Raw genomic sequence first — 65,222 nt, 5'->3', positions numbered from 1 at the left:
GAGAACAATCTAAATTAAATGTGAATAGGTATCTGTGTTTGTCCTAACATTTGTGCCATCAACATATTAAATACAAGTGTGCCTATTCTAACAGTCACATTGTTATCTATATTAAATCTAGAGTTGATAAAGCCAGTTTAATAAAGGTTAAGTCAATTCAAACTCAAAGACTCGAGTTTATTTTCAACATTGAAGCAAGATCTCTACAATAATGATTATGACAAGATTTGTTTTGTCAACAAAGACCCTTGTTTAAATGAAATTCAGTCACATTCTCCAGAAACTGCACCATTAACGGCATTCATTGTCTTTTTTAAAAGAAATTCATAAATGTTGTTTATGTTAAATCTGTCAGCTGATATCACCGGCATCTTGACCAAAATTTACCCAACAAATAGGCTGGTATTTCGTAAATGTAAAGAAATATGGAAAGTTAAGTAGAACCAAAATCGCAAAAAGAAAACCTTATTAACCAATATAGATTCTTTCCTGGAACAAGAAGTTTTAAAGGAAAGAAATTCCCAGTTTAATTTCATTTTTGTTGCTTACGTTTATGGAGGCCGCCATGTTGTAATTCCGCTTATGATGTGGGAGGATTTCATTGGCTAAAATAATTTTTCTATTTTACGAACAAAAGTATAGATAGAACTAAATGATGGTTCATCTAAATATTTGATCAAAATTTCAAATCATCTTAGCACTATAAGAACATTGACTGCATTTAAACTAACACAATATTAAGACTCGCAGACAAAACCTGAATGGCGGGAAAATTCAAACTATAGATATAGGAAAGACATCATTTAGTACGTGTAAAAGTTAATTTTCTAACTTTTAGGAAAAAAATTAATAAACCGCATTTTGAAAAGTTTATCGCCAATTAGGTTTCCCCGCAGATCCGTAGATAGTCACCAGTCCACAGTAAAGAATGTAAGAAACTTTTTTAAAGATAATTATCCCCCGATCGCAATTGACTCAGGGGATATATCAGTAAAGCTCAGAACTTTGTATGTTGGTGGGTGAGTTAGGTCGTCTTTGACGTGTGCGTAACAAAAATGGCGTTATTTACACCGAGGTCTGTCGTTTAAACATGTATGCTCTTTTGCGAGGGAGATAATTATAGCTTTGCTGTGCACTATGGTGCTCCGATCCCCCTGTTCTGAAAGTCAGGCATTTACTAATAATTGAAAATGCTCAAAATGTCTCTAAATTCTCAAAGTAATGTGATTTTACCCACGAAAATTCTTCATACTTCCTCTTTGAAGTTAATCATAATACATAGGGAAAAATGAGTAAATCATCTCTCTCTATTTTTTTTTTTTTTTTTTTTTTTTTTTGCGAGAAGAAACTACTACTATGCATTTTCAATCCAAATTTGATCAACAAACACATTTTAGAAATAAAAAACTGATTTTACTATGCATAGTGTATAAAGATTTTCCTATCATTGCAAAACACCATGTCAGAATCATTTCTAATTTCATATCATGTTAATAAACATTGGTATCTATGGTTTGATTAAGGATAAATAACACAAACAAAAAATCCGAAATACCGGTAATTCTCATAGATTTACATTTAAATTGGTAGCCTGAATAATGTTTACCAAGTATAGTGGGAGAATTTTATAAGATTTTGTCATAAGGTTAAAATTTGGTGCAAAATTTTGTATGGAATTATATAGAAGGCAATATCTAAGCACCAATGAAATCGTACGATTTCTTAATATTACATGGATTTATTATTTATGTCATTTCAAATCAAAATCAGTCAAAAAATATATATCAATCCATGCATAAAATTTTTGTTTGTGGTAAGTACCCTTAAAATGAACCTCAATTTCTTTAAATATGAAATCTTAATATACTTTTAAGGGGGTAAAAATTTGAACTTTTTATAAGATCTTTCTGAGAACTTTGAAACACATTAACAGGTATAAAATGAAAATTGTTGCAAACGAAAAAAAAAAGTAATTTTCAAGCTTCATTTTGAGACTTTTTGAATTAAATTATAAATCAAATAGTTATCCTTCCTGGCTGAGGATCGGTGTACCTTAATTAAGTCTCCCCTTCAAAGAGGAGACATATCGGGGTTTTTTTTTAAATATCATTTTATTAGTGAAATATACAGAGACAACGAAAAATTAAAAAGAAATGCAGTTCGTTTCAAAACTTAATTCTGACATATCCCAAAAGATTCATGTGAGCAAAAAACCAGGGGACTCCAGTACACAATGTTAAATTTGCCTTGAGGGCTTTATTTCATTCTGACCCTCTTTTTTCTTGTTTGATGTGGACCTCAATTGAATCGAAACTAATCAAGGGGGACCGAGGAATCGACTGGGCTCGACGAAGAGCCTTGATCAGTAACGTAATCAAAGATAATGAAATCTGAGATAATGGCTTTCTTTTGTGATGGGTAAAGTTAAGATTTACAGAAGTCATGGAAAATGGAGTATGTCACTCCCCGGGTCAGACAGTAGATCTGTAATGCATTACTGGGACTGGAACGCGCTTTTTCTTTTCACATATCGATCCACGATCGGCTTCCAAGAAGCAAAGGCTTGAGTCGCGGCAATGTGCAGATATTAATTATGATGTTTATTCACTTTTCACGAAATGCAATTCCAAAAATGCCTCTCGGAAAGCCGGGCACATTTCTACCACTTTATCAAATGTGTGGAAATTGTGATTCACATCCTAATGTTGCAAATCGATTGGTCAGATTGAGCATTAATGAGCTAGAAATGAAATAACACGATACATCGAGTTAAAAACAGACTGTTTTTGAAAATTACGTTGTTTCTGTGTGTTAAGTGCTTTTTATTTTGGCAGTGTCGATTCCTGCATTCCCTTGGGAATATGGAAAGATGCATTTTTATCCATTGCAGAGTATGTGAGCGGTCGATCGCTTGCAAAGAGCTGAGAAAAAATCAGGAGTGAAGACGGCATTTAAGCGCTTGACTCATCTGTCGCACCTTTCCTTGATCTTCTGGCATTTGGGGGAGAGAATGGTGTTTTCTTGACATTTATTAAATGTCATACGAAAGTTAAGCTAATACTCTAGAGTGAGCACCGCCTAAGAATTTCAAGAAAGGCACCGGATTCGGCTGCCGTGATTTCAGCACCGGAGACGCCCCCGAGTGGAAGAGGAGATATTGGCGTTTTTTCCTATTCTTTGTTATTGAATAAACAATTTTGGAGTGACGCAGTCCTGTGTTCTTTCACATTGAAGACCTGTCATTCCAGTGCTTGGGTGTCAGGAGTAAGTGAAGCCCTGGATTCTCGTCGGTTTTATGAAGAAGTCTATTGATCCTGGAATTGGCTGATTTCAGAGGCGTTAGATCCGCGTAATTATTCCATTATTTTCAGAGCAAACCGTCACTGGTCGAGGAACTTTTACCAAACAACCACAAAATTAAGAATAATTTTGCAGTATGGAGAAAGTTCTATATCGTGGTTTCTATTGATCTCGTCAAAATTAAGTTAAACGCTTTGTGAAGGAACGTATAGGGCGAACAGATGCCTATGGTCTTTAGTCACGGAGATTTCTTAGAAAGGATTCCTTAAATGTGCAAAATGTGATATAATTCTTATAACGGGGGATATAAGTACATTACCTATATCAACTATGTCTTCGCTGTCGCCTTTTACTAACACAGGACTGGGGTATGGTATGGGAATCTACCGACCCAGAAGGCCAAGCTACACGTACGCAACACAAGCCCCTCGACAGAGAACGGAGAGTTACAGGTATGCCGTTCGTAAGAGTACAGGGGACCCTGAAAATACCGACTTCATTGAGGGAATGACAAATTCTAGTAAACGGGGTCGTAAGGAAAGTTATTTTCAAGCCGTTAAACGAGATGATCGGAATGTGGAAATGGCTCAAGTGGAAGTTAGAATAGACCCGCCAAAACCAGAGGAGGAGCAGACGATTATAAATAATCGACACTCTTTGAACAAACTTCCCGATGAACACATTAATGAATTAAAAAGAGCAATTTTGAGACGAACAAAAAGTTTAGAACGAGAGAATCGAGTGCCAGATACTTATATGGCTCCCAGGAGTGTCTCTAATGATCAACTGAACTTGCCAGCGGAAAATCACTGCTTCAACAAACCTGATACAACGGGGACTCCAAACTCAGAACTTAGTAGCAATGTTCCTTCCGTTATTCTGTTTACTTTTAAGAAGAACCTTGTTTTTCTGTGCATTAGCTTCATTCTATTGTTTTCAGTGTTTAGAGCCATTCAGAATCTCCAGACGTCCATTAACGACGAGAGATATCTAGGAGTTACCGCCATGTCTTGTGTACATGGTGCAATGTTTGTAACCTGTTTGTGGGCTCCAGTTTTTATAAACCTCATGTCTGCCAAATGGGCAATAACTTGTGGAATGTTCAGTTTCCTTGCTTGGACCGGTGCCAATTTTTACCCTAGTTTTTATACCCTAGTCCCCACTGGGCTTTTCTCGGGGTGGGGACAAGGGATCCTATGGACTGCTGAGGCGTCGTACATCTTAAAGTTAGCCTTTGATTCTTCAAGAATCACGAAGAAGGGCATAGACAAAGAAGTGTTCAGATTTAACGGATTTTTTCTTGCCGGGTTTCAGACGACTCACATTTGGGGAAATTTAATTTCATCCATTATTATTTCTTCCACCACAGCAGACGATACTGGGAATGATGACGTAAGTGGTGAACTTCATCCTAACTTCACAGCAAGTATCCAGGTCCCAACTAGCATCAATAAATGTGGGGGGCTGTACCCCTGCAGTCCGGTACCCGGGGGTGTCATGGAGGTCTCAGGTTTGTGTCAAGAAGGCAATGAATATTTTAGTATACTAATTTACTAAATGCATTGTATTTACATGTACCGTGGAAAAAATATGAATGGGTGGATCTTAGTACTTCATGGGTCACTCAGTGTACATGTACATGTAATGGCAGATTAGTGAAGGGGGGGGGGGGGGGGTAAATTGTTTCCACATTTCTTTCTTTTAAAACTCAACATACGCCGAAATATGGCTAAAATATTGCCGACTCGATGCTAAACAATATAAATCGATCAATCATTCATTTTGGACTTTTTGGTTACAGAAGACGTACCGGTACATGGAGACATCTACATTTTTCTAACGTACTGTATATGGGTATATGGGTGAAATGACAGTGATACTGCTTTTTTCTTTAAAAGAGGTGCTTAATTGTGTTTTGACAAACGTAAAAAGGCAAATCATAGCTCTAATTATATAACACATGTATACTTGCTCCCTACAAGTCGAACATATCTAGAGCTATCTGTTAAAAAAAGTTCAATCACGTGAAAGAACCGTGCATATAGAAATGTTGCAAGTACAGTGTAGTGGAAGAGAGATACGAGTTCGAAATTCGTTAAATTATAAATCCCAATGCAAGATTTAACTGAAATCAATTCCTTGATGTCAAGCACAGGGCTTCCCAGTTTTTATTGCTTCTTAAATAGCCTTCCTTGAATACGGAGAATAAACTTAAAATTTTGCAGATTATTACTAAACAGGGGTACCTGTAAAGTGCGAAACGAAATAGAAACGAAACGAAACGAAACGAACTGAAACGAAACGAAATCTGCCGAAACGAAACGAAGTCTACCGAAACGAAACGAAACCTACCGAAACGAAACGAAATCAAGACGAAACGAAACGAAATCAAAACGAAACCTGCCGAAACGAAACGAAACAACACTATCAAAATGTTTTGTTTTTTTTAATCAAGGTACATGTATATAATTATAAATATGTAACTACATGTGAACTTTTTTTTTTACTTCAAATAAAATTCATATACTTCAAGCACTTGTTAATAGAAAAATTTAATTACCGATAAATTATGCTCCCTTCTCAGTCTAATGATGCATTTACGTGTTTGCAAGCTGCAAATATGCACGAGCGTACTATGCATGTATAGTTTCAATATGTGCATTACTTTCTAATTTTTATATCTTACTCTTATTTTCAGTCCTTATTTATATAGATTCAACATATCTATCAAAATTGATGTGTTACATGTAAAGGCTCGTTTATGTACGGGTCGAAATAAAGTCACTGTACTGTTGTATTGCGAATGTCTTAAAACATAGGATAAACCAGAGACTTAGAGTATTTAGTATTCCATTCCAAGGTGTCTGGTTTTTTTTGTTCAATTATACATGTAACTCCAACCGAAATCTTGTGTATCCTTTCTACGTACATACGGTCCTATTTTTATCGAGGTAATTTTGGAGGAAGAAAGGAGTGGTTTGCAATAAAGAGGCTTGACCATAGACGTCTTAAACGATTTAACTGACAAGTAAAAAGTCTCTCGAAGCGAACGATATCATTTTTAAGTAGGTAAACTATTCAGTAAGATATTAAAAAAATATGACATAGGTGTCGGAAGCGGCGGGGAGGAGGGGTTAGCCTCCATCCCCACTTTCTTGCAAAGATATATATTACATAGGCATTGAAAACTGGGGTTTACCTTTTTGTTGGTTAAGCCCCCCCCCCCCCCCCCCCAACTTTCAATTTCCTTCCGACGCCTATGTAGGAACTTGAAGCGAAACAATTGCCTGTGGTGCTTGAACTATATAAATTTCATATGAAGTAAAAATAGACAATATAAACATTCTAAAAGTTTTGTTTCGTTTCGTTTCGGCAGGTTTCGTTTTGATTTCGTTTCGTTTCGTCTTGATTTCGTTTCGTTTCGCAGTAGGTTTCGTTTCGTTTCGGTAGATTTCGTTTCGTTTCGGCAGATTTCGTTTCGTTTCAGTTCGTTTCGTTTCGTTTCGTTTCTATTTCGTTTCGCACTTTACAGGTACCCTACTAAACAGCAATCAAGTTAATGAATAATTTGCTTTTCAATTTGATTTTTCGTAATCTGTAAATAACATCCCATAATTACACTATGATATGAAATAGAATCTGCTTAATAAATGCATATTAAATCCCTTTGATGCAAATAGAATTGTGTAATATACAATTAAACTGCAATGTACCATCAAAGTCTATTATAAAACTGCATGTTATTTGATAAACAATCCCCAAATTCAAATTAATTAGATTTTTTGAAAAAATCATTTTTTGCTTTAATCCTTCCTGCTTTTAAGATTATAATTATTATCTGATCCTTCAATTCTGCGGAACATACTATACATTAAGGAAAGATTCATTGATAAAACCATAATTTGGTTGAAGATAATTTTGAAATCCAGGATACTGGAATGGAAATAATATTTTGCAAACGAAATTAAATCCTAAACTAGACCACTGTCTTCTGAGGCATTTGACATTCATTCATTCATTTATTATCTCAAAAACCACATGTATGGTACAAGAGGTACATATAATGGACGAGCAGAAATTACAGGAGTACAGACTGTGTCAAATATGATAAACATACACACTTTTCGTAAGAATGCTGGATCAGTACGTGTCATCAAATTACAGAATTTTATAATATTTTGATGTAATAATTTTCGAACAGCCCTTGTACATAGTATTTCTGCTAGAAAAAATATTTTCGAATACTAACTAATACATTACATTCCAGTAAAGTAATGACATTCGTCTCCTATTTGATTATTATTACATAAATTGCACACTCTTTCATTTCTTTCAACATTATTCCATCTACCCACCTCTATATTGGAAGATTATTGTTACTTGTTCTGAATTTTGAAAAGATATTTCTTAATTTTCTTGGTAAAATAGCTAAGTATTTTTCACATTCAAACTTTGTTTTAAAAATTCTACATGTAATACCTTTACTGGAATGGACAGAGTAAGTGTAAAGGGTTTTGGAATGGGAGAGAGAGAGAGAGAGAGAGAGAGAGAGGAACGCAATATATGGTTTAGGTAGATATCAAAGAATACTACAATTGTAGTTGACAACAACAGAAAAAAATACATATTCGATCGGCGTATCTTCACATTCTTGATAAAAGAAGACTACAAAAGGAAGATATATATAGATCTACATCAATTATTGAAAACCGTATTCTCTATGTTACGTAACATTTTGATGTTTTGATATCCGTTCTTTTCCATTTTTTCTCAAAGTAACATAAAGTGGGATATAGACCACAAGGCTGACCCGAGTAACATTAGTACAATTCTCTGTTATCCTTGGACTTTCAGTAAGGCATGGCATTCTCAACGTTACATAATTAGCGTCTGGAATTTACGCAGTCTTTCATTTACTGTTGAAATTTACATGGGATAGAAATTCGGGCGAATGTCAACGAGTGTAGCTATGATCCAATGACAGCGTTCGGTATGGCAAAGAGGTGGGTCTTAAGTCGTCTCATTGTTGTCAACAACAATTTTAAGTTGTTGATGTTAATAATTTCTTAACCAATCAGAATCTTAGTCTATGTCGCCATTTGAGACGTAGCGCCGAGAATGCCACGCCTTACTGCAAGTCCAACTCCAGTACTGTGTTACCATCGGGGGCATAATGTTTCATAAACACATCTTGTTTTTACTTGTATTTTTAAAACTATTTGAACTTTCTCAAAATATTATTTCTATACAGGATTTTAATGAGTAGATCTTATGTTTTGTCAGATTGAAGAGAAAGGAACGTTTAAGGTTCACAGATCACCCACTTCTTTCTTTCTTTCTCTGTTGAAAAGGTCAACCTGTCTTAATGCCGGGCATAGTATCCAGAGTATTGAAAACTAATAAAAGAAATATAATTAATATTGTTAAGACAAATAAGTCTCATAAAGTACCATGCAATGCATTAATTGGGAGTCAAATTCGAAAGACGAAATGCATGGAAGATGAGCATTTCACGTCACTTCCTAGCTTAACTGAATCGGCCGCTGCGCTAACTCTATCACAGGCACGTGAAGTGTGGATACACCCCACCCCCTACCCCCTTGAGGCACCCACACCCCGTTTACCAAAAAAAAGGAGAAGAAACTTTAAAAAATAAATTCTTTTTCTACTGTGTATGGCCATTTTCAAATCGTGTGAAAAAGTACAATTCTAGCATTACATTTCTTTGCTATCAATAAACCATAACGGGGGATGGTAAAAGGGTTAAATCTTTTGTGTAGAGGTTGAGATTGTTTACTTGGACCCCATACATTGAAAAGACTTTGCAAATTAAAGTAATAGACAGAGAGAGGTGTAGTGGACAAACTTCGGGGAAAAATCGTTTCAAGCTTGGGCTCAGGTTAGCTAAAATACATATAAACGAACAAAGAAATCAGAAAGAGTTGAGTATGGGTTTCAATACGCCATTCTATATAGATCAATACTGAACCATCTCCAGGACGCAAACCTCCAAGATGGTGTGTCATCATGGAATCTAATTGATATCTCCCTCCGATCCACCAGAAAGCTTGTTAAACCACTTGAAAGGAAGACGATATGATTTTATCTGCATTATGAACCTAATTTAATGCATTTTTTGGAAATACTCTTTCGCTGTTGATATTGTTTTTCATCTTCTCTTAGAGTTCTCCCCGAAACGATCTTTGGACCACAGAAACCATTGCCATAGGCATGTTTTTTGCATGGCTAATTCTTATGTCCATTTTGGGACTAATTTAGGTCTCCATGAAAAGACTAGACTTGGTCCAGAACTAGATTAATTTTTGGGGGGACAGTAAAATATAGCCACACATTCAGAAAAAAAGTTAAAAAACAAATAAAATAAGCAAATCAATAGGTACTTGATTGATTTTATTTATATACTGGTGTATTTGTTTGTTTTCCGGTTGCTTCTCTTGTTTTGTTTTTTAACAATTAGCCCTTAAAATTAAAATATTTATCAAAGTCATTTCTACAAGACTATAAAATAATGTTGGTATTAAAAGTGCTAATTTTTGAATCCTTGTGTGAAACCTGCTACTAATACAGTGAAACCTGTATAATCCGACATAAAATGGAGACAGCTTTAGTGTCAGAATAAAAGGGTTTTCGAATTGCACAATGTATAAAAAATATTAAATAAATAAAATTGGAGAGGAAAAATTCGGAATTCACAGTGTTCAAAACGGGTTCTACATTAATTTTTCCTTGTACATACTGACAGCCTAAAATAAAAGCACTATATCCTTCTGTGTATAGTCTGATAATTTATAAATAATATGACAGAATAGTGGAAAATTACAGTATCTGGAATAATATTTCCTGAAACTGATTTCAGTAAAAAGGAGTTGCTTCAACTTCACTATGTCTCAAGCTTTTTTGAAATAGAGAGCATACAAAAAACAAGAGGCCCAAGGGCCACAGCGCTCACCTGAGCAAAAGCACATATCAGATCAGAACTTAAAGTTTACTGAGGTTGGGGGGGGGGGGACTTGAATTTTAACACCCCAGAGGATCATGATTTAAACAAACTAGAATCTACACTACCTGAGGATGATTCCATATAAATATTACTAATCATGGCTTTGAAGTACTTGAAAAGAAGATTTTAAAAGGTTTCCCTATATATTCCTATGTAAAACTTTGGTAGGCCATTGTGGCCCCACCCTACCCCAAGGGGTCATGATTTGAATAAACTTAAATCTACACTACCTGAGGATAATTTCACATGAGTTTCATCTTTCCTGTCTCAATGGTTCTTGAGAAGAGGATTTTTCATAGATTTTTTCCTATATACTCCTATGTAAAACTTTGGTCGGCCATTGTGGCCCCAACCTACCCCCCGGGGTCATGATTTAAACAAACTTGAATCTACACTATCTGAGGATGCTTCCACATGAGTTTCATCTTTCCTGGCCCAGTGGTTCTTGAGAAGAAGATTTTTAAAGATTTTCCCTATATACTCCTATGTAAAATTTTGTTCGGCCATTGTGGCCCCAACCTACCCCCGGGGGTCATGCTTTGAACAAACTTGAATCTACACTATCTGAGGATGCTTCCACATGAGTTTCATCTTTCCTGGCCCAGTGGTTCTTGAGAAGATTTTTAAAGATTTTCCGTATATACTCCTATGTAAAACTTTGGTCGGCCATTGTGGCCCCACCCTACCCCCGGGGGTCATGATTTGAACAAATTTGAATATACACTATCTGAGGATGCTTCCACATGAGTTTCATCTTTCTTGGACCAGTGGTTCTTGAGAAGAAGATTTTTTTAAAATGCCATTAATTTTTCACTAATTCATTATTATCTCCCCTTGGAAGAAAGCGTGGCCCTTCATTAGAACAAACTTGAATTCCCTTTACCTAAGGACACTTTGTGGCAAGTTTGGTTGAAATTGGCCCAGTGGTTCTTGAGAAGAAGATGAAAATGTGAAAAGTTTACGACGACGACGTCGACGACACCAACGACGACAGACGACGGACAAATTTTGATCAGAAAAGCTCACTTGAGCCTTCGGCTCAGGTGAGCTAAAAATGTATTCACACATTTTCTTGCAAATTAAACCTTCAAAAATATATCATTTAGCTCATACTTCATTAGGGTACTCTTATGTTTAATATCTTGACCGTGACTTTGGAGTTTGACTTGTTTTTGAGAAACTTTTGCCCTCTCCATAGCTACCACGTGAGCATCGTCTCAAGCCACGGTCCGGAGTCCGCATATAGCTCTTTCCTACCACGGCCATGCCACATGAGAGCTTAAGTTTTTTCCCGAAACACATTTTGTACCACGTTAACTTCATAAAATATGCACACTTCGATGAACAATTACAATTCTATACATTTTTGCGTGTTGAAAAAAGGGACTCGCGTTTCAAAAATTCCATATGAATAAGTAATAATAAGTATCAAAAGTAAAAAAGTTCCTAAAATTTCAGGTTTAACATTTTTCATCTTAATTTACAGATGAACAGAAATTACCAATGTTGTGGAAGTTAATGGGAGCCTACATTGTCATCGGGTTCGTTGGATTCTGTCTCATTTTCTTCTGTTTAGATCAGATCGGAGCCAGGGTCTACCCGGAGAAAACTGGACTTCAGGTATACTTTATACGAAAATAAATTTTTTAAATAAATTGATATAAAGCTCTTGCACATATTTCTTACTTTAGGGGTTTTGAAAAATTATATGAACATCAATGAAACTTTAGTATGTATGATTTAGCAAAATACAATATTGTAGCCTTTTCCCCTTCCCGTCCCCAACCTTGCTTTGCCGTTACTAAAATTAGCCAAAAAGATTATACCTTGAAGTAAGGTTTTGACATTTTTTTTTTAGCATTAATGCAAATTGAAGGCATTGAATGCATTTTAATCGGGTATACAAATACTGACTTGGCAACACTTGACAGAATTCAAATGTTTTAAATATATGACCCCGTGTACTTTCAATTACTGTGTACAATTAATACATTGAATATAAAAGTTACATCTAAAGTTACAATATATTTATCAAATGGTATTTATAGATATATCTTCAGCATCTCAATCTACTGGTAGGCCACAAGACCTTCCGTCTTCTAATACCTTTGCTCATCTTCAGTGGACTACAACAGGGCTTCGTCTTCGCAGACTTTAATATGGTATTCAGGTTTTTATGATTATGTTTCTCTGTAGAAATCTCAATTTTGTTTTTACAATTTCATTCATATTTTTGAGAAAAATATCTCTCTTTTATATTATACTTTTAGGCTTTCGTTACCTGTTCATTGAAACTCGAATTTGTGGGCTATACCATGATAGTAATGGGCGTGGCCAATGTATGCAGTGCGGTTCTGATTGGTTTATTTGCAAATCATGTGCCAAGGGAGGCGGTATTCGGAATAGGAGGAGTAACTCATATTGGAGTGATGATCATCATGCTTATATGGGTCCCAGACACCAGCACTTTGGTCCATTTCGTTATCGCTGCCGTTCTAGGTCTGTGTGATGCTGTCTGGCAAACACAGTGTAACAGTAAGGATATCTCGTATATGCATGTTTTCTTATTTGAGGAAGAGTGGGGATGGGGCTGGGTGAAACAGTATAAACTGAAAAAAATCTATCATTTGATGTCAGTTGCAAAAACTGTAAAATATTATTCTAAGCAGCAATTGGTTAATTATTTACATTTTCTGTTTGTAGCTCTAATTTGCATCACGTGTCCAGAAGCGGTAGACATTGCATTCGCAAATTACAGGATGTTACAGAGTCTAGGTCTCTTCATCTCATTCGTCAGTGATAGATTTATGTGCGTCTATTCCAAACTTTACTTTTTGATCATCATGTTGGTGGTATCCACCATGTTTTACGTGCTGGCGGAATACCGAGTAAGACAAATCGACAACATTGTTGATGAAGTGTTCGAAGAGCAAACCACTGTGAACCAGCCACGTGACAATTAGCCGTCGCCAAATGATTTGACACGTTCCGGTATTATATTACTCTGTATATTGTTGATGAATTGTGCTTCCTATTATTTTGTTGTTATGTTGTGATAATTTGTTAACTATTTGGGGTGTGAATTTGCTTTCTGTCTGGAATAGATTTATATCAAGTGTGTTTTGTATGAAAGTGTTGTGGAAATATACAGTGGTAGGTGTAGTGATAAAATTTGTATGATCATTCAAGAAAATAGAATGGGTGTTTCCATCAAAAATATAATTAAATACATACTCACAGTATTTAAAAATGTGCAAAAAAATAAACATCAAATTGAAAAGTACACTCTTTACAATTTCTAAACATATACGTACATACTTGTGCATGGCAGCGCAACCAAAGCAAATCAACAACTTTGGTTCACTTCCAGAAATGAACTCCAAAATCTACCAGTATAAAGTCCTAGCTATCTTAATATCGTTATATTACCATTACCGAAATCCTCATCAACTGTTATTTATGAATATTTAAGAAATAAAACCGTGTTCTCTGCACGGATATTTGTCATCATATGATTAGAGCTAGCGTTCCAAAGATCAGAAAACGCTTTGATTTACTTCTCAGATATTTGTGGAATTTGAGATATCTGCATTGGCACTACTGTTACAACACAGAATGCATATATAACAACGAAGAATCGTTTATGACAATTTTTGTTGCTGTGCATTTTATGTTAAGATAATCAAAACATTCTAGACTGATAACTATAATACTTTTATAAGTTTTGTGGGTGGTGTTACGTGCAGTGGATATCACAATTATGCACCGTTGTTTCTCCCCCCCCCCCCCCCCTCCCTCGACGTTACATATTGTAGACGGGTTACAATGATAACGTCAACATATCCTATACCATTGCATAAAATTGGTCACACTTAGTAACTTACGTATACATACATGCATACAAATATAAAATATACGTAGTCGTTGGTCAACAAAAACGGTCTGATATTTGTCTAAAATTCGATGTACAAATGATATGTTATCATAAAGAGTCTTTATTGGGTTGATGAGTTTATTAGACCTATAATTTTTCAGTAGTATTTTTATACGTATATACATGTACTTCACTTTCATTCATATCGCCCACCCATATTCTGCCTCCCTTTACTTCAACAGAACATGGCATATAACCTAGATCGAAGGATGTCAAGCAATGACAAGTGTCATCTAGAACATACAAACACTTTAAAGCTGTACATATGACAAAAGCCCTCCCTTGCTCGTCAGTGCTGATATCAAGTGGATTTAGAGGTGTGTCGGCTGGACCAGTGAAAGAAGATATCAGCTCTCCCTCTGACGTCATTAAGTAAACTGTGTCATTAATGTAGTCAGCTGTCCAGAGATTTTTATTTTTACCAATGGCAACATTGCTAATGCATTCATGGCAGTTTTCACACGACTGAACTGTTTTCTCTAGAGTAGAAAGTTTGAGTTTTTGAAACCGGGCGTAGTTACCAGATTCGTAGACAAAGTAACTCGGGCATTCATTTTCACACACAATTAAACAGTCTTCTTCATGGCTAAATGCAAGTCCAGCCGGGTAACCATCGAATTTGGCCAACTCTTTAAAGTTTGAGGTAGCAACATCGAATGACGTGACACATTGGTCGTCAACGCTTGCTAAATACAAATGTCCTTTTCCGTCAGTCGTCATTCTTCGAATACAAAACGGATCATCAACCGACCTGATAAAATTTCCACTTTCGTCGTACAATGAAATAACATGATCCGTGTAGGTAAAGTGATAATAGGACACCCATATTCCTGAAGGATCCCTCGTAACATGTGGGGCTTTCCTTTCGACAGAAAATGAAAACGATTTTGTAATAATCATTTCGTCAACAATCGTGTGATCTTTAATGTTAAAATCCACAAATAGGAACATCAAATGTTATATACTCCACAGTCCCTTTAAATAAATCTATACCCGATAAATAAGAGAGTATGGTACAACATTGAAGTCAGAAACCAATCAAGTTTCACATATTATGATAAATCCATGAACATATACTGAAGTTAAAAATTCGAAGTTGAAAAAGTTTACAGAGTGAGACGCCCGACAGCACAGGTGATCAGAAAAAGCTCACTTGAGCTTTCAGCTCATGTGAGCTAAAAACACAACTTTACAATAGGCAATCAAGCCACAGGGGCCGGTAACATACTGTTTTTGATTTTACGTAATCACTATTATGTATACAAAAAGAGTATATATGTAGTGATTACGTAAAATCAAAAACAGTATGTTACCGGCCCCTGTGAATCAAGCTAGACAAGATTCGCTAGCAACTATAGGTTAATTTACACTCAATATTCAGATAATTTATTAAAAAATAATACTACATGTGTTTTTCTAGTCTGAAAATCTGACGTTTTCGTGACTTTTTCACGATTTTGATATTTTACGTGCCAGGAAAACGTTTTTTCCTGGCACGTAAAATATCAATATCGTAAAAAGGCCAGGAAAAGTAAGATATTTCGGACTAGTAACAAACAATAAACAAGAGATGCATGGGCCACATCGCTTACCTGAGCATATTGGCTAGAAAAAGGCAGAAATCAGTTAAGTATTGAAAAGCATAGGGCTTGAGTTATAAACTATTTGAGAATACTTCCATATCAATAACAATGGCTTTACTGTTCTTGAACATATTTTTTCCTATGTGTATATTCATTTGTAAAAATGTCCCCATTGTGGCCCCTCCCTACCCGGAGGAATCATGATTTGAACAAATGTGATTCTAGACAACCTAATGATGCTTCCAAATCAATATAAACAAGCAAATTCAAAGAATTGTGGTCCCCCGCTTTCGGTGGTCTAATATGAACACCTTATCATATGTCATTTATTTAGAAATTATCATTGAAGTTGATTTTTTTGAAGGATGAAAACCCTAATCCTGACCGTTAAAAACTTATGGCCAAAGTTAAAGTTTTTTAAAAAGTAGGTCAACTCCAAGGTCAAGATCAAAGGGTCAAAGTTGTTGATATCCAATGAAAGATCTTCTCACAAGTATTACATATGTGAAGTATGAAAGTCCTAGCCATTACCGTTCAAAAGTTATGGTCAAGGTTAAAGTTTTTTCATAAGTGCGTAAATATTTAAGATCAAGGTAAAAAGGTCAAAGTTGTTGATATCCAATTAAAGGTCCTGCCACAAAGAATATATATGTGAAATATGAAAGTCCTAGTATCTATCGTTCAAAAGTTGTGACCAAAGTTAAAGTTTTTTAAAAGTAGTTAAAACTCCAATGTCAAGGTCAAAGGGTGAAAGTTGTTGGTATCCAATGAAAGGTCTTCTCACAAGTATTACATATGTGAAGTACGAAAGCCCTAGCTCTCACCGTTCAAAAGTTATGGTCAAGGTTAAAGTTTATTCATAAGTACATAAATCTCAGAGGTCAAGGTCAAAAGGTAAAGGTTGTTGGTATCCAATGAAAGGTCTTGCCACAAAGAATACATATGTGAAATATAAAAGTCATAGTATCTACTATAAAAAAGTTGTGACCAAGGTTAAAGTTTCAAAAGTAGTTAAAACTCCAAGGTCAAGGTCAAAGGGTAAAAGTTGTTGGTATATAATGGAAGGTCTTTTCACAAGGATTACATATATGAAGTACGAAAGCCCTAGCTCTCGCCATTCAAAAGTTATGGTCCAGGTTAAAGTTTTTTCATAAGTACGTGAAACTCCATGGTCAAGGTCAAAAGGTCAAGGTTGTTGGTATCCAATGAAAGGTCTTGCCACAAAAAATACACATGTGAAATATGAAAGTCCTAGTACCTACCATCCAAAAGTTATGGCCAAAGACTTACAGACTGACGGACAGACGAATGAGATTTAATGTCCCCTCGCTTTCGCGAAAGCGGGGGACAATAGACTATGACCTTTCCATTCTATAGAAGATTTTCCCTATAGATTCCTATAAATAAAAGTCGTTTATTGTACGTGTCCAAGCCCTAACACCCCCCCTCCCCCCCCCCCCCCCCCCCCCCCCCCGTCATGATTTGAACAGACTTGATTCTAAATTAACCGAGGAAACTTCCATTTAAATATGACCAATCATGTCTTAAGTTTCCTGTTCTCCAAAAGAAGACACGTGTTTCCACATAAGTTTGATCGTTCCTGACCCGGATGTTCTTGAGATTTCCTATATATTCCTATGCAAAACTTTGATTTTTTTCGTTGTGACCACCCTATCCACGGGGGTCATGATTTGAACAAACTTGATTCTACACTACCCAAGAATGCTTCCACATAAGTTTTATCTTTCCTGACTCATTGTGGCCCCATCCTACCCGTGGGGATCATGATTTGAACAAACATGATTCTACACTACCCAAGAATGCTTCCACATAAGTTTTATCTTTCCTGACCCAGTGGTTCTTGAAAAGAAGATTTAAAAAAAAAGAAAGACTTTTCCTATGTATTCTTTTTTATTAACTTTGATCCCCCATTGTGGCCCCATCCTACCCGTGGGGATCATGTTTTGAACAAACTTGAATCTACACTACCTGAGTATGCTTCCACATGATTTTCATCTCTCCTGGTCCAGTGGTTCTTGGGAAGAAGATTATTTAAAGATGCCATTTATTTTTCACAAATTCATAATTCACAGTTCTGCAGCTATAATGCGATGCTCCAAAGATTGAAAGAAGATGGGCGCATTTGGCGTGTGATCTGCAGGAATCATTTGTACGAAACATTTATGGTTTAAAGGTACTTGGACACAGATTTGAAGTTATTATTTTCTCTATAATATTACGACTTATATATTTTAATAGCATTTCACATAAAAATTAATTTAAAATCTTATTTCATTTAAAGTGAAAGATATTAAAATTTCAAATTTTTTGGCGGGTTTGATTGACACATCCTTGCACTTTCACAAATTAATTTTATTCTTAATATTTATATAGGAAAAGTGACAATCTCGTTGTGTATAAATGAAAAATATTAATACTATAATCCAGAAAATTCAGAGTAGACATGTTCGAAAGCAAAACAAACACACAATATATTGTCAGTCCATGCAGTTAAGGTGAGCAGACTTTGGCGGTTGAACGCACCCGGTGAATCGTAAACATCAACAATAACAGAGCTCGTGCCCTGTTTACAAAAACTGTGTACATAACACAAGTGTGCTCGATTTGCTAAACTCTAGATCTGTACACAACTCTTACCCCAGAATGACGATACTTGTGAAGGAGTTTTGCTTCCTAACATTTCTACTCTGAATAAAATTATTTTTCTGGATAAAAGTTTTAATATTTTTTATTAATACACACCAATATTGCCACTTTTCCTAAGGATTAAGAATAAGGTTAAAAGGATGACTGCACTTAACGCCGGTTTTTGGGTCTTTTTCAATCTCCGTTGTGACATTTATTTTTGTTTTTACTTTTGCCTTAAGTTATTTGTTATAGAGTTTGGTCTATTTCCAAATGAAAGGCAATGTCATAAAGCTTAAAAACTGCGTTGCAATAAAATAATTTGTTGTTTTCTTACTCCACCTCTCTGCAAATATCGGGAAATTAGACTTATCTGCCCTTGATTGGACATAAGATTAATAAATATGCATAAGAGGCGGAGCTAATATTGCGAAGTGGTCTAAAATTAGAATAGTTACTGTATTCATATTTGGTGCATTCTCTCTCTCTCTCTCTCTCTCTCTCTCTCTCCCTCCCTCTCTCTCTCTCTCTCTCTCTCTCGGCATATGTTTGTCACTATTATTTTTTAAGCTTTCAATAATGTATATAACTAATAACAAATAATATCGACAGGTAGAAGTAGCCATTGATAATCAACAGCAATGGCTGATGTCAACAATTCGCGTGTTCGAATATAAGTGCCGACTAGCTCAGTCGGTAATGCACATGATCAATAATATTGAGGTCTGGGATATGGGATCGAGACCCGCTAACAACATTAAGACTTGCTTTATTTTACCTTTTTTATAAAGAAAAGAAAGAAAAACGTCACAATGACTTAAGTTTTTCTTAATTTCTTTTCCCCATAAATTAGTGTGCTGGGGATGGTATGATTTCATTTTATTTACTGGATCTTACTTTGGATGTTCATGACAAGCGATGGTTCAAAACATCATAAATAAATCCCTTTTTCTTGTAGACTACGAACATGTAGAGACATATAATACACTCGAAAATATATAAATATTGTAAAATTAAACGCTTTTGAGATAAATATAAGAATAATCTTATAGATATCTAAGAGAAAAAAGAATAACCCGTGGCTCGATGGGAGTGGATTGAAACAGATATGGACAATCTCTATCGCCCAGCAGAATGCGTGTTTCCTTACACGTCACGTGATGGAATCACAGAATTACCTGGGTATAGAAATCACGTGGTTAATCATAATATTCAACAGGTAACAACGTGGTCGAAATGGCCTGTTTACTATAGAGTGTATTCGATTAAGACAACCCGTGTCGCACTAGTGTTAAATATGCGCATGCTCATTGATTGAACTCTAGCGATCTAAATAAAACATCTCGTGTTGTTTAGTGTTTGTATAAATATCGCGGGGAAAACAGTATATTCCCTGTTTATCGGGTTTGAACAGGACAAACAATTGATTAACAAACAATATCCAATTATCAAATAAAGAATAGCAGATAATTTAATACAAGACATTAAAGCTGAAATTAATTGTTCAACAAAATTTATTTTTTACAGATACAACCACAGGAACCTGTCGTTAATTATTTTTATTTTAATAAAAAATATGTATTAGGTATGGGTATATTCTTTTTTATTAAACGAAAAATGAGTACACATGTAACGTCAGGTGCCTGTGGATACAATATGTATTTTATAGATTATTTATCCTTGCAATATTATTTAACAAGTCAATACCTCCTCTTATTAGAATAAAAGAGTAGAATAAGAATGTATGGAACGCCGTCACTGCCTTATAGCAGAACACTACAATTGCATTGTGTCAACTTTCCATTACATTATGTCAACACTTTGTGACATTTACGCACAGTACTATTTCATTTTGTCTAATTTCCATTACATTATGTCAACTCTTTATGATATTTACACACACTACTATTGCATTATTTCAACTTTCCATTACATTATGTTTAGTCTTTATGACATTTACACACACACTACTATTGCTTTATGTCAACTTTCCATTACGTTATGTCAACTCTTTATGACATTTACACAAACTACTATTGCGTTATGTCAACTTTCCATTACATTATGTCAACTCTTTATGACATTTACACACACTACTATTGCGTTATGTCAACTTTCCATTACATTATGTCAACTCTTTATGACATTTACACACACTACTGTTCCGTTATGTCAACTTTCCATTACATTATGTCAACTCTTTATGACATTTACACACACTAACTGTTGCTTTATGTCAACTTTCCATTACATTATGTTAAGTCTTTATGGCATTAACTCGCACTTCAATTACATTGCGCCAATCTTCCATTGCATTATATCAGCTCTTTATGACATTAAGTCAAAACGATTTTACGTGGTGTAAAGATGTTTTTATATAATTTCATCTCATTATTACATTATGTGCACTCTCTACTATTTGGTCTAAGTATTCATTACAAGATGTGAATTTATCTTTAATTCAATATCAAGTCGCTATAACACGATGTCAGAATTTCATTACATGATGTGAAAAAAAATGTCACATGTGGCCAATTCTTTACTATACTGTGTCATCAATATGCTACATGACGACGGGAATCTATTACATGTTGTCAATTTTCCCTTACTTTTTGACAAATCATTATTTATGCCATTGTATCTTTACATTGTGTCTAAAATGCTTAGCCTCTTGTCAGTATATCTTAGAATATTTCAACAATTTCGTTTTGTGTTTTTAATATTACATGCACATATGTTAAACATGCAAATAATTTAAATTAAACATATCAAACATTAAATTATACATAAGACTTAATTAATCCTTAATTAAATATCAGGTTAAATTTATAAATAGGATCATGTTCCCATGGAATCTTTATTGACGATTGTTTTTTAACGTCGAAATTCAATGGCCATTTAACCTCATATAATTATCGCAAATCAAATAATATGTGTCATGCAGCAATATTTTTCTTTTTATTTTGAATTATTTTGAAAAGTCCAAAACTTCTGATCTAACTACAAAACACTGTCCTAAGCTTTTTATCAGTCTTTAACCCTCCTTTTTTTTTTAAAAAAAAAAGTGTAAACACATGGTATTTCATACGTGCACTGGTGGTTTGGTGGGGAGAGGGGGGATCCCGCCCTCCCATCTTTAGTGACCGAAATATGCATGAAATTAATCAACTGATTTTATTTTGTAGGACATTGCATTAGTTTTACATAAAGTATAACTGAAATAAGTTGAAACGTTTTATGAAAAAAAAAATCTAAAGCCTGAGAGCTTCCGGGCTTTCACCCCCTGGTCCCCAACTCATTCACCTTATCGTCCCCCCTTTAGCTACTCTTTTCAAGAACCCAAGATCGCCACTGATATAAGCCCATCTTTACTAAGGCAATTGGTCAATTGATTAAAGTGAGGGACTGGTAGATTTTCGGAACAGAATTCTGGTCCTGGAATGGTTGAAAAATGACTAATTCCAGTGAAGTTGAATCGTTTTTGAAGGTTGGGGGAGGTTTGTCAGCCAGAAAAAAATATGGTACAAAAAAAAGAAAAAGAAATCCAAACTTGAAAATCCTATTTCGGGTGAAGGGGGGGGGGGGTCCTACTTCGATCAATCCTAAAAAAAATTCCAAATATACTACATTACCCTTATACTTCAGCAAAAAGTGGGGCTGAATTTCAATGAACATTTTCTATGATAAAGTTATGTCGGAAAAAAGAGGAAGTCAGACCCCCCCCCTTCTCATATAATGTATCTAATTAATCAGGAACCCCCCCCCCCCTTCACAGTCGTGAAAACACGGTTATCAACTTTGACATAACGTAAATGTATTTTACAGCACGTAATGAACATTTGTAATCAACGTGATAAAGAATTGATACAATGTAAAGAAAGTTCTAAATCACATAAGAAAGAGTTAACATATTCTTATTAAATATCCGCATAAAGGAATGGAGTTTTGACATAATGTAATAAAGTGTTGATATAATATGGAACGCCGGGACTGTCTCCATAATATATGTTCACATTATGTTAAAAACCTTTTTACTTAGCGTAATAAAGCACTGACATAAAGGTATGATGTTTTCACCTCACATTGTGATGACCTCGGCCTAAAATAAAGATACATTGACATCACTTAATAATGCTTTGTTGTAATAGAAATATACACTCACAAAAGGGAATGGACTTTGACTTAATGTAATGATAAATTAAATCATAGAGCACATGTAAAACGAAATTAACTTGACGTAATGCAATTTTGACCTCACATATTAAAGAAATGAAATAATATAAAGAAATATTCATTTCACGTTATAAAGTTTTAACACAATGTAAACATATTTTCACTTCACATAATGAACTTTGGTCTTCAAGTTATAAAGTGCCGACATAATGGAAGAATGTGTTTACTTCATGTAATGCAGCATTGACATGATGTAAAGATATTTTTACATCACCCCATAAAAAATTGACATAACCTAAAGATATATTCACATCACGTAATGATAGATTGACATAATGAATGCATAGTTTTATGCTATAAGGCAATGATGGCGTTCCATAAGAATGTCTCCAAATACATATGTTACGGTGTAAAATACATTTTTGGACTTATTTTAAATTACCGTGTAAATTAACTTTTCGGACTTTGTGTAAATTTTTGTCAAAAGTTTCCTTATATTTCGGCAAATGTGATAAATTATATAAATTCCGCACAGCCCTAATCCCACCTGAAGCATAGTCAGAGATTGGACAGTTAATTCTTTAATTGACATCTGTTTATATTTATTGACACTTAATCTTTAACTCTATTATATACATACTGCTAAAATGTCACCATTCGCTCAATAATTGTTTGATACTTGATTTCTATATATCTTTTGTTAATCCTTTTATTTTACTCTGTCTTTGTTCAGTAAGTATGTTTTGTTGTGAAAAAATTATAGTCAGTTGGAATCAGACCTTCGGTGCTGATACATCCCAAACTCATGTAAAAGTATATTCCTTGCTGATTCTATATAAAAGTACAAAACTGTAACTCGTGTTGGTGAGGTTTTAAAAGAATCTGGGTTCAACAATAAGAGGAAAGCTCACGGTTGAACCAGAATCAGCAGTATTGACGAACAGAATCATCCTGTAAAACTTACATGGAAATAGTTTTAAATATAATAGTGACGTACCATCATTTTTGAAGGGGGGGGGGGGCGGACAAGCCAGAGAAAAAAACGACACTTCTATTTAGTTGTAGGAAGAAGATGTAGGTTCCACTTCCTTCAGTACCAAATTTTATTCATACGATACGACTTCAGCCTTGCTTGGCTTTACTGTAATAAAAAGGGGGAGGAAGCAATCGGTGGTCTTTCAATGAAGATTTTTAAAAGGAAAGAGATGTTTGGAAAAAAAAATGGGGGGAGCGCTTCCACCAGCTGCTCGTGCCTGTATCCCCCCCCCCCCCCGGCAAAATTTTGCACGGGTTATAATAATTGGTCAGAAAAGTACCATAGGTGACATTTTTCATTAATATAGTGTTAGTCATAGGATGTGATAGACATATACTTTTACAAAAAAAAAGAAAGAAAACTTGAGCGTATGTGTTTTTCATGGTCTTACATTGCTGTAGATTTTAATTTCGAGTCTGTAAAAATAATGTTCAATATTTCAACTAAATTTTTTTTTTGAAAAAATACACATGAAATTGTTCAATAATTATTACGATTGTAATTAAAGGCTGAAAAGGTAATTTCTATATACTTATAACATTAATTTTATTGTAAACAAAGAACCGGTTGGTTCTGGGGACCCGACCCCAATATTCATAAGATTACATTGTAATACATGCATGTAACTGAAATTGCTCTCACATTTGATCCTGCAATTATGTTAAAACTGAATTATTAATAATAATAATTTAACTTCATAAGGTAATTAACACGAGATATCTATGCTGCGATTGTTAAATCTATCAAAATAATTTTAGTGAATCAATATGCATCTATTAGACATTTTTGTAATCAAGGGGCCCGTTTTACAAAAGAGCTTACACCTAAGACCAAAATTGATTCTGCGATTTTACTCTTCTTGAAAAGAATTTAGAATGTTTCTATGGTAACAATTTCCAAAAAGGTTAATTTTCAAAAATTTATAATCAACATAAGGTTTTGGTTTTAGTCGTAAGTTCTTTTGTAAGACGGGCCCCAGAGGTTCGGGCAATAATTATAGGCAGATTTTAAAAAAAAAAAAAAAAAGATAAATTTTATTAAAAAAAAAAATAAATTAAAAACCACCAATGATAACACAGCCGTAATTTTAAGAGGTTGACCTAAAAACTAAAAAAAAAAGGGAGGGATAACAAAATTATAATGCAGACTTTTTTCATTGACGTTGTAAATTTCTAATACAAACACTGACAAATTTATGCAGAAACAGTTTTCGCATTAACAATGCGACTTCACTTCCCGCCATTTCTTTCACCTGTTACTCCAGGTAAACTGAGGAGTATACTCGCGTAACACGAGTTGATCACCCGTGTCGAAGATAGGTTGTTTTATTTACAACTCTAGTGACTCGTGTAACCGTGTCGCTTAATCGAATATACCCATAGAGAAAGTGAACACACGAAGAAACAGTTTTTTCTCTTTTTTAACCATGAGCGCATGTTTGTCTATTGATATCCTTTAAATATGAGGTAATATATATAAATATTATATAACTTTGTGAAATCCGGTAATCTGATTGGTCAATACGAAGTACTTATTTTTTAATAACGACCGCTGAAAGCGAATAATGACTCGCACGAGCTGCCTCGTTTTCACTTTCGCTTTAGACAAACATGGAAGTTCGCAAGTTGTAGGTGAGGAAAATTTAAAACATATAGTGAAGTACTCTGAGACTGATAATACAAAACAATTACTAGGATATTTGTGAATACTTTTCGGGAATAATAAGCAAATACCATTTCATAGTTGAGTTCGACCTTTCCACTCGGCGAGCAGAGTTTTGACGCTATTTACGCGATTACGGAGACGAAAGAAAATATAGACAAGCATGCCATGTAAGATTGTATCTATTCTTAGAAGACATAGGTATTTATATTTTGTCAGTGCATTTCGTCTGCAAGTGTAAACGAGAGCGATTCTCAATCTGGAGGAGGGGGACCTCTGACTCTGTGTTATTCGGAGATAGATATCTTGCGTCATAATTATGATCTGGGAAATTTATTGCCGAAACAATTTCCTCTGAGTAATATTCAATGAGTTCTGAAACATTTACATTCAACTTATTTATGGTTTATACTATCTCTGTAAATAATAGGATGATATACATTGACTAATAAATTTGGGAAATTATTATTTATATAATATAATAAATATGGACTCAATGCACGGTCAATATGCATTTATAATGACCCAGGATGACAGATATTGACCTCAGATACATGAAGTATATCGACCTCGGGCTAGCGCCCTCGGTCGATATACTACATGTATCTTCGGTCAATATCTGTCATCCTGGGTCATTATAAATGCATATTGACCTACATTGAGTCCATATTTGTATAATATACAACTACCATAAAAAAGAGAACAATAGACAAACATGCGCTGACTATGTATTAAGCCTGTAAAAAGGTGGGCGTACTCATTATCCTATGGAGATTACAGAATATGCGATGACCCCTCCCAATAAAAACGACTTCGAACTTCTTTAATACGAACTTTTAATTAACGTAATTACACAAAGTTGCAGTTAAGACATTGGCCATTTCTACCATTAAAAGAAATATGCCCAGTTTTAAAATCAATTATGTCGCAATTTCTAAGTTTCCTTAAGTGCAGTCATCCTTTGAGAAAGTGCAAGGATGTGTCAATCAAACCCGCAAAAAAATTGAAGTTTTAATGATTTTTAAATGAAATAAGATTTTTTATTAATTTTTGTGTGAACTGCTATTAAAATATTTAAGTCGTAATATTGTACAGAAAATATTGACTTCAAATCTGTGTCCAAGTACCTTTAAATGTCCATAATTTGGTTGGCTGAACATAGCTGGTCAGATTTTACAAACACGTCCATAGGTTTTTTTTTTCATTAAGTTTGAAAGACTTTGTGAGATTGTAACATTCAATATGTCCGTTTTTCCTAGGGGGTACTATAACATAGTAATGTTTCACAAAAATTAACACCTAAATATTTAATGTATGGATTCTTGATACGTGTATATGTACATTAAAGTAAAGAAGATTGGAATTGATTTCGCTCAAGAACCAAACTGAACCAAAATTTATCTAATTCAAAATTTTAATACATCAGTATATAAAACGAAACTGACAAAATAAATGGTTGTTTGCATGAAAAAATAATTAACGCCCCATGCAAGGCTCGAACCAAAAAACTTTTCACTTCAAGTGCACTGAACAGGTAGCAAAACTTGCTGAGCTATCGCCGCTACACAAACAGAGCTGATCACCACATTTACATATTTGGATTTTTTGGGGAAAAGTTCATTTTTCGTGGTCTCTGGGTCTTCTCTCCATTTTTCAAAAATGTATATTCGTTTCTTTGAATTAAATTACATACAAATAACGTTAAAAAATAATGGAGAGAAGACCCAGAGATAGAAAAAAAAAAACATGTTTAAAAATGTACCATTTTGTACCAAATGTCTGATCTGGCCAATTTTCAAGTTATTTTTTAGCAAATCAAAGCTCAATTTCGGGAAAATATTTTTCTTTCCTGTGGCACAGGAACCCGATAAATAAAAAAAATGTAAAAATTTCATGTGACATGTCGATAAAATTTTCACTTTTCAATTACGCCCAGATTCCTGCCGAATGCCAATCAAAAGCGCCCTCGTTCTTAGAAATGGGAAAATCGCGAAAGCGAGGGGGGAGGGGGCCCATGTCCATCACACAAACTTAAACCTTGCAATTGGTCAGATCTTCAATCGGACTTCAATCATATTACACGTCATGTGTATAACTTGTAACGAGACCTTTCTAAATCCATTTTGATTTTTGACCTCGAGACCTTTTTAAATTTGACATACTTCCAACTTTTTTTTTTAAAAAACATTATTTTAAAAAGTTTAAATCGGCCATAACTTTTGAATGAGAAGAGATATGGGTTTAAATTTATAACTATATATTACCTGTGACAAGTCCTTTCTAATAATTTATTGCATGCTTTTTGACCAAGTTACCTTGAAGTTTGATCTAGTTTTGAATGAGAAGAGACAGGACTTTATTTCACATGTACACCACCTGTGACAAGACCTTTCTAAACACATTATTTACGACCCCATGACCTTGAGGTTTGACCTACACTGTACCTTTCATATTTTTTCCTCCTTAAAAACTTTTGAGAAGAGATAAGGCCTTCATATTTGTTACCTGTGACAAGATATTTCAAAATAATTTAATTTCACTTGTATCAAGCAGTTTCATTGGCTGAATCATTCAGAGGAACATATAATATTTTGGATAACATAACTTGCCTACGTCACAATGAGTTACGTCAAAAACGTATTACTCCGCTTGACGTTACTTTTAAAATAATGCTCAATTTGAAGTCTTTTTCCGGTGGAAATATTGTCTCATTGTCTACACTGGAATTAAATTATAAGGAATGAAGCTAATTTCAACTTATGTTATCCGATATAACAAAACTTGGGGCAGTTTACGCTTTTTTATAAACCGCTTCGCGGTTTATAAAGCGTAAACTGCCCCAAGTTATGTTATATCGGATAACATAAGTTGAAATAAGCTTCATTCCTTAATTAAAGGATGCCGTTTTCTGACCTTTCGACCTTCATGTTTGACCCAATTTTCAACAACAAAAACATATGACAGGATGTCCATATTTGTCACAATGTGCCAAAAAAAAAAATCTCACCCACAGAGACAATGAGAGCAGGGTAAATTCTTTGTTTACCTTTATAGATTAGGCAGCAACAGAGAAAAAAAAAATCACGAATTATTTCCATATTTTATTCTTTCATCCAAAAGGTGAAACCCATCTACAGAGAATTGCAAGTGGTATTAATCCCTTTTTTTAATGTAAAATTTGTAATATTTGAAGATACGAGATGATAAAAATCATTGTCAAATCTTATAATTGAACTTTAGTCAAAACTGATTAAATGCAAACTTGGTTGTACATTGTTGGCACCATAAAAAATGGATGCGAGACAAAATCCTTATGAATGATATACTTAATCTATTCCCAGCTTTGCTGGTGTATTTTCTCTGTATTCTACTATTTTTGGCTACATAAATACTAATATCAATGCACAAGGACAAAAGATAACATACACAATGATGAAATGATCTGCACTACTAAAAATATCAGATGATAAAATTATGGTTACAACACTATAAATCAAAACTACCATAACAAGCAGATTATAAAATGAAGGATTAATAAAATGATCAGCATAAAAATATGTAATGTTTCTTGAACACAATACAGGTACATGAAAAAGTGACTGAAAAAGAGAGAGAAAGAAAGTTTTGAGATGACTATACATAAATATCTATACAATTCTAAAATTACCTGAATTTTCATGCAAACTGACTACTCTCTCACAATATACACAGAATAAATATACAATCTTATTTGCCACTGAAAAGTAAAATGGACATTTTCATCTTCAAGATTGTTTCCAAATTATTCAGGTTCAAACTGGATAAGAATGTACATCCAATGCTTAAAAAAAATACTCTAATGAACACAATTGTGGCTGCTGCCTGAATTAAAAAAAAAATTGCCCATTCTTAAAAATTTTGTTACTTACACCAGTAAATATTTATATAAATATCTCCGGCATTTGATGAGATTGCCATTTATAAAACTTTTACAATAAATACATAAAATACATTTTTTACACGAAGAATTGGCAGTCAAAAAATATCAGAATTCACACTTCACTTCCTTCGTAACCGTGTCGTCCTTTTAGCTGGAGTTGGTGATTTTGCTGCAGCTTTGCCTCTAGTTTTCTTTGGGGAAACCTTGGGAGTGGGAACTGATTTCTCAGGTGCAGCTGCCTTGCTTTTTGTTGCTTTTTTAGGTGTTGCTTTGGCAGGCTTCCCTGCTGCCTTGCCTCTGGTTGCTCTTGATTTTACAGGACTGGCTTCTTTCACTGGTGTAGCAACTTTACTTTGTTTTGGGGCTGCAGCTTTCTTGCCTCGCGTAGTTTTTGTGACTGGCCTTTCTGGTGTTACTTCTGCAGGTGCATCTTTAACTGGAGATGGAGCTTTGCTCTTGATGGCCTTCTTTGGAGTTGCTGCTTTTGTAACAACAGCCTTTCCTCTCCCTCTCCTTGCTTTTACAGGACTGACAACAACAGGCTCTTCAGTTGTTTTCTGCTGTTTGGGTGAACTTGGGCCCTCTGATGCTTTTCCCTTAGTAGCTCTTTTACGAGAAGCAGCAGGAGTTGCAGTTTTCTTGGGTGTTGCTTTAGCAGCTTTACCTCTTGTAGCTCTTTTCACTGGACTCACTGCAACTGGTGCTTCCTTCTTTGGGGTAGCTTCTTTTTCTGCTTTACGCTTGGTTGCTCTGCTCTTTTTGGGACTTGCTAATGGGGTTGTAGCTTTCTCTTCTACTGCAGTTTTCACTTGTGCTACTTTCTGGGGAGTTGCTTTCTTTGCAACAGCTTTTCTTCCACCTCTTCTGGTAGTCTTGGGAGTAACTGCTGGTGTGGCAACTTTCTCTTCCACGGCAGATTTCACTGGTGCTGCTTTTTGAGGAGTTGCTTTCTTCCCTCTTCCACCTCTTCTGGTTGTCTTTGGACTAACTGCTGGTGTGGCAACTTTCTCTTTCCCTGAAGTTTTTACTGCTGCAGCTTTTTGAGGAGTTGCTTTCTTTGCAGTGGCTGCCCTTCCACCTCTTCTGGTAGCTTTAGGACTAACTGCAGGAGTTGCTGCTATTACTTCTTGTGTCTCTGCTTCTGCAGCTTTCTTTCCCCGAACTGTCCTCTTTTTAGTACTAACTGCTGGTGTTGCTGGTTTGGCAGGCGAGGCTGCCTTGACTGCCTTTTTAGGTGTAACTTTTTTAGCAGTTGCTGTTTTCTTTCCTCTAGTTGCTCGTCCCTTCACTGGACTTTCCTTGACAGGGGAAGCAGGTTCCTCCATTTTCTGACGTTTTGCGACGGCTTCAACCTCATCCTCTTTAGCTACTTCTCTACCTCTTTTCTGTGCAACTGGTTTAGCAGGAGAAGCTGCCTTCTTTGGTGTGGGTTTTGCTGCAGCTTTCCTCCTAGTGGCTCTACCTTTGACTGGACTAACTTTAACAGGCGTACTCTCCTCTTCAGTGGCTACTTTAGCTGCCTTTCCTCTTGTAGCACGCTTTTTAGGTGTAGGTTTGGGAGATTCCTTGACAGGTGTTGCTGCTTTCTTCGCAGAAGCCTTTGTTGCACGTTTCTGCTCTTTCTCCACAGCCTTCTTCATTGGTGTGATGCTAACCACAGGCTCTTTATCCTTTCCATTCTTGACTGGTTTCACCACCTCTTCCTCAACTTTTTTCTTAGCACTCATTGGTGCCACAATGGCCACAGGCTTGGGAGATGTCTGCACTGTTGCTGGAGACACAGGAACAGTCGCCTGGGTCTGTCTTCCTCTCCTTTTCAGGGCATCTACCATGAATAAAATACACAGTATAATAACTGTAGTCAACCTTTGTAATTTTTTTTGTCTTATGACTATCATTTTTTATGCTTCTTCGTTTTTTTAATGAAACAAGTGATACAGGCAATGCTTATATATATGTTGTCTGCACATACTAAAATTTAGAAAATTCCATAGACCAATGAAAATTGAAATTTTCTAAAGTACACAGGATTATTTTGGTTAAAGTTTATAAAAGCTTTGAAGGAATTTGAGAAACATATTGAAGTTCAAATGATTTTTTTTTTTGTCAATAAAGTACAGCATTTAAAATTAAATGTTACCATGTAAAAATTGATATGGTAAACAAGGGAACAGAAAAATTCTTTGTTTTTCCTTGTATCTCAGGTATCTGGGTATAAAAATGCTACGCATGCACTTGAAGATTTCCTTATCCAGAATGTTATTTACCTTTCCTCTGCTTGACTGGGGTTGCTTTTTTGGCAGGAGTCTTCTTTGCTGCTGTTCTGCCTCTGTAATATGTATAAAAATTGGATCAGTTTCTTCTCCATTCTCTTTAACTTTTTTATAAGCATGAAACTCATTTCACAAAAAATTAGAAACTATATCTTTTTATATTTTCCTTAAAAAAGCAAGTTTGTATGAAATACACACACTATTTCTTTATCTATATCATTACATCTGATTTTTCAGACCTGTATTGATTTATACCCACCCTCTTCTAGCTACAGGGGATTTAGCAGGAGCTGGGGAGGCAGGGGTGGCTACAGCAGCTGTTACTTCTGGACCAACAGATTTTTCCTCTGGGGTGGCCTCCACACGAATCTTCTTTGTGGGCTGTGGTGGGGTAGCTAAAACCTTGGCTCCCCTCTTTGTCCCTCTCCTTAGGAAAATATAAATAATTTAAATCCAATTCCGATTACCTTGTTACCTTTAAAAAGCTCAATTTTTTTCTTTTCATTTTCTCTATGTACATAAACTGATCACTACCTAGTTGCCGGGGATTTCGATTTTGTGGACTTTGGACTCTTCAATTTTTTCACTGATGAGGCTTTTGGACTCTTTGCTTTCTTGGTTGATGAAGCTTTAGGACTCTTCTTGGCTGATGAAGGTCTTGAAGATCCAGGAGTCTGAAATTCAAAAGCAAATTTTATTAAAGAGCTCTTCCAAAAGCTACAGAAAACTTGTTAGAATTTTGAAGATAAGCATGTTAGGCTTCTTTAAAAATATTTTTTTTATACCTTCATCAAATCCTTGATTCCCAGTGGACTTTTAGGTGACTGTACATTTTTAGGCTGAGCAAAGAGCCTCTTCATGCCACCCAGACGAGGACTTGCTGCAGCAACGCTGTTTGACAGAGGTGACACGGCCATTTCTCCAGGTCCAACGGGAGTGTCTGGCAGGTCAGAGAATAGAGAGTGGGGGGTTCCTGTACTCAGTGGAGTGCCTGTTGGGGATTTCCCTTTGGGCGTGGCAAACAATTCTTGGACTCCTGATGGGCTTACTGCCTTGTTCTTTATTGCCTACAAGGTAGAATACAAATATGACATTTCCTTAGAAATGTTTTAGAATTATGACACTTTCTGATTCCAAGATGGGAAACAAGGCACACTATAAATAGTACAGGAAAAAATACCTTGGATTTTCCAACTGATTTCCTTCCTTTCTTAGGTAGAGCAGTAGGAGTTTTGACTCTCTTCTTGCCTATGACAATAGTCATTGGTGAATCTGCATGTCCAGTTGTTGGTGCAGTGGCCCTTGCCTTGGTTCTGGGTGTCTTGGCAATGGACTGAAATGTACGCAAAAAATCTATAAATTTTACTGTTGTTAGTATTTTTAGCTGTTGCTGAAATAACACTTTATATATTTGGAGGATAAATATGTATAAAAAATGATACTTGATTTTAGCAAATTTCACCTTTCACACTGAATACAGTTAACTTTGTGTTCAAGCCATTGTAAAATTTTCTGTGAAATACTGTTACATACCTTCCTTGTATTCTTCTTGGCACTCTTCTTTGCTATTCTCTTCAAATGCATAACTCTCTTGGCTTGTGGGGGAACCACTTTTTTGGGCACACCTTTCTTCACTACATCTGCCCAGCTTTTAGGTGCCATCTTTGGCAATTTTGGGGTTGCTCCCTTGCCATGAATAGCTCGGATGGCAACTGCTTTCCTCAGATCAGCCATAGGAGCATCAATTTTCTGTACAGCTGGGGAAGCAACAATTATCCTGGGAGTCTTCTTCTTTGCGGAGGCCACCTTTTGTTTAGGAGTAGCCATCATTTCTGCAATGCCAGTGAAACTTGTTTCTGCAGGGGTCTTTACAGATTTGGCCTTTGGAGTGGTCTTCTTTACTGAAGCTGCTTTTGGAGTTTCCATCATGGCAGAAATGCCAGTATAGCTGGTGTCTGCCAGTCTTTTAGGGGTCTTTAGTAGTCTCTTAACACCTGCAAGACTTCCTGTACTTGCTCTTCTGTCGCCCTCCATTTTCTTCTTTGACTGAGAGCTGACTGCTGATCTCCTCTTTTTATTGCTACCAGCAGCTGGGGTACTTGAAACCACACTTGGTGACTGAAACAAATTATCCAGTCCCATGGATTCATCCAAGGATCCTGTAGATGCAGCCTTCTTGGGACTTTCTGGTGATTTTTTAGGGGTAGCTTTAGGGGACTTAGGTTGTGGAGTTTTACTCTGCACAGGAGACTTTGCCTTTGGTGACTTCTGCTGAGCAGGAGACTTGGGAGATGCTGCTGCTGGTGTGGAAACTGGTGTTTCTTGAGGTGTCTTGGGTGATGCACCTTTGGGGGTTGCTGCCTTTGCTGGTGATTTGCTTTTAGGGCTCTTAGGGCTTGGGGTGACAGCCTCTGGGGATTTTGTCTGTGCTGAAGCCTTTGGCGAGGCCCTTGGACTCTTTGCTTTAGGCTGCGGAGATTTTCCTTTCTTTGCACTTCCAGGAGAACGGCCTCTAGCCCTGGGAGATTTATGTGGACTTTCCTCTTTAATAGGTGACTTTTTGGCAGTAGCAATAGATTTCCTTTTCAGCAGTGGTTTCAGCGACTCTGTGCTGGCTGTCTGCCGTTTGGGTGTTGCCCCCTTTCTTACAGGTGTTGATGGAGGAAGGGTCTTCAAGAAATGCTCTGGACTGAGTTTGGGTCCGAAAGACACTCTTGATCGTTTAGACTTGGACTCCAAAGTTTCTGTAGACTTTCTTTTCTTTCCAGAACTTACAGGTGTTTTAGGCAATGCTGAAGTAAAATATGAAAATTAATATTCATGCATTGTTTTTATTCCTCAACAATTTGAATGAAGAAAGTCATTTTACATAATTTATACAGTTTGCGGGCCTAAGATACATATACTACACATGCAGTTTCAAAAAATCTCAGACACAAATAAATAAACGTTGTATTAATAATATAAAATTGTGTTCAGTATTTTTTTTACTTTATTATAATTTTAAAAATTTTAAAAATTACAAACAATATTTTAAATATATGTATAATCTCTTACTGTACCTGTAGTTATTAATGGTCCTCCAACTGGCAGAGACTAAAATTAATAAAATAAATTCCTTGTTATAGAGAGCACTCAAGAAGTATGTACACAACACCATGGCCTAAACTAAATGATATTCAAGACACTCAAACTTTCTTTTATCAATGACTGTTTGACACTGAGTGAAGACATCAAGGCTTGATAAATTCACCACTGACAGCTATTTACTGGGATGAACAAACATAGGTAATCAGAGATTACAGAGCTCACCTCAACGTGTGTTGTCTTTAAGTAAGGCTAATTAAGTCACACAATTAACCAACAAAAAGTGTACATCCAAAAATGCAAAATTTATGCAATTTTGATACTTTGGAATAGGCCTATATAAAAACTAAAAACTAGTTCTTCATCATGAAAATGTAATTAAAATCCAGCATCTGAAGCAAGATTGAGAGTTTTCATCCCTTGATGCATCATTTAAGCAACTGGTTTATATAAGCCTTATAGTTTCTTGGTGATAGACTTGCACCCATAACTTTTACAAGGTCTATTATCTGGAAAATGTATGTCGAATTCAGCATCTGAAGCAAGTCCATTTGTGTGCATCCTAAGATGTATCATCCATGTAAGTTTGGTCAACATAGGGCTTAAAGTTACTTGCAAATGAAACCTGTATAAAAAATTAACCTTTCCACTAATCCAGAAAATGTAGGTCAGATTCAGCATCCGAAGTAAGTCTGGTAGTATGCATCCTAAGATGTACCATCCATGCAATTTAGTCATTATACGGTTCATAGTACACTGTACCTTGAAAATGAAACTTTCACCAAAAACTTTAACCTGTTCACTCAACCGGAAAATGTAGGTCAGATTCAGCATCCGAAACAAGGCTGGTAGTATGCATCCTAAGATGTATCATCCATGTAAGTTTGGTCATTATATGTCTCATAGTAACTTGGAAATGAAACCTGCACCAAAAACTTTAACCTGTTCACTCAACCGGAAAATGTAGATCAGATTCAGCATCCGAAGCAAGTCTAGTAGAATACATCCTAAGATGTACCATCCATGCAAGTTTGGTCATTATAGGGCTCAAAGTATCTTCGAAATGAAACCTTCACCAAAAACTTTTAACCTGTTCACTCAACCGGAAAATGTAGGTCAGATTCAGCATCCGAAGCAAGGCTGGTAGTATGCATCCTAAGATGTATCATCCATGTAAGTTTGGTCATTATATGTCTCATAGTAACTTGGAAATGAAACCTTCACCAAAAACTTTAACCTGTTCACTCAACCGGAAAATGTAGGTCAGATTCAGCATCCGAAACAAGTCTAGTTGAATACATCCTAAGATGTATCATCCATGCAAGTTTGGTCATCATAGGGCTCAAAGTATCTTCGAAATGAAACCTTCACCAAAAACTTTAACCTGTTCACTCAACCAGAAAATGTAGGTCAGATTCAGCATCCGAAGCAAGGCTGGTAGTATGCATCCTAAGATGTATCATCCATGTAAGTTTGGTCATTATATGTCTCATAGTAACTTGGAAATGAAACCTGCACCAAAAACTTTAACCTGTTCACTCAAACGGAAAATGTAGGTCAGATTCAGCATCCGAAGCAAGTCTAGTAGAATACATCCTAAGATGTATCAGCCATGCAAGTTTGGTCATCATAGGGCTCAAAGTATCTTCGAAATGAAACCTTCACCAAAAACTTTAACCTGTTCACTCAACCGGAAAATGTAGGTCAGATTCAGCATCCGAAGCAAGGCTGGTAGTATGCATCCTAAGATGTATCATCCATGTAAGTTTGGTCAACATAGGGCTTATAGTTACTCGGAAATGAGACCTACACCAAAAACTGCACCAAAAATGTTAACCTGCACCAAAAACATTAACCTGGTCATTCCTTTGCTGAAATTTCAGCATCTGAAACTTTGACTGGTACAATGAAACTCACTAGCAACATCTTCCATGCATGTCTAATCAATATAGGACAAAGAAGTACTTAAAAAGAAAACTGCTCCAAAAAACTTAACCTTAACCCGGGACGCCGACGCCGACGCCGACGCCGAGGGTATCACATAAGCTCCCCCCAACTTCGTTGAGGTGAGCTAAAAATGTCAACGACAGCACTAATTAACACCTTTCATGTCAGCTAAATGTTCACCTCTGTTTAAAACAACACTAATTAATTTACTACTTCAATTTCATATCAAAATATACCACTGCTTAAAATTATTATTTTTTCTTTTTATAACTTACTCTTCTTTCCATTTTCTTTTTGTTCACTGAAAGAAAAAAAATCAAATCAAAGGGTTAAAATTTAAGAACATACACATCACAGTGTCAGCTCAAGTTCATTATCATTTACTTCTTCTAAACACAGAAAAATATTCATGAATCAAATCAATCTTTTTTAAAGTTAAACTACCACCAAGTTAAAATTTTTTATTATAATAATTATTCAAAATTATAACTTTACAATTTATTTCAACTGCTTACCAACTGGTGTCCATCCGCTGGTGCTTGGAGACTCCAGAGTGGTGTTTGCTGATGCAGCAGCTTTTGGGGAGGGAGTTCTTGTCTTCCTCCCAGGACTAGTAACTCTAGGAGTAGTAGCCGGTGATTTAGCCAGTGTCTTTGCCTTTGGGGAGGGGCTCCTGGATTTAGGTGATCTGGCCTTCTGTGCAGATTTTGGAGTGGCAGCAGGTGTTGTTGACTTTGGAGAAACACTTCTGGACTTTCTACCTGACTTGGGTGTGGACAAAGCTTCTTCAGAAGTTACCACTGGAGTAGTAGATATTACAGGAGTCTTAGGAGATGCCTTGGGGGTCTTGGCTTTAGGTGATACACTCCTTGATTTTCTCCCTGATTTTGGAGTTTGTTTTGGTTCCCCGACAACAGGAGTGGTAGACTTTGCAGGTGTCTTGGCTTTTGGTGAAGCCTTAGGAGTCTTGCCTTTAGGTGATACACTTCTTGACTTCCTACCAGACTTAGGGGTTGCAATTACGTTAGCCTCTTTGGCAGGAGTTGAAGCTACAGGTGTCTGTACCTTTGGAGATACAGTTCCAGAGATTTCTGCCTTGGGAGAAGCACTCCTTCCAGGTGACCTGCCCTTTGGAGACCTTGCTTTAGGAGTTCCAACTTTAGGTGTTTTGGCCTTAGGAGATGCACTTCTTGCAGGTGACTTGGCTTTAGGAGTTGCAACTTTGGGGGTTTTGGCCTTAGGAGATGCACTTCTTGCAGGTGACTTGGCCTTTGGTGAACTTGCTTTAGGAGTTGCAACTTTCGGAGTTTTAGCCTTAGGAGATGCACTTCTTGCAGGTGACTTGGCTTTAGGAGTTTTAGCCTTAGGAGATGCACTTCTTGCAGGCGACTTGGCTTTAGGGGTTTTAGCCTTAGGAGATGCACTTCTTGCAGGTGACTTGGCCCCAGGAGACTTTGTTTTCGGAGTTGCACTTTTTGGTGTTTTGGACTTAGGAGAGGTGCTTCTAGATTTCCTGCCTGGTTTAGGGGTTGACTGAATCTCTGCAGGTTCTGCTGGATTTGCCACTACAGGTGTATCGGCTCTTGGTGATATACTCCTTGATTTTTTTCCTGTTTTAGGTGTTGTCTTGGATTCCTCAGTAGCTTTAGCTGGCGTTGTGGATGTCACTGGGGTCTTGGCTTTGGGTGACCTGTTTGGTGTCTTGGTTTTCGGTGAAGCACTCCTCGATTTTCTACCTGATTTTGGAGTTTTAGCAGGGGTTACCTTTGCCTTTGGTGAAGAACTTCTTGACCTGGGCTGAGATTTTGGGGTTGCCACCTTCTTTACTGGAGATTTTGCTGGCGTTTCTGAAAGTACCGCTGACTTTAAATTCGACGCTGGTGTTTTCTTTGGTGAAGGAGATCTTCCTTTTGCATTTGGAGTGGGAGCGGTATTTGAGCTTGGAGACTTGGGTGCAGCTAATGAAGTACGCCTGTTAGGGCTTTTGGCAGAAGGAGTATTAGGCTTCTGAGGTGTTCCAATTGGTGGTTTTACCTTAGGGGTAAGGATTTTCGAGTCTGCCTTCATCTGCAAGGATTAAATTAAAGCTCATAGTTCCTGATTATTCTGTAACATTTCAACGTCATCTTTAAAATTTTCTTACACAAGAAGAAAACATTTAATTAAAGTTGTTAAAACTATTAATGATTGCAATCAAAAACAATAATTTTAATTCTTTTCTTTCTCCCTACCCCGTTTACTTATTTGAATTGCTGTACTTCTATTTTCATAATTTAACTTTTTTCAAAAATGAATTAAAAGTATAAAAGAATCTATTTTTTTCCCAGGTATGAAAATTGTTTTGAACATTTAGAGTAGCATCTACAATACTATTGAACAATCAATGAAAGCATTATGCCAGTGATGAAAATTTGAAATTTAATATCTCCCATTCATGTGGTTTTACATTTGAAAAATATTTTTTTAATCATATTTTGTTTCTTTTGGTTTAATACGGTTATACCTTTTAAAATTATCAAAGGATGTCTCTTTTTCTTCTGCAAATTGTAGACAAACTTTACAACTTTGCAGATGTTGGTCTGACCAATTTAAAATGTAGTTTTATTTTCATTCTTTTTTTTAAATCTGAATACTGTAAAAGCAGAAATATTTGTGGGGGATTAAATTTTGTTTATTTGTTGTTAACAATTATCAACGAAATTAAATCCCACACAAAATTTTTAAATGACATATATATTGTATAGGGACACTTTCAAAACAACGAAATCAAATCCCCACGAAACTATTCTAGGCAACAAAACAATGAAATTTTATCCCAACGAAAATTTGTGATTCTACAGTATTCATGCTCAACATGCAATTTAAATGCAACCATTCATAAAAGTGCAAACTATCAATTATACAATTGATTCTAAGCAGATCTAGTATCACACACAAACACATGAACAAAATAAAAACAAACGGACGGATGGACATCCTGATCAATTTATCCCTCCCACTTTTCAAGCGGGGTATAATAAAGCATGCAGTTGCTAAAAATACCTTGTGTGGAGATTTGACAGGGGTCTTCTTCGGAGATGCACTGCGCATGTTCTCAGGAAGTTCGAGCCTAAATGATCTGTCTATGATTGTGAAGACATCTTTGTTGGAGAGTTTCTTCTTTCCATCCAGAACTTTTCCATTAAGTGACACGGGATTTGAGTCACTCAGATTAGTTAGATATACCTTAAAAGGACATCAAATATATATATTTTTTTAAATTAAAGGCTATAATGGTTTGAACCCAACCCTCCCAAGGTGATGATTCCAAACAAATTTTTCAAAGATGACCCTGTCATATATTAATACAGGCATTTAATTATCTTAACTTGACATGAAAATATCTTGTAAGTGTTAGTCTGTGAGCATGCATGGTATTATCACATAAAGTGATTTGGTTTTTCATTATTTTTGATGATCCCATACTTACCGCACCATTTTCCACAGTCACTCGACAGTGTTCCCTTGATACATTTGGCAGCTGTATTCTTATGTCACATTCACTGGACCTGTTTTACAGAAATCATCATATAAACAACAAAAGAATAAATTTTATAGCCCTGTTCTGCATGTATTATGTCTACAGGGTTTAATGTTTTGCTTTATAATCAGAAATTAAATCAAAGACTTATGTTCGATTATTATATATACCCTTAGGGAATGATGAAAATCTGCAAGATTTATAAAATATTGCCAGAAAACATTTTGTTTCATACCTGCCAAACACACAGTTCTCAGCAGTCAAAGGAAACTGTGCTCCATCTGCACCTGACCTTTTTATTACAACAATTTTTCCATGTAACATCTGCACATAAAAACAAGAGCATATATTAATAATGTCAACCTTGTTCCATTTCATATAACCTTGTAGAATTATTTTAAACATGTGTACAGAATCTTCAAAACAATTCACAGGGACCAGTCCTGACTTATAAAATATTAATAGATCTAACACAGGTTTACTGCCGCGAATTACAAACTTTCGATCAGCTGGTAAACTGTTACATGGATTCCTACAAAGAGTCTGACGAATATTTTTAATTGTGAAACATCTACAGTAAATAAAATTAAGAAATATAAAAATGTGATCAATGTTGCACATCTCTCAGACTCTGAAACTTCATTATGCATTGCTTATGGTACGCTTTTAAAACACATGAAATACACAACATGCAATTTACATGATTTTCATTTAAATGTCGCTGTTTTCCAAACATGAGTAGCATGGTTTTAAGCTATGATATGAATTTGTCAAAAACTTACCTTTGTTTGCACGATAAATTTATAAACCCGGGGTATTTTTTCACATTTCCTACTAGAAAGTCAAAGCGCGAATACTCGTGGGCGAAAAACACTCTTCTGTAAAAACCGTTCGATAAAAAATATAGTTCTTTAAAAAATGTATGCACGTTTTGAGTAGTAGCTGTTTTGTTATATTAAATTATTTTAAACACTTTTCATACATTTTATTTCCTCTATTTCTTATAACAAAAAATAATTAAAACGTAAAAGTCTATCATTTATCGAGCACGCGTATTTCGTTTTAGCGGAGTGATATATCAGTTTTCATTTGAAATTTATTATTTTTGACTTCTCATTGGTCAAATAACCACAACATCGCCATTGTTGTTCCTTATATGGATAACGCTAGAAGTTTAAATTTCATATAGTTCCGGCGGCGAATTCGGAAAGAGAGTAAGTGTGAAGCATATTTATATTATTTTTGAAATATGATAAGTAAAAGTATATCCAGTATTTTTAACTATCAGAAGTTGCATTTGAATCATATTTATTTTCTTTATAATATAGCTTTTATTTGATATCAGAAACAGGTGTTTGTAAATCCACATCTCGAATGTAAACAAAATGAAATGAAGGATGGTGGGGAAGAGATAGGCCATCAAACATGTCATAGGGACATGTTGTGCATTTCTAGATCTATGTTTGCTAAAGCTCCAATCTCAATTTTTCATAGGCCCTAATTGTAAAAAAAAAGTGCATAGATAGACATGAGCAACTGTGAACATATGCACTGATGTAATGTAATAATGAATGTTTATAGGCCTAGAACTAGAATTATTTTGAAATGTTTAATGCTGCACACGTGTAAAAATGATGTACTATTTTAAAAAAAAAGGGGGGGTGATATGAATGATATATAGAGGATATTCAATGTTTTGTCGTTGAATATGGAAATGAATTTATTTCACGAGTGGGACAGAATTTTTTGATATTTTCACGAGTGCGAAGCACATGTGAAAATATTAAAAAAAGGCATAACTCATGAGTGAAATAAATTTCATTTTCAATGACAACACATTGAATTTTCTGTTTATTACCATTTTCTTTGATTTTCCCTTTGCACACATTTTTTTTTGTAATGCAGACTTTTAGGCTACAACTCGTCATAGTTAATCAGTTGAGACATCATTGCTGAGTGAGAAACATTGTAAACATGAATTTCAGCAACATATTTGGGGGAATGTTCGCTGTCTTTATCTCTGTCAAAATTGTCTATTAACTCGTTCTTTGTCTTATAACAAGCCAAGGAATATTTCTTACAACACTCTTTGTTATCGGGAGGAAAAGTCGTGAGTTTTCCCACACTTCTGATATTTGTCACAATTTGAAAGGATATCATTTTGATATCCTGTCACACTGTGACAGAACATCATTTTTATTCAATGAATAAATTACAGTATTACACTGGTAAAAATGTAATAAAATTTTACCTACATGATCTAGTAGACGAATATTTATTAAAAAAAAAAAAAAAAAATCTAGTTAAGTTTATTTCATCCTTCTGAGCTTTTAAACAATTGTTTATGTTGTCATTATATTTTAACGGTAAGTGTAACCATGCCAGGTGTGTCCAGCAGAACCCCACGGAGGAGAGGTCCCCCCAAAACCCCAGAAAAATCAGCAGGGTAACTTAGATCTATTCATGATTTGGAGAGATTATTTGCATATATATAAAACATGTACATAAAGTACAGTGTATATTGTCTTTTAAATGAACCTTCGAATGGACAAATTTCAAACATTTTAAAAGAGAATGATTTATTATAAATACATAATACACATAATGCTATTTCTTCACAACAGGATGTCCACTACCCAGTTTTACAGTCCTAAAACTCCTGGCTGGGTGTCGGGAAGTCAGATGAAATTTGAGTTAGAAGAATCTCCGCTAAACAATGTTCGCAAAGGAAGGTGAGAATAAACTAACATGAACTTGTTCTAAATTTGCCCTGAAGGAAAAAAAAATTGTTGTAAAGTTATTATCTTAGTCTAAAAGGTGTGAGTTTTTCCTCTGTGGTTTTTTGTTATAAAGTAATACATGTAATTACAATACTTGTATAAAAATAAAGGAGGGCCTTTGTGGATAAGATTTTATCAGTATGTCAAGAGTTATAAAGTTATGTACAAGAGATTAAAAGGAAAAAGCAGAATTCAAGCAAGAGAAAATAAAAGCAGTTCGAAATAAAAAAAAAAAGACATTGTTTTATTCAAAGAAAAAAAAAGAAAAGAAAAAGCACTTGCCGATTGAAAACATTCCATTGTTCAATACATATAAGATTAATTTAAAATCAATTATTCATTTTTGGCACTGATAGGATATTCATGTTCCATGTTATTTAGTTGGATATGGAATTTATTTCATGAGTAGGACAGGATTTTGGATATTTCTATGAGTGTAAAGCACAAGTAAAAAGATGAGAGGAAAAAAATCCTGTATCACAAATGAAAACTTGATGTTCACACCTCTGCCCATGAGGTTTTCAAGATCTATTAAAAGTGAAAATATTTCTCTTAACCTAAACATAAAAACAAAAATGATACACAGAGTTAGTTTTCATGCAAATACAGAGTCTACCTTGTATAAATATAATTTTCACCTATTTATTTGTATAAGATCTGATTTATGTATATCTATGGCAAAAACAGTTATTTTCACTGAACAAAAACTGTGTTTATTCCCCATTTACACTGTACATGCTGTAACAGTATTTGAAATTCATATAGTTTGTTATATCATTATAAACTCTAATGAATTCCGTAAAACATCCAGCTGCCCGAAATGTTTTTAAAAATCTTTCCATAGTGTATGCTATACACTCTGGAAAAATAAAATTTGTCGTAGAAGCAGTTGCAAAGGACTGAACATTTTATGATTTTTTATTCAATCTATACATATTTTTGCAGGAAATCAGTCATTCCAACAGGAACAGCAACGCAGAAAACCACCAACTCCAGGAGACACACCATGTTCAAACTCCCTGAGCCCATTAGGTCCTCTCCCATAGGTACCAGATCCAGACGGTCCTCCATATTCAACGTCCATAGCAGAAAAGGAGGGATAAGGCTAACCATTGCAGTGACCCCTCAGGAGAAACCAAAGAAAGGCCCAGGAAAAGTGGTATCCCCACCCGGAGTAAAGACGCGCACCAGGCGGTCATCTGTTTATCAGAAAGGTAAAACTCTACAGGAAGCTTGTTCTCAGGTCCAGAAGACGGTAGCTAGCGGTCAAACCAGGAAAATGACAGGAACCAAGGAAAAAGAAGAAACTGCAGAGACAAAGAAGCCAGTGTCAACTCGCAGGTCTGTATGTCCAAAATCACCCGAAAGGTCTTCTTCTAGAACTTCTCTACATGGAAAAGTTTCATCTCCACAATCGAATGAGGCAGCAAGTAAAAGAAAATCTGTCCAACCAAACACATCAAAATCTGAAGAAAAGGACTCAAACACGCCAGTGCAAAAGAAGCTGAGGAAAACACCAAGACGATCTGTTGCCAAATCCAAAGAAGAGCCCAAAGTTGTTCTTGAGAATGTGGAAGCTGTATTCAAGACTCCTGCTAGACCAGTATACAGTGCCTCAGAGGATACACAACCTGTCTCCACAAGAAAACAGAGGGGAAGTGTCAAAAAGACCCCAGTGAGTCAAGCTTCAAAGTCTATGGAGGATGTTAAACCTGGCTCACCAAAGATTACACCTAGAAGTATAAAGAAGACGCCAGCCCAGTCTGCCTCTAAACAACTCAGGTCTGCATCGAAGAGGAAGAGCAGAACTCCAGCCTTATCAAGAAGCACCAGGAAGAGAAATGTTGAGCAATCAGACGATGACAGTGAAGTAAATGATACAGACTCAAAGAAGAAATCCAAAGTGACATTGACACCAGAACTGAAAGAGGACAAAAAGACTCCAAAAAGTCCAAAATTGACAGTAAAACGGAAAATGGATCTTTCCACAGAGACCCCTCAGGTTAAGAAGGTCAGGCTGACTGAGGCAGTGTCAGCAACCTCTTCTGGAAAGTCCGCAAAGTCTGCACGGAAAACTCCAGCTAAGTCAAAAAGTAGTGTCGACGGTAAACGTGGAGATACTTCCCTTGATGAGTCCATGGAATTTAAAACACCCATGAAGACTCCAAGATTAGCAAGGTCTGCCAAGAAAACAACTAAAATGTCAGCAGATATGACACCTCAGGTTAAACTGACAAAGATCTCACTACCGAATGAAGATTCCAATAAAGAGAAAGAATCCAAAATTGAAACTCAAGAAAACCAAGATGGAAATTCTCAAAAAACTGTACAGGTTGTCTCCCCTGAGATGAGCTCTCCTTTGCCTCATAGTGGAAAATTGGCAGAAAGAAAAGGTACCCCAGCGAGAGTACAGCCTGATTCTGTAAACAGGGAGGTGCTGCTGAAAGGGAAGAACAAAAAGGAGAGCAAAATCAAGAAACTGAAAACTAAAGAAAAAACTAACTCAACAGTGACATTGAATGGCAGTCTGAACACCTCTGCTCACACCAGCATGGGTGCAAAATGCACCATCTTGTAATTGGAATCTCATGTTATACATGATTATCAATAGAGTTTTAATATCTCAAATTTGCTTGTATCTCTAGTGTATCGGTATGTAAAAGTACATGTATTGGAATTCATTCTCTGGTAGTAAGCAATGAAAATAAATCTGTTGAAATTCTCTCTAGGATAGGATAATGTATCATATGATAGATATTCCAATCCGTAATTAAATTTTCCTGTCTCATCTAATCAGCTTTTGAAGATGGATGAGATTTTGTGTTATTTTATTTTCAACTTGAAAGCAAATACAAGTGTGTTAAATTGATTTTGATATGTGTCAGATATGTTTTGTAACTTTTGACGGATGCTCTTGTATATACAAAAGTTGTTTCTCTATATACTCAGGTTTTATGTTAGTTCAGTAGCCATATTTAGTGCACATATGACTTTGTAAAGACTGTATATTTGATTTGTAAAATAATTGTACATAGAACTGTATAAAAAAAGTTTTAGTTAATATAAAATAGATTTTAAGATAGTATATACATGTATTATAATTTTTAGGTTTAGATTTTAATAGTTAATTTTGGTGCAATTTTTAAAAGACATCTTCTACTTTTATTTTATGTATGTTTCTGGTTTTAATTTTCATCTTTTACAACTGTCATAAAGTACAAATATCAAGATTTTTTCTTCCTGTTAAAAAGAAAAAAGAAGTGTGACAATCATTTTTGTATTAATCCTATTTAATGTAACTGTCCTTTCCCTTTTCATCATTATCATTAATTATATTCATTTTGGACTGAGTTGGTGAATGTAACTTCATAAAATCATTTTCATTATTATGTTGGTTTTGTCATCTTACATTATAAGTTATTTTTTTTTAAAAGTTCATTGAAAAAGTTTTGTGTTCTGTTTTCTTTGAAAAATTGTAAAATAATAGTGAAAGCTTTCCAAGAAATAGACCAAAATTTGAAATATTGTTTTAATTGCCTCTCTTCTCGATTCTCTCCTATAAAAATATTTAATTACTCTCTCAAGCCATTATTAAAACCAACAAAAAACCCCATAGAATTTTAAAAATACTGACTTTAATGAAAAGCCTGAAACATCATATCATGTGTGAGTGGCCTGTCCTTGTTTTGGGTTGATTGTGCTCGGAGCATGCTCTGGATTAATGAATAAGTTGGGAAACTTCGTTAGTACATGATATCAGGATATTACTGTCATAAATAAGATGATGGAAAAATTTGAAAACTAGATTGTCATTATACACTTTAAATATTAGTTGGCCTTTGTCGTCAAAAGTCGGAACAACATCCAAATATGAAACAAAATGGCAGCCTACGGCATCTTTTAGTTCTAATTCAAGGGATATATATAAAATACATGGTTACTGTCTTGAGATATAAGTGATATTTGGGCGAGGGTAAGAAAGCGTGATAGAGGGCGAGGCTTGCCAAGCCCTCTTACGTTTTCGACCCGAGCCCAAATATCGCTTATATTTCAAGACAGTTATCATGTATTTTGTTTATCCTGCAATAAAATTTTACATTTGAGCGTCCAAAACAAGCTAATTCCGACAGATTTAGGCACATCTCTGCAGTTGAAACTATGGCGCCATGGCGTAAACATTGCAGTATACGTGACGTCACAATTCTTTTAGAACGTCGGAATATATGCACGAGGCTTTATTAGGGCAGTGATCGGATAAAGCTTTGGTTTATTATGTTACCTTTATTAGGTTACCTTTATTAGGTCAATGCAAGGGGTAGTTGCAGGATAAATCACTATAACTATTGTTTGATTATTAATTGTGGATATATCTGAATGTCAAGTTGAATGCCATGGCAAGTGCTTTCTTGTCTGTAGAAGTTTTGAAATAATTTGTTTGATAGGAATACAAAAACAGGATGGTCAATAAAGGAGCAGAATTAGTACCCATTGGAATTCCTACAGTTTGTTGGAAGAGACTATACATATAGATGTCAGTGAGAAATTCCAATATCTTTTTTAATATCACATTCAGAGTACTTACAGAATTGAATGAATTTTTTTTTTGAAAAAAGTTATTATTTTGTTGATGACCGAGCAGAATATTGCTCGAGTTTTGTTTTTTGTGTAGAAGCTGCTGACTGCTTTACATGTATCAGAAAGCCTAGTTTTTAAAATGTCTAAATTCTGAACTTTGGATTCGGATAAGCTGAGTACATATTGTATATAAAAATTATCTTTTTGGGTGGAGAATATAAGTGTTTGCTTATGAGCATGATTTTTTTAGTGGAAAATATAATTCTTGCAAAAGAGATATACTACAATTAAAGAACAATATGCCCAATCACGAAACTTAATTTTGGCAAAGGGGGGGGGGGGGGGTAACGTACGTATTGTTTCATAGAAAAGCTTCCAATCAACTCAAGATGGGTCCAGGTCATCTTGGGGAGTCCAACAAATTTAAAGTGATTCTTGGAATAATATAGGCCTACCTTTTAAATGTACTGAACCACGTTGCACTGACCTCACTTCCCCCTGTGAAATGCTATTTCAGCCTTACTTTTGCAGGAAGGGGGTTAAACATCATCCCATTTCGAAGATTTTTAAAATCTGTTAACATTCATTCAATCAGTTACGTTACATATCAGTGGCGGATCCAGAAAATTTTGAAAGGGGGGGGGGGGAAGACCAGTTTGAGATCAGAGTAGGGGCCCACGACCACGCCAAAAAAAAACGTTGATTTATCAACTACTATGTATTTGTTTGACTCAAAGGGAGGCATTTTGTTTCCCGGGCCCCCTGCCCCCTCTAAATGCGCCAGTGCATATGCATAACTTCCAATAATTTGGAGGGAGGGGATGATGTATGGCATACGTATATATTCATTTCATTTTATTTGAAACATGAATTCAAGCAATAAGGAGCAAAGAATTTTACCATTATATATTAAATTAAAGATTGAATAGTTGAATAATTTATGGTAATGAGCTTATAAATGCCGTTTGCGCAAACATTCAACTTAATTCCTGAAGGTCCTCTAAACAAACACTTTAGTTAACATGGTGAACGAAACCAATTATTACAATTTTCATATTTTTATACTATCAAAATTTGAAGTATACATGTAAATGATGCTACTTTCCTGTAATCTAAAAAAATGAAGCAACCGGGGGAGGGGGCTCCCAAAAACTTGTTTCCAAAATAATATTTTCAAGTTTACTATTGAAAAAATGTTCTTTGAAAGGCTGCCCCCCCCCCCCCCATAACCCCCACAGTAAAGTCAAGACAAGGTATATAATTATAGTTTAGCTGATTGTATGAATAAAATTTCGTAGTGAAAGAAATTGGACCCCCCCCCCCCAAATAGAATTATTTATTTTATTTATTTATATTTAATTTATTTTGTATTTTTTTGCTTGATAACTTTTTCCATGCAAGTTATTTTTTTTCTCTGCCCCCGCACTTTCAAAAATAAACGATGCATTGTCACTGTAAAAACTGATTCTACCCAAATAGAATTAAGTTCAAGTTCCAAAAATTATTTCAATAAAATAAAAAGATGATAAATCCAATCATTCATGAATATTTCAATGGATTCACACATGTACACATGGCCCAAAAGAAATAGATTAGATAATGTCATAGTGCAGTTTATCTCTACCTGTGGTATAGCAACCCAAAACTTTCAAAAAGTGAATAGCGACCCAGGATTTAAAGTTAACAAATGCAAAGTGCTATCTTTAAGTTAAATCTGCATCGAGTTTGAGACAGATCTAGGAATAGTTACCTAGAACAACGGAAAAATCTGCAAGCCTATCTTCTCTCAAAGTTACCAAATGTTAGGTGCTGGAGGTTACCACAGTATTATAAAGTGCAATTTGTTGTAATGGATCTGATGTATGCTTGTAATAATATGATTCTGAAAACCGTTTCATGGATCGAATTTGCTCGGATTTTAAACTTGAGTCATTTATGAAGAAAAAATTTTTATTACGTCGAACTCGAAGTGCAACAAATACAAATTATGGAGATGCAGTCACATGATCGAAAAATGGCGCCCTCCGGTGGTGCGAGGGAACATCCCGTAAAATCGGAAAGTAAACAGTCGATTGTGTCCAAACCAGACGAGCAATACGTTGTATATGCACGAAGATGGTTCATCCTTCTAGTTATTGTCATTTTGAATTTATCAAATGCTATGGTAAGTTGTGTTTTTGTATAGGAATGTTTTGTCTAGGTAACCGAAGTCATTCTCCGACAACAGAAGTATGTTATCTAGTAATCAGGGCATTAAACACGTTGAGGGGTGACAGAAGTCAATCAGGCCAGACTATACATTTGTCTTGTAGCTACTGGTATATCTGGTGTCCAGTTTACACAAACCGATGTACACAAACCAACTCGTATACAAAAAGTCAACTCGTACACAAAAATCAGAAGTCAGTGTACACAACTTTTTTTATTACTAATGATTTAATTTTATACAAATAATGTTTGATAACACGACTTTTCTTTAAGTTTTTTCCCTAAATATTTAAATAATTCAACTTCCCTGATAGGAACATCAAAGAAATATTGTTAAACCAACACACGCGCGCTTTTTTCTTGAATTATATAATTACGAGGTGCTCATAATTGGGTATCCTTTGATTGTGAGATACTATCTTTAAAGTTTCTTCATTTTATACATCACCATGGTTCGAGAGAGTTTTTTCCTGCAGCGGTAAGTTTCTAAAACTTTTTTTATTTAAATAAAAATTACAAATATGTTTTACGGTGTGACCGTTGGGGCGAGCGCAGTTTATTTACTATCATAAACCTACACATTACAGTCTATCATTCAAGAAAAAGAAAGCAAAAAGAATAAAACAAAACAATAAAAAGAAATCATTTCCCAAGCATCGGGATCGAGATTCCAAACTTCTCGGAAGTTTCCGACAAAATCGGAAATACCCGAACCGTTGAAGTGACGAAAGTATGTTGACTTAGGAACAAACGCTAGTTTTATGGAAAAGAGATTGCATTAAATCGTTCTTTTCAAGTAAGTTGTTGCTATGTTTTAGCCACCATGTTGCTATGCACCGCAACATGTTTTCCGAGTTTCACGGAAGCAACCGACATAACTTCGTCAAAATTCGTAAGTTTCCGGTGACGTCTTTTGTATCATTTCGGAAGGGCAAGGTGAAGGCCGGTGTTGTGGCATGGGGGTATTTTTTGAATAAGGTAAGGCAAAATCATCTCGTTAAGATTTCGGTAAGAAATAATGTTCCTTTAATTTTTTTTACTATTTTTGATTTATTTGCGCAGAGGACATTGGGTAGTGCAGGAATTCTGGGAATGTTGCACAGAGAAATTTGGCTGACGTATGTACAGATTTCAATCCGAATTTCCTCTGTTCATACACGTTAGTCTATTGAGCTCGCTTCGCGAGCGTCGCTTTGCGACGCTCGCTGCGCTCGCTATAAAATGTTACAGTAAGAAAAATGTGTTATACAGTATACCATTAAATTCTTACCATGTATTTAGATCGCATTTACTATCTACACTTTATATCTATTTATAAATTAGGATGCTATAAAATATTATTTTTTACATCAACAAGCATTAATATAATTACTTGCATAACAGAAAACTTTTTAGAAATATAAAATCTACGTATAACAATTTTGTTGACAATTAGAAATCCATTTGAATTAAGTTTTTCAACTACATATTTAACAAATAAAATATTTAAATTTACAATATAAGAATTATTTAAGATAATCACGTTTTTTTAAAAGAATATATTAATTTAAGAATTAAGAATGAATTTGACAATCCTGATTTAGTTAACTCAAAATACATTTGTGTTCGAGTTGACTTCTCAATTATTTGGAAACTGTGGCAAATATTACCTTAAATCACATAGAAAAACCTATGTATGAGTTGTGTACGAGTTGACTTCTGGTTTGTGTACGAGTTGACTTTTTTGTGTGTACGAGTTGACTTTTTGTATACGAGTTGGTTTGTATACGACTCGGTTTGTGTACGAAGTGACTGTAAACCGTATATCTTTGTTTACACAATATGTGAATCGGAAAGTTGAGATGTAGTGTTTACAATTTATCAGCTCGAGGCCAAAGAAATCACTACATTTAGCTATGTAGCCTGAATTAGAAAAATTAGCTCGCACTAACTACTCAGGGTAGCTATCTTTAGTTATTTTGATGTAAGTTTTTGCAAGATTGATTTTTCAAATTAAATAAATTCACAAAATATTTTTTGGTACAATGTCGAGGGTAACGGGTTCGTTAGCTCGATCTACCTGTTCGCAGGAGTCCGTTTGCGCAGATTGTTCGCCCGAAATATTCTTCACCCAATATCTTGTTCGCCCTATACGTGGTTCACCCAATACTTATATACATGTATACTAAGTCTTGTGTACTAGTATACGAATTGAAAAACTAGAGGTACTGTGAGCGATGAGCTCACTAAATGATACCCCCCCTCCATATAGTTATAATTGCAAAGTCCATATTTTGCTGTGGCCTGGAAACCCAAAATATGTGTCGGATCAAAAAGTAAAATAGGAGGTGCACAATAGCAATATGTAATAAAGATTCTGTGAAAGTTTCATTAAATTTCCTTCAGTGGTATGAGAGGAGTTGCGGATAAGAGATTGGTACCCCAAAACGTAACAGACGGACAGATGTACAGACGGACGGAATTAACGATTACTATATACCCTCCCGCTTTTCAAGTGGGGGGTATAATTAACATACGAGTATATCATTTTTTCTATTTATTTCCCTTACGAACTTGGATTATTTTTTTCGCAAATTCTGATACGAAGAGCAATGTTTATTTAGTCTAAATTAATTTTTGATTTGATTTGATTTTATATCTAATGTTTGTGATTGACTAAGTGTTTGCACTATAGTTAATTGAACAATTAATATCAATGTTAATTAGGGGGATACATCCGTGTTATTTTTACAAATTGCATTATGTTTTGAAAACAATTAAAGGACTGAGACGTTAATAGGTGAGACCGCTGATACTAAAACAGGTGTGACCATTTGTGACCATATGCATAAAGTCTGACGGACACAGTGACGGCCTGTTTTATTTTGAATGTACAAAAAAAAATTTGGATAGAAATTCTTAAGATTTTATTCTACGTTAAGTTACGGCGAACAGACCCTGTGCAAACAAGTTTTATGGCGATCGGACTCTGGGCGAACAAGAAATCGGGCGAACGGGAAATCGGGCGAACAATTTTTAGGGCGAACGAACATGGAACCAATGTCGAGAGAGCTATGTTTAGCTGATAGGAGCATGCATTAATCTTTTGAGGTGGCAAGAATAACAAAGTCTAATAAAAAAACTCTATACCCTAAATAAATGAGAAAAAAATTGATACCAAAAAATAGTAATATTGAAGTATTAATTTTGTTATTGTTGGCAGTAATATTGAATTTAATGTACTTTATTGTAGACATGGATTACATTCTCCCCAATAGCTGACCTCACCAGTACATATTATGATGTGAATGCATTCAAAGTAAATATACTGTCCCTCATCTTCATGGTGGCATCTGTCCCTTTTGGTTTCACTGCCTCCTGGGTTCTAGACACTTATGGACTGCGTACCAGTGTAAGTGCTACTGGCAAAGTCAATTAATAAAACAATAAATCAATAAAACATTGATGCTCAGATATATTAATTTTAATGAACAGATACTGTTGTCAGCCTGGTTGAATGGCATTGGAAATCTTTTGAGAAATGTGAGTACATTTGGAGGTATACCAGGTGACCTAAGGTTCTGGATCCTGCTGGCGGGACAAACTTTAGCAGCCATTTCTCAACCTTTTGTGATGTTTGCACCAACCAAACTGGCGGCTATGTGGTTTATGGACTCTCAGAGAGCAACTGCAAACATGCTGGCCTCCATGGGTAATAAAGGATTTATATATGCATTGAATTCAGTCTTAATAATTACAGAGAGAAGTTTATCTGGTTAGAATATAGATCTCTGTTTGTTCAAGATTAAAAACATGTTTTGTTTGTTTTCATTGTTTTGCTTTTAAGTTTATGGTAAATATTGCATTAGATGATGCAAAGCTATCATTTTGGGTCAGGGAAAGTTCGAGAAATATGTAAAACAGATTCAAATAAGGATTTATCAACATGATCAGTACAATATCCAATGTCGTTAAGAAAAGCTATCAAATGTACTCAATCTTGAATGTACCCAAAGAGGATTATTAAACAAAGAGATATTATGATCAAATTTTCTCCTTCAAACAAGATGGGACTAAAAAAAAATGATGATGTCTGAATGTTGAAAAGACTGTAAATATGTTGTTTAAAGACTTAAGTGCACTAATTTATTACTTTTTTTTTTACTTAGCTAACCCACTAGGAATATTAGCAGCTAACTTGATAGCACCTGCAATGGTCAATGGATGCAACTCAGAGGAACTTCCCAGAGCTGTGAGTAACACTGAATTAAAATTTACTTAAACTGATAGATAGGCCAACTAAGAAAACCATTACTCTTCTGATTTTTGTTCACAATGTTTCGATAGCTCTGGGTAATATCCTCGCCAGCATTTTTGGTAGTTATCTTGGCTACTTTTGGAGTGTGTTCCTCTGTCCCTCCCACCCCTCCCACAGCCAGTGCAGAGGAGGATTCAGAACCATTTAAGGAGGGGCTCAAAAAGGTTTGTAAATTGATTTTTAAGGGCATTAATTCATCTATTTAAAAGTGTTTTTTTTTCAATAAGCATTAAAAAATTATCACACATCCACATATCAAAGTCTTTACAGTTTCTGCATGTACAAGTATATATAGAGAAGATGTTCAACATAAGGATACATTTACAAAGAGCAGACATCTTTTTCTTGGACAGATTGTGAAGAGCAGAAACTACTGGGTGTTGTGTCTTAGTTTTGGCACAGGATTAGCAGTATTCTCAGCAGTGACATCATTCCTGGACCAAGTCTTGTGTCCAAGAGGTTATTCTAATGTAAGAAACAAGACTTATAAATTAGATATTTAGTACACTCTTTGCGGTATTATTTTCATGCCACTCTATTTTTTATTTTTACATATTTTTTGACAGAATGATTTAATAAAATGTAGACATTAAACTGTTATGAAATTCCTGAAGGCGTACCATATAACTTTCTCATGAAAATAAGGTATTGCGAAAATTTGATTATCCGCAGTACTGCCTTTACCTGTTATTACATGTACTTGATAATTAAGTGAAATTCAGAAAATGGAGAGAGACTTGCCTATAAAGCATAAAAATTTAATTTTTCAGGACTTTGCTGGATTGTGTGGAGCTCTGATGATTGTAGGTGGGGTAGTGGGGGCCATTGTTGCAGGGATATACGTCGACAAAACCAAACGATTTGAAGAAGTGGTCAAGGTGTCTTATGCAATAGCAGTAGTATTTGGAGTTGGATTTTTTGAGGTATTACATTTATCACAAATCTCGCTTGAAAGTATTACACTTCGGCCAAAATAGCGTTGCCTTGAGTGATGACACTGTTGGATTTGACAATTGAACAATTTGAATCATGAATTTCATTTTATAAAACAAGCGTTTTAATTGGTTGATTAGGACCCGACCACTCTCGTGCGGTATCCTTTGCCTGTATAAGAGCGTCCAACGGCCTAGCGAATAGCCATGTTTGATTGTCGGAAAGCATTGTTGACTTTCTGAAGAAAAAAACACATAAAAGCAAACAAAATATAAATAATGCTTAGCATGTGATTTATTCCTTACGCAGACGTTACATGAATACATTGTATCATTCAATGGTGCACAGTATTTCTGCCGATTTCCTATTTACATTTTTACATTTTATAGGTGTTTGTTCTGTGCGACTTTTCAGTGCATTAAAAATCTTTTGTTCTCCATGTTTTAGTCACAAGACTTAGTGAGCTATTTCATTGCAAATACAAGCAAATTTAAAACTGGGGTAATACTGGAAATCATGCGATTACCCAGCTGATAACAAACCACTTGTTATTCAGTGAATAAAAATATAAATGCATAGGTGGTAAAACACGAAAAACATCGGATTTATTCAAAAGTTTACTGTTTTATTGTCACGACTGTCAAAAATACCATATGTTTTAAATGCATGTGTGCTACTACATACCCATTTAACCGTCGTCATGGCAATAAACATGCGACCAGAAAAATCTTAATCCTTGTGTTTTTTTTCAGGCAGTGCAATTTTTACTGTCACTGCGAATATTATTCATTAAAGATAAGAAATATCACTTATATAAATAATATATAACAACATTTACCAAATCTAAGTACGTTTAATTTTATTGATGTACTGAAGAAAAAAACGAGAGATGTGGCCTGGGAACATGCATCTGATACGAATCATGACATGTATTCAGTCAACTGCTGCCAGTTGTGGAACATATCTTATTTGAAGATCATTATACAGATTACCCACACTCACAATAATTTACTAAGGTATTGCGTAGGTCTACTACATACTAAGTGCAATAAGTACCACTTTTTTGCCCGTTTTCTACAGCTGTCTACCTTTCTTGGAAACATTCCATATCTTTGGCTTTACCTTTGAGAAAGTGGGCGGGCCTATAAAAGAGCATCAGTCAGATTCTTTGTTGAATTTCACATTTGAAGATCAGTAAGATTCAATTGTATTTCAGTCAGATTCATCAGTGTCATCACTCAGTGCATTATAATATCGGTCAAAGTGTATACTTTCGAGCAAGATTTGCGATAAATTTAATATATACAATAATATTGTTCATCCATGGCTAGGATTAAAAAAAATCAGAAAACATGAAAAGTTTTATTAGACTTTATTTACTGATATATGTGTATGTAAACAGGTTAAAAAGAATTCATGTCCAGTCCTTGATTCAGTCAGGTGTGTTCACCTAGCAGACCATAAAAAATATGAACAGTAATTTAAAAATCAACAAAAATCAATGTTAATACACTAGTTAGTTTGTTTAAACTTTACAGAAAAAGATCTTTTTTACTTGCTATTTTTCAGATGGCCAGATATAAAGATCAAGAAATACTTATAGCAGTGATGGTGACTGCATTTGGAACTTTTGCTTTTGCCATGTATCCAATATCTATGGAATTAGCAGTAGAAATTACCTACCCTGTTGCGGAAGCAACAAGCTCAGGTCTTTTAATTGTGTCAGGGTAAGTAGAGATTCTTTTCAATATTTTAGGCTCTTGAGATGAAAAAATGAGGAGACAATAAATGGAAATATTATTTCTATCCCACTTTAATAACTTTCAGACTATTATAAATATACATTAAGAGCCTGTGCATTTGAGCTGAGAAAATGAACTGTTTAAGATCAGATTAATATAAAATTTTGAGAAGATGAAAGCACTGGATTTGATTTGTCCCAGAACGTGAAATATATACAGCTATAAATGGATAACAATCATTTATTTTTGTGTAATTCTGTATTAGCTCATGAACCACAGATGACATGTTTACAATATTTATTCAGTGATTTTGGGATGAATGCTTCACCGACACGTGAAGTGATAAAGTTTTATCCTACGCAGCACAGTTAAGGTTACAAATGGAAATATCGGCGATTTTTTAACATAAAAAATACATACTTTATTAGGATGGGCGATTCTTTTTAGGACTTCACTGATATCAAAAAAATGTAATGTGGTTTAAATCTACATGTTGGGGAAATTTAGATTTTTTATTTAGACTTGTCACGTGATGTCGACGTCACATGATTTTTGCAATTATACTTGCAGTTTAGAGGTCATTATTATAAATTCCAATATTGCAAGGGCATAACCAAGTTAAAAATCTTAGTTTAATTTATAATCCTTTTCAACACTATATGTAGTTAGTGGAAAATGCTGCGAACCTATATAGATTCCCTTTTTAATTGCGCAAATTTAAGTTGTTGGACGGCAGGTTGAATATTTTGCTGGTCAACTACATTAAATATAGCTATAATTAATTTATTTGCAAGATTTCATGAGGTTCGCAGCACGTTTCAAATATCCTAATGCTTCTTGAGTTTATGTGTAAAAACTTGGCAAGATACATCGAGAGTATGCCCTTGCAATAAATCGATTTATTAGGGCCCTTCCATTACTTTTTCAACGAAACTGCATACAAACACACGACAGTATCACGTGTATTGAGAATGTACGGACAGTTTATAAATAAAATACTAAAATAGACATCGCGTCTAAATTAACGGCCTTTTATTTAATTGCAAATAATATTTTATTTAAGAACAAAAGACATTTTTCATTGTACAAAATGTGACTTGATCAGCCTCTCACTATGTACAAACTACGTCATTTTGACAAATGCATTGCGATCGATGCATCGTTTATATACTGTTGTGTGGGATTTAACAAACATCAAAACTGCATGTAATAGTAAGTTTGTATGTAGTTTACAGCTATCCAGCTGTTTGAAATAGCAAATAATTTCATTTTGTGGTATTTTGAAGACCTTATATTATGCGTGACGTCATAGTAAACATTTCCCGTATAAATTAGGCCCCGCCTCCTTACTGTAACCTTAACTGTGCTGCGTATTGATGTGGCAATAGGTGCAGATTCTCAGGTTCACACCATTCTATCTTACTTAAAAATGTATTAAAAATGCAATAAGATGAAGATCATACCTGTATTACACGTGCTATACCTGTCCTCTAGACAAATCCAGGGGATCATTATTATTCTGGTGACCCAGTTACTGACCCAGCCTCTTTCTGATTCCCAGTTAGCTGACTCAGCATGTGCACAAGGTTAGATAACCATGTTTTCAGTCTTCTTATTTTTTGAATACATTATAGATTAATACATGTATGTAACACTTGCAGGCCCTATTTTTAAAACTGCGCCATAAACATCCTAGAAAATGCTACTACGGAAACATTGTGTGATAGACATGTACCAAAAATATGTTTTCAATTCCCATTGATAATTTTAATTAAATGATTAATATGAATAATAATACAGAAAAATACATTTATGATCATTCTATGACATTTGTTGACATTTGTTTTGAATAATAATACAGAAAAATACATTTATGATCATTCTATGACATTTGTTTGTTTACATTCTCTTGAAATCAGGATCTGGTTGCAGTAGTAGTGCATCAGATTCCTTCACACCTCAAGACTGGACAGGTAAGTCATAAAGGGAGGAGGGTGATAGAATTTTGTTAAATGAAATGATTTTTGCACAAGTTTTCTCATTTTTGTTTGTTTTGTTTTTCAGTTCCAGGACTTTTTATGAATGCCTTAACTGCGGTAGCTGCTTGTTCTGTAATTTTATTTATGAAGGGAGACTACAAAAGACTGAAGGCAGAAAAACAGTTAAATGCTCAGCGAGTCTTGAACCAGAGCTTAAGTAATGTAATAGATGTCACCCTGGACGTCCACACGGGGGAAAATGTGACATAAGTGTCCACTTGCTTTATAATTTCAAATTTTCAGGAGAAATAAATCAGGGATGATTTGGAATAGTGCTATGTGATGCATGATGAAACTGTGCAGTTACACCAAAAGATGTAGTTTTTGTGATCAGATTATTTTCTTTGAATCAAAGGAATATGTCATTTATAGAATTTTACCAATTCTTATATCTTTTGTAATGTTATCTAGATAATTTGTTTTTTTAGTTTGAGATGTACATGTGCATGTGTATAGTACCAATTTAAATTTTGAGACCTTTTTTCGAAAAACAAATGCTGATTTACTCAACGTATATAAAAGGCTACATGTGTTGGGGAGGGGGGTGAATGTTAACTGATACTTGAAAAAAAGTAGGTTTCTGTACACAGTGTAGACAAGGTCTATGCGGTAGACATGTTCGAGAGTAAATAACAGTTTTTAATGCTAAATTTTGAACATTGATGAAAAGTTTAAATCATTGCTTAATATGAATAATTAACATACTTAACATTTTAAGGCAAAAGAAATTTGTAAGGAAGGGAGCACAACCTAACAGTACAGTCATGTAAAAGCTATTTTGACAAGGCTTTATTCACAGATAAAATTTATAATCTTTTAAACAGGTGTTTTAGTGCTGACAAGATCTTTACTTCAGTAGTGCTTGATTTTGACATTGGTGATAAATAGAAACTATACCCTGCTCAAAACCCTTGCTACTCCCACCTCCATTTTGGTGAGCAGCTGGCAACAGACACAGTCTGGCTAACAGAAGAGGTACATGTATGCAATGTATTTGACTAAACAGGGCAGTTAGTCTCTGCTTAACTACCCACATCCTTGTCTTTTGAATTCTGCCAAAATTTCCCTATACATATTCCATTGAAATGTGCACAAATTTTACCCTAATTATCTGGTCAAGTCCCTTAAAGGTCAGTAGTTCTTATCATATCATTGACCTTCTAAACTGTCTCTCCTTGACACTGCATGTGTTCGATTAGTTGCTTTGTGAGATGAAAGTTTTTTTTTTTAGTTTAAGGTACAAAAGCCAAAAATTGCCTTCAAAGTTTATGGCAAAATAAGCTCAATTTGAGCAAAAAATATAATTTAGAAAAATAATTTAATTACAAAAATAATAATTCACTGGAAAAAATGCTTATATTTTCCAAAAAACATTTAATAATATGGATTCTGTTGTTTCTGATTTAAAATATTGTTCAATGAAACAATTCACAAACATTTTTTTTTATAGAGAATAGGTGTTTTGTAAATTAATCTTAGCTTATGTCACAATAAACAAATTATTATTAACACTTAAAGTACTGTAGACGAATTTTTTTCTACAGGGTCATAATTCCGCAGAATCTCAATTTCTGTTTACTCTGCGGGTAGAACATTACGGGGATTTCTAAGACTGTCACTATAATTATGCCTTACATTTATATTAAGTACGCTTGGACAAATTTCCACGGAAAACTTGTGACCGCGTACATAGCGTAAATTAATACCACGCGGAAAAGAGTACTTCTACAGTATTTGTTTAAGGGAGGAGCATTTCATTAAAAACCTGTCTACAAGGGATGTAGTTCATTTTGGCGCCTCAAAGTATACAGAGAATAAAAAAAATAAGGCTGTCCTCAATTATAAGGAAAATGGTTAAAATATTTTTATCTCATAAGTCGGTAGGATTAGTAATAAAATAAAAATTTTGAGATATCTAAAGATTCAAGAGATACATGTAGAGGTTGAAATACACAACAGAAATAGTTGTTGGGACTTTAAACTTTTGTGGACATTACCAAGGTGTTCAATTGTCATTGTAATTAACATTCATTTTGATCACTTTTTATAAAGTTAGGTTTTTTGTGTCTTAGGCACCAATGCAGTTTACACTGTGTGTGAAAAACAATCATAGAAATGCCCTTTCTAACAGGTTTAGCTACATGATCTTGACCAAAAAAAAAATCCTGTCATGGATTTTCTGTGATATACTGATTTTAGTTTTAATATATACTTAATGTTTGTTTATTCACAATTTTTTTTATTACATTGACAACATGAATGCATTCAGTATAAAAAAAGTGCTTCTTCAATAAAACGAATAAAACCATGCACTCTGTTGTTTTTTGTATTACCTATATGTTACAGTGTATTGTCTTATGTACAGTGTATTGAGTTATAGGATATGATGGATTGAATACTTTTAGAACAGAGCAGGTTAAAACACCAAATAGTTAGCTTATGTATACATTACTTAAGGAGTTGAATTAAGAAAAATTAAGAGCAGAAAGTTTCATAGAGGTTTGTATGGTGTGGGCAACAATCATCCTTGTATTTTCAACCGTGAGTAATGAAATCAAAAGCTTATGTTAGTTGCAACCCAAAAGTGTCATAATAATTATATTAAAGAAATTCTGAAAAGTTATTGAAAACATACATTTATGATAACCTTTCTCCATAGAAAAGTATTTTATAGAAAGTCTGAGGAGAAAATCTAGTCTTGAAAGGTCAGCTATAGTACCTGATAAAGAGTAAAAGAAACAAGAGGCCCAGGGGCCACAGCGCTCACCTGAGCACATCAGGCTAGAATTTACCCCCCCCCCCCCAGGCATTCATTATTTGAACAAACTAGAATCTACACTACCTGAGGATGATTCCATATAAATATCACTAATCATAGCTTTGAAGTACTTGAAAAGAAGATTTTAAAAGGTTTCCCTATATAAAACTTGGGTAGGCCATTTTGGCCCCACCTTTGCCCCGAGGGTCATGATTTGAAGAAACTTGAATCTACACTACCTGAGGATGATTCCACATGAGTTTCATCTTTCCTGGCCCAGTGGTTCTGGAGGAGAAGATTTTTAAAGATTTTTCCTATATATTCCTATGTAAAACTTGGGTCGGCCATTTTGGCCCCACCCTTGCCCCGGGGGTCATGATTTGAACAAACTTGAATCTACACTACCTGAGGATGATTCCACATGAGTTTCATCTTTCCTGGCCCAGTGGTTCTGGAGAAGAAGATTTTTAAAGATTTTTCCTATATATTCCTATGTAAAACTTGGGTCGGCCATTTTGGCCCCACCCTTGCCCCGGGGGTCATGATTTGAACAAACTTGAATCTACACTACCTGAGGATGCTTTCACATGAGTTTCATCTTTCCTGGCCTAGCGGTTCTGGATAAGAAGATTTTTTAAAAATGCCATTAATTTTTAACAAATTCATGATTATCTCCCCTTGGAAAAGGGCGTGGCCCTTCATTTGTACAAACTTGAATCCCCTTCACCCAAGGATACTTTGTGCCAAGTTTGGTTGAAATTGGCCCAGTGGTTCTTGAGAAGAAGATGAAAATGTGAAAAGTTTACGACGACAACGACGACGACAGACAACGGACAAATTTTGATCAGAAAAGCTCACTTGAGCCTTCGGCTCAGGTGAGCTAAAAAGTGTAACTATCAATTCATCCTCAGTTGAAACCATGCAGCAAATGAAGAATTTTATCTCAACTGCTTTAACTTCCAGACCTTTGAGTTTAATATAGAGTTAAAGATGAGATGACACCACTAACATTAAATGTGTGAGGTATCAAATTTTAGCCAGATGATTGGCCAATATTTAAGTCGGCTTAAAAAATGAAGCTCTGGTCATCATACATTATATGACAACAAATACTTTAGTAGTTGAATTATATGTGTTATTATAGAAACATATTTTTTTCTCTCAATAGGAGGCATGGCCTTGACCTTTGTAATGTGATGTTAATTCATGATTATAACAGTCAGTCAGTGTAAAATAAAACAGAAATGGGCGTGATAGAACTAATTGTCATAATGACCTTTAAGATAAAAGATTCAAAGTCAAGGCATTACAAAACTTTACAATTATACAATCACAATTATTCTGCAAGAGCCTAGTCAGAAGATGCACAATGACTATACAGACTTAGAATTTAAGATTTGTAGTTGCACAACAGAAAACTAGTACTGATGATTCACATAAATTTATATTTCATATATTAAGATACAGAAGGTACAGAAGAAACTTTGTCAACAATATTGCGTAATTGAGTATAACGTCACATTAAAATAAATACAAGGAAGTTTAATATAAACTTTGACAAAATGAGACAAAAAAATGGCTCCCCCACAATGAACATAATGCATCACTCACAGTCAAAGTGGCTGCCTAGGTTAACACTAATTTTTCACTTCCACCTCTCTGACCACTTTTACATCTGACATGCATTTCAAACATTTTAAAGCTGCAGAATTCTCTCCCTTTTACTGTCAAGTGCATTAACTATTTTTTGATTCCATCTAGAATCTGAGGATGTTCGGTCCAGAATTTTTCACTAATGATGTCACAATGGAGTATTTGGACCCGTGTCCGAGGAATATAATCGCCTTGGGAACTAAACGACACAGAGTTTCGAGGACTTCTCTCCACTGGGGACAAAGAATTCGAGTCCAGCTCTTTTTCCTGAAATATATATTAATCAAAATTGAAAATACCCGAACAATTATTGAAGACTAGAAAAAAAAGTTTTAAAAATCTACTTTGCTTGCATTAAGGCATGAATAACATATATAAAATTTACCAACAAAGCAGTCTTTTTCCAACATATTCAATATACAATTCTTACTTAATTTAGGTGGGGGGAAATTGAAGAAGATGTGTATAGATGTACAACTGTGGTACAATTAATTTCATTACTATCAGTACTATATGTTTATAGTTTTGTATTGGTCAATGGGGTTGGCCATCAATGAAATTTTCCTGATGGAACAAATAATTGAATAATCTAGTGTTAGTAGTGAATAAACATGAGTCAAACCTTTTGATGAATAATCACTGTCCCCTTCCTATACATTTCTGGCAAGTTATTGTAGTTCAGGTTAAATTCATTGAATAATATCTCATTTTTATCACTTGACAAGGTCCCCTAAAAAACAATGAAAATTCACTGGTATAATCTTATAACAAATTTGGATTAATAAATACAAAATACACAAAAAATTAGAAATATTGTAGCACCCAATTGATATTTATGATTTTTCTGTCATGTAGCAAAATTTTATTTGCAAAAATGCTTGCATTATACACATGTAGAGATACATTTTTATATAGTAATTAATGTAGTTCTGACCTTTAACCTTTCCTGAGATTGGGCAGGGGTCAAGCCTCTTTCCTGGACCAGCTTCCAGAAACATGTGTTGTATAAATTGTTGATGTGACCTAAAATATTTCATAAACAGTTCAAAACTTTGATATCAAATGTTTCAAGTTTACATCATTTTACATGTTCAAAAAATGTCTCTGTTTACTTGTGCAAATAGATACAATATAACACGTTTGCAAAAATAAGACAGGGGAGTAAATCCTGTGATGTGGAAACCACTGGTTCCATAGACACTGACCAGAGTATACAACATTTCCACTATTAGATTTAAAATATCTGAATTTCCTGAGAGGGACTTTAAGGTTACAAGATTTCAGAAAACACAAAGCCCAATTTAGATGTTTAAAATGAATGTATATACAAGCATTCTAACATTGGTCACCTGTAACCTTGCAGTCTATTGGTGAACAATTACTAAAGCTGCATAAATAGTTCTTTAGCTACAAAAATAGATGTACACATATACATCCAATCTATGCATTGAATGTAGATCTGTTTTCGACTTACAGTCTGCTTGTCTCCATGAGAGATAGTCTCTGAGATTTTTATCACTAGGATACAAGACAACGCGCCCATCAAAGGCTGGTGGATACTGCATGGACTGGGTGTTGAAGTATCGGGGCCAGTAGAATACATAGGATGAGGTGAACAGACTGACAACATTACTCATTATTTTACTGCAAAGAAATAAATCCATAAATATAAAATGCATGTACATGTACATGTAACACACAACCATATATTATTTTTTAATTGCACCGCACATATTATGTACAGCTTTACAATACTGTAGATCACTTAATTTTCGCAACACTTTATTTTCACGAGATAGTCATTGACTCTTTATTAGCGAAATTTTCACGAATTGTGGTCATTGCTCTATATAATCTTAGAGAATTCTATAATATGCGAGAATGAAATTTTCCCGAGCATGCCGTCTCACGTAATTACGCGAAAACAAAGTTCTCGCGAATAAAAAGTGATTTACAGTACAGTACTACAAAACACTGTTTTACAACAGTACTAAAAGCATTATTTACTAGAAAGAAAAAAACTATTTTAACAAGTACATAGCTCTCTGTTAGGTGATTATGAATGCTCATTCCTTTCTGACTTTGACATATATGTAGAAATAGGAATTACATAATTATGTAAATTATTTAGGCAGC

General features: G+C 35.0%; 5 protein-coding genes across 6 annotated transcripts; 3 read left to right on the top strand and 2 right to left on the bottom strand.

Moving 5' to 3' along the window:
* The first annotated feature begins 2,780 nt into the window (after positions 1-2,780).
* LOC134243354 (protein unc-93 homolog A-like) lies at positions 2,781-13,721 on the top strand. The gene is made up of 5 exons (XM_062725612.1): positions 2,781-4,810; positions 11,808-11,941; positions 12,370-12,483; positions 12,592-12,856; positions 13,025-13,721. Exons 1-5 carry the CDS (start codon positions 3,631-3,633, stop codon positions 13,282-13,284), a joined length of 1,953 nt encoding a protein of 650 aa, XP_062581596.1. The 5' UTR covers positions 2,781-3,630; the 3' UTR covers positions 13,285-13,721.
* Positions 13,722-28,994: 15,273 nt separating this feature from the next.
* On the bottom strand, positions 28,995-39,800 carry LOC134243353 (proteoglycan 4-like). Of its 2 annotated transcripts, none has more exons than XM_062725611.1 (12): positions 39,624-39,800; positions 37,881-38,648; positions 37,097-37,850; positions 36,857-36,882; positions 34,610-34,643; positions 33,081-34,339; positions 32,728-32,880; positions 32,333-32,614; positions 32,082-32,221; positions 31,807-31,974; positions 31,542-31,603; positions 28,995-31,099 (listed from the first exon to the last, which is right to left on the bottom strand). In XM_062725611.1, the coding sequence occupies exons 1-12, from the start codon at positions 39,669-39,671 to the stop codon at positions 29,394-29,396; spliced, it is 5,400 nt and encodes a 1,799-aa protein (XP_062581595.1). In that variant the 5' UTR covers positions 39,672-39,800; the 3' UTR covers positions 28,995-29,393. The 2 variants fall into 2 exon arrangements, with proteins under 2 accessions (XP_062581595.1, XP_062581594.1); XM_062725610.1 differs by having other exon boundaries at positions 37,097-38,378; positions 38,409-38,648.
* Positions 39,801-41,277: 1,477 nt separating this feature from the next.
* On the top strand, positions 41,278-46,062 carry LOC134243352 (triadin-like). The gene is made up of 4 exons (XM_062725609.1): positions 41,278-41,321; positions 42,473-42,547; positions 42,726-42,833; positions 43,827-46,062. Exons 2-4 carry the CDS (start codon positions 42,480-42,482, stop codon positions 45,457-45,459), a joined length of 1,809 nt encoding a protein of 602 aa, XP_062581593.1. The 5' UTR covers positions 41,278-41,321; positions 42,473-42,479; the 3' UTR covers positions 45,460-46,062.
* Positions 46,063-49,443: 3,381 nt separating this feature from the next.
* On the top strand, positions 49,444-60,094 carry LOC134243351 (solute carrier family 49 member A3-like). The gene is made up of 11 exons (XM_062725608.1): positions 49,444-49,620; positions 52,897-53,055; positions 53,139-53,355; positions 53,813-53,895; positions 53,991-54,125; positions 54,315-54,431; positions 54,732-54,884; positions 56,464-56,621; positions 58,131-58,222; positions 58,556-58,609; positions 58,701-60,094. Exons 1-11 carry the CDS (start codon positions 49,444-49,446, stop codon positions 58,883-58,885), a joined length of 1,530 nt encoding a protein of 509 aa, XP_062581592.1. The 3' UTR covers positions 58,886-60,094.
* A 2,764-nt stretch (positions 60,095-62,858) lies between these two features.
* LOC134243350 (probable tRNA(His) guanylyltransferase) lies at positions 62,859-64,752 on the bottom strand. Its single transcript, XM_062725607.1, has 4 exons — positions 64,561-64,752; positions 64,021-64,109; positions 63,709-63,816; positions 62,859-63,353 (listed from the first exon to the last, which is right to left on the bottom strand). Exons 1-4 carry the CDS (start codon positions 64,748-64,750, stop codon positions 63,174-63,176), a joined length of 567 nt encoding a protein of 188 aa, XP_062581591.1. The 5' UTR covers positions 64,751-64,752; the 3' UTR covers positions 62,859-63,173.
* Positions 64,753-65,222: the final 470 nt, after the last annotated feature.

Source organism: Saccostrea cucullata, unplaced genomic scaffold, assembly GCF_032062105.1.
Source record: "Saccostrea cucullata isolate Sc308-1 unplaced genomic scaffold, CSIRO_AGI_Scuc_v1 ctg3611, whole genome shotgun sequence".
In the NCBI taxonomy this organism is placed as follows: domain Eukaryota; kingdom Metazoa; phylum Mollusca; class Bivalvia; order Ostreida; family Ostreidae; genus Saccostrea; species Saccostrea cuccullata.
Note: the sequence above shows the minus strand (reverse complement) of the source record. Positions and strands in the feature narration are given on the sequence as shown.

What these genes read in the sequence shown, in the direction of transcription:
- LOC134243354 (XM_062725612.1), top strand. Translation starts at nt 3,631, where the DNA reads ATGTCTTCGCTGTCGCCTTTTACTAACACAGGACTGGGGTATGGTATG. An exon ending in TCTTCGCAGACTTTAATATG is followed by an intron (nt 12,484 to 12,591) that starts GTATTCAGGTTT and finishes TTATACTTTTAG; the next exon opens with GCTTTCGTTACCTGTTCATT. An exon ending in CTGGCAAACACAGTGTAACA is followed by an intron (nt 12,857 to 13,024) that starts GTAAGGATATCT and finishes TTCTGTTTGTAG; the next exon opens with CTCTAATTTGCATCACGTGT.
- LOC134243353 (XM_062725611.1), bottom strand. Translation starts at nt 39,671, where the DNA reads ATGCGCAGTGCATCTCCGAAGAAGACCCCTGTCAAATCTCCACACAAG. An exon ending in CTGTCAAATCTCCACACAAG is followed by an intron (nt 38,649 to 39,623) that starts GTATTTTTAGCA and finishes TAATCCTTGCAG; the next exon opens with ATGAAGGCAGACTCGAAAAT. An exon ending in AAAAGAAAATGGAAAGAAGA is followed by an intron (nt 34,644 to 36,856) that starts GTAAGTTATAAA and finishes TATTAATTTTAG; the next exon opens with TCTCTGCCAGTTGGAGGACC.
- LOC134243352 (XM_062725609.1), top strand. Translation starts at nt 42,480, where the DNA reads ATGCCAGGTGTGTCCAGCAGAACCCCACGGAGGAGAGGTCCCCCCAAA. An exon ending in ACCCCAGAAAAATCAGCAGG is followed by an intron (nt 42,548 to 42,725) that starts GTAACTTAGATC and finishes TCTTCACAACAG; the next exon opens with GATGTCCACTACCCAGTTTT. An exon ending in AACAATGTTCGCAAAGGAAG is followed by an intron (nt 42,834 to 43,826) that starts GTGAGAATAAAC and finishes ATATTTTTGCAG; the next exon opens with GAAATCAGTCATTCCAACAG.
- LOC134243351 (XM_062725608.1), top strand. Translation starts at nt 49,444, where the DNA reads ATGGAGATGCAGTCACATGATCGAAAAATGGCGCCCTCCGGTGGTGCG. An exon ending in TTGGAGTTGGATTTTTTGAG is followed by an intron (nt 54,885 to 56,463) that starts GTATTACATTTA and finishes GCTATTTTTCAG; the next exon opens with ATGGCCAGATATAAAGATCA. An exon ending in TGACTCAGCATGTGCACAAG is followed by an intron (nt 58,223 to 58,555) that starts GTTAGATAACCA and finishes TCTTGAAATCAG; the next exon opens with GATCTGGTTGCAGTAGTAGT.
- LOC134243350 (XM_062725607.1), bottom strand. Translation starts at nt 64,750, where the DNA reads ATGGATTTATTTCTTTGCAGTAAAATAATGAGTAATGTTGTCAGTCTG. An exon ending in AATCTCAGGAAAGGTTAAAG is followed by an intron (nt 63,817 to 64,020) that starts GTCAGAACTACA and finishes ATTGTTTTTTAG; the next exon opens with GGGACCTTGTCAAGTGATAA. An exon ending in CAGTGATTATTCATCAAAAG is followed by an intron (nt 63,354 to 63,708) that starts GTTTGACTCATG and finishes TATATATTTCAG; the next exon opens with GAAAAAGAGCTGGACTCGAA.